General features: G+C 46.9%; 6 protein-coding genes across 25 annotated transcripts; 4 read left to right on the top strand and 2 right to left on the bottom strand.

Moving 5' to 3' along the window:
* The first annotated feature begins 675 nt into the window (after positions 1–675).
* Positions 676–12,417, top strand: LOC120641399. 15 transcript variants are annotated; one of them, XR_005662250.1, is made up of 15 exons: positions 676–839; positions 926–1,230; positions 1,638–2,167; positions 2,251–2,340; positions 2,418–2,657; positions 2,818–3,039; positions 3,145–3,451; positions 3,543–3,862; positions 3,945–4,051; positions 4,137–4,231; positions 4,319–4,398; positions 4,481–4,583; positions 9,796–9,889; positions 11,154–11,369; positions 11,801–12,417. XR_005662250.1 is itself a non-coding variant. In XM_039917497.1 (13 exons), the coding sequence occupies exons 2-12, from the start codon at positions 957–959 to the stop codon at positions 4,580–4,582; spliced, it is 2,367 nt and encodes a 788-aa protein (XP_039773431.1). In that variant the 5' UTR covers positions 676–839; positions 926–956; the 3' UTR covers position 4,583; positions 4,776–5,163. The 15 variants fall into 15 exon arrangements, 3 of the variants coding, with proteins under 3 accessions (XP_039773431.1, XP_039773432.1, XP_039773430.1); XR_005662251.1 differs by having other exon boundaries at positions 9,796–9,875; XR_005662252.1 differs by having other exon boundaries at positions 9,799–9,889.
* An 895-nt stretch (positions 12,418–13,312) lies between these two features.
* On the top strand, positions 13,313–18,185 carry LOC120641401 (extensin-like). 4 transcript variants are annotated; one of them, XR_005662261.1, is made up of 3 exons: positions 13,315–14,374; positions 16,138–16,294; positions 17,513–18,185. XR_005662261.1 is itself a non-coding variant. In XM_039917503.1 (2 exons), the coding sequence occupies exon 1, from the start codon at positions 13,739–13,741 to the stop codon at positions 14,357–14,359; it is 621 nt and encodes a 206-aa protein (XP_039773437.1). In that variant the 5' UTR covers positions 13,313–13,738; the 3' UTR covers positions 14,360–14,374; positions 15,153–15,425. The 4 variants fall into 4 exon arrangements, 3 of the variants coding, with proteins under 3 accessions (XP_039773437.1, XP_039773436.1, XP_039773435.1); XM_039917503.1 differs by lacking the exons at positions 16,138–16,294; positions 17,513–18,185 and adding an exon at positions 15,153–15,425 and having other exon boundaries at positions 13,313–14,374; XM_039917502.1 differs by lacking the exon at positions 16,138–16,294.
* Positions 17,255–20,752, bottom strand: LOC120641400 (cationic amino acid transporter 6, chloroplastic-like). The gene is made up of 5 exons (XM_039917499.1): positions 20,274–20,752; positions 19,717–19,939; positions 19,011–19,341; positions 18,674–18,905; positions 17,255–17,989 (listed from the first exon to the last, which is right to left on the bottom strand). Exons 1-5 carry the CDS (start codon positions 20,629–20,631, stop codon positions 17,454–17,456), a joined length of 1,680 nt encoding a protein of 559 aa, XP_039773433.1. The 5' UTR covers positions 20,632–20,752; the 3' UTR covers positions 17,255–17,453.
* Positions 20,753–24,985: 4,233 nt separating this feature from the next.
* On the top strand, positions 24,986–30,300 carry LOC120641402 (subtilisin-like protease SBT2.5). Of its 3 annotated transcripts, XM_039917505.1 has the most exons (10): positions 24,986–25,940; positions 26,125–26,236; positions 26,465–26,529; positions 26,612–26,762; positions 27,364–27,764; positions 27,857–27,952; positions 28,066–28,135; positions 28,225–28,507; positions 28,757–29,085; positions 29,232–30,300. In XM_039917505.1, the coding sequence occupies exons 2-10, from the start codon at positions 26,228–26,230 to the stop codon at positions 30,207–30,209; spliced, it is 2,382 nt and encodes a 793-aa protein (XP_039773439.1). In that variant the 5' UTR covers positions 24,986–25,940; positions 26,125–26,227; the 3' UTR covers positions 30,210–30,300. The 3 variants fall into 3 exon arrangements, with proteins under 3 accessions (XP_039773439.1, XP_039773440.1, XP_039773438.1); XM_039917506.1 differs by lacking the exon at positions 26,465–26,529 and having other exon boundaries at positions 26,549–26,762; XM_039917504.1 differs by lacking the exons at positions 24,986–25,940; positions 26,125–26,236 and having other exon boundaries at positions 26,250–26,529.
* A 1,980-nt stretch (positions 30,301–32,280) lies between these two features.
* LOC120641403 (glutamate dehydrogenase 2, mitochondrial) lies at positions 32,281–35,888 on the top strand. Its single transcript, XM_039917507.1, has 9 exons — positions 32,281–32,808; positions 32,939–33,052; positions 33,817–34,038; positions 34,143–34,217; positions 34,315–34,431; positions 34,642–34,892; positions 35,098–35,173; positions 35,273–35,359; positions 35,453–35,888. The coding sequence occupies exons 1-9, from the start codon at positions 32,701–32,703 to the stop codon at positions 35,636–35,638; spliced, it is 1,236 nt and encodes a 411-aa protein (XP_039773441.1). The 5' UTR covers positions 32,281–32,700; the 3' UTR covers positions 35,639–35,888.
* A 4,111-nt stretch (positions 35,889–39,999) lies between these two features.
* On the bottom strand, positions 40,000–42,539 carry LOC120641404. The gene is made up of 2 exons (XM_039917508.1): positions 42,246–42,539; positions 40,000–41,734 (listed from the first exon to the last, which is right to left on the bottom strand). Exons 1-2 carry the CDS (start codon positions 42,390–42,392, stop codon positions 40,274–40,276), a joined length of 1,608 nt encoding a protein of 535 aa, XP_039773442.1. The 5' UTR covers positions 42,393–42,539; the 3' UTR covers positions 40,000–40,273.
* Positions 42,540–69,198: the final 26,659 nt, after the last annotated feature.

Genomic DNA, 69,198 nt, shown 5'->3' on the forward strand with positions numbered 1-69,198 from the left:
TTATCTACCTTTTCCCACTTCTCACACTATCCATTTTTAATGTTGACGTTTCATTATTCTTATCTTCAGTGTCGAGACGTTTATATCTCGCTTGTGTTCTCCGTCTCCCACAACTCTTATAGCATTAGACTTGTCAATACATATTTTTTGGATTCACAATGTTATCCCCATCACAAATCTCATCTACTTTGTTGTAAAGCAATAGCCGCATTATCCACCCAATATTCACCACCATCGCCAATCCAGTCACATCTTTTCTAAGCTTGAGAACTTTCACCTTCCACCTTAAACTCTCTATCGCAAGTAACTTTTAACTCTAAACTTTATAAAGAATCGAGATTGCCTTAGGAGATGAAAAATTTGTTCATTAAAAAGAGCATAAATCAACACCAATACAATGGTACAAAAAAATCTAGCATCCTTCTATATCTATTTGTACTTGGTACCATAGAACTTCTTACTATATTGGATGATTAAGATTTCTAGTTTCCATGATTTATTTAATTTAATTTAAAGCATCTACTTGATCACAATTCCGAAAGACGGCGGAGCGAAATTCCATTTCACCTCAAAAGACCGGAACGCCCTCCATCCCGCCGGAAGCGGTCCACGCGAGAGCGAAAGCGAGAGCGAGACGACCTGTTAGCAAATCCGTAATTAACTCTAATTCCGGCGTCCAATTTTGACAGGACACGGATTCGCCCTGGGAAAGAATACCTAGGCGGCTCGGCAACGTAGGTCTCCGTGTCGGGTCACGGCAATCCAAAGGTCGCACCTTTCGCCTCCGGCGCTAGGGTTTCGTCCCCCCCCAATTCGGGGAAGGTCCGCGACAGCACGAGGTACGCACCGAAGATTCAACCCTCCGCACCCCAGATTCGTGGCCTGGCTCCCCTAAATCTATGTATTTTTTGGGGGTGATTTCTAGGTGATTTTTCTTTGAAGCTGTGACGTGGGAGATGCCGCCGAAGTCTAGGAGAGGCGGCGCCGCCGCGGCGAGGAAGGCGCCGGCAACGAGGGGGCGGGTTGGGAGGCCGCAGGCTGCTGCGGAGGAGGCGCCGCTCGTGGAGGAGGTGAAGGAGGCGCCCGCCGAGGAGGTGAAGGTCGCCGAGGAAGCCCAGAAGATGGTCGAGGAGCTGAAGCGCCAGCCATCGGCGCCGCCGCTGTCGCAACAGCCGGAGGTGGAGGAGAAAGGCTCCGATGCCACAGCCAACGGTGCCAACCACGCGGAAGGTATTGTGTTCTGCTCCTATTTGTGCATAGGGTGTTTACTTCATCTGTGATCTGTGCTATTGGCCTGTAAGGATTTAGATTTTTGTTGTAGTGTGTGTGACTGTATTCTGGTCCAATAGTAGTTCCTTACTTGATTAGCATGAACGCTAGGTAGATTTTATTCATTCCATTGATGGCGAGTCCAGGATGGGTACTGGATGCATGTCACCAAGAAGTTTCTGTTTTGACAATGTCTAGTTCTGATTTTGCCTAGTTTCATGCAAAAAAAATAGGATTAATATGAACCATACAAGAAAGATTATATTATTGCTGTGATTGTGGTTGTGGAGATCTGCTCTATTCATCATATCTTGTGCATTTTTTGTTAAGACAACGTGAAGGACCTTATGGTTAACTCAATTTTTTAGATGAGGGAGCTGTGAAAGAAACATATGAAGAAGAGGACAAAGGTGAACGACTAGAGTTTGAGGACGAACCAGAATACGAAGAGGAGGCTGCTGTGGACTACGAGGAGAAAGATTTGGAGCATTATGAAGAACAATATGAGGATGGTGATGAAGAGGTGGAGTATACTGAAGATGTGGTTGAAGTGGAGACTGATATGGCTGATGAGGAACTTGATGAAGGTGGCGATGATGGCGAAGGGGAAGGATATGAAAATGCTGATGAAGAACATCATGTGGATGTGGATAACGAAGAGCATAGTGAAATGGTCAAAGAGCACCGCAAGCGGAAGGAGTTTGAAGTTTTTGTTGGTGGGCTAGATAAAGATGCAACAGAAAATGACCTTAGGAAGGTTTTTGGTGAAGTTGGTGATATAACTGAAGTTCGCCTCATGATGAATCCTGTCACAAAGAAGAACAAAGGCTTTGCCTTCCTGCGATATGCAACTGTGGAGCAAGCAAGGCGTGCTGTTTCAGAGCTAAAGAATCCACTGGTTGGTTTTAAGATCTGACTATTTTTTGTTTGTGTCATATCCTTTTCACAAGTGACTTCATGTTCTATTTAATACTTTATTAGGTGCGGGGTAAACAGTGCGGTGTTGCACCAAGTCATGATAATGATACACTCTTCGTTGGCAATATCTGCAAAACATGGACAAAAGAACATGTAAGATGATTGAGAGTTGTTTTCATGATTTTTATTTGCTCCTTTATTGAGGAAATGACTTGTCTTGGCATTTGCAGTTGAAGGACAAACTGAAGAGTTATGGAGTTGAGAATTTTGATGATTTACTACTGGTAGAGGATAGCAATAATCCAGGAATGAATCGTGGCTATGCTTTGCTCGAGTTTTCTACTCGACCTGAAGCAATGGATGCTTTCAGGATATTGCAGAAAAGGGATGTGGTTTTTGGAGTTGATCGTAGTGCAAAGGTTTCCTTTGCTGATTCCTACCCCAAAGTTGACGATGAAATAATGGCACAGGTGACTAATTTGCACAGTAATTCCAACTTTACGTGGCTCTGCAGGTTAAAAAATAATTCGTAACATGGATTGTCCATTAGCTCTTGTGCCCAATAGTTTCATATATCTACCATTCATCATTGAACTTTTTGCATCCTGATTTCTATTTTTTATGATTCAGGTCAAAACTGTATTTATTGATGGCCTTTCTCCCTCATGGGATGAAGACCGAGTTAAGAAATATCTCAAAAAATATGGAGCTATTGAGCAAGTGGAACTTGCTCGAAATATGCCGGCTGCCAAGAGAAAGGATTTTGGGTTTGTTACCTTTGATACTCATGATAATGCTGTTGCATGTGCCGAAGGGATAAACAATTGTGAGATTGGTGAAGGTGATCACAAGGTCTGTTATGCGACTATATTTGCAGCACCCATTTAAATATTTGCTCTACTTTCAATGGTATGTCATCTTGTGAATCTTTCTAATGAGTACAATCCTGTGGTTCAGGCAAAAGTAAGAGCTAGATTGTCACGACCCCTACAGCGGCCTCCTAGAATGAAGCATGGGTTAAGAGGAAATTTTAGAGTTGGGCATGGTGCTTCCCGAGGTGACCGTCTACCGTATGCTCGCCCTCCTCCACCTCGCAGGCCTCCACCACGTCTTGTTCGGCCTGCTGTCGGCCGCTTACCACCCATCAGGAGCCATCCATTGAAGAGGCCTGTTGATATTAGAGATAGGCGGCCTGTTATGTCAATGCCAGATAGAGCTAGGCGTTTGCCCCCTCCAGAGAGATCTTATGACAGGAGGCCTCCAGGTTTGCAGGCTTTATGTGCATTTCGTTCATTTCTGTTACAGTCTAATGCATTATACCCATATCTATTTTCTCACATTTCGTTTGTGGACAGCTCCAGTTTACCCAAAGAGAAGTCCAAGGAGAGAATACGTCAGGCGTGACGAGCTTCCTCCTCCAAGGAGCAGAGCTGCACTTGACTACAGCCCAAGAGTTCCAGTTGATAGACGTCCCACTTTCAGGGATGATTATTCACCCCAGGGATCAGGTTACTCAGACCTAGGTCCACGTAGTGCTCCTCGTCTTTCTGATAGGCGAGCATATCCTGATGATAGTTATGGTGGGAAGTTTGACCGGCCTTTACTGGCATATAGGGAGAGTCGGGGCCGTGATTATGACACCATTTCCGGATCAAAGCGTCCATATGCTGATATGGTAAGTGTGATTTATTTGTTTAAATGGCCAGAACTTGTATTGTGGTTCTGAATTAACCTAATTGAATTAATGTTCTGTCAAGGATGATGTGCCTCGGTATCAAGACATCAGTGTTCGTCAGTCCAAGGCACGGTTGAACTATGACGTTGGTGGTAGCAGTGCTCGGTATGGTGACACATATAGTGAGAGGTTGGTGGACAATTAGAGGTTGCAGTATTGGTTTTTTGCTTTGTGTTTTCTTCTACTCAACATGCTACATATTTTGCACTTATAGACCTGGACGATCACATGTGGGATATAGTGGCAGTCGATCTATCTCTGGTCATGATTCAGCATATGGTAGCAGCCGTCATGGCGTGAGTTATGGAGGTATAGTCTTGAAGGCTCTATCATTTGCTAGGGCACCTTTAGCCATGCACTTATTTTAATTTTCATGTCGATTTGCGTCAACTCTAGCAGGTTCTGCTAGCGGTGGTGATGCTACTGGAATGTACTCATCAGGTTACAGTGGTAGCTATGCGTCTCGTGGATCTGATGTGAGTATGTTTGAAATATCAACTCCATCATGACTACCTTTCTTTGGTTTCCTCGATTCATTTGAATTTTTGATTTGGGCAGGTTGGTGGGAGTTCATATTCATCACTTTACACATCAGGCCGTAGTTTAGGTAGCGGCAATGGTGGCTACTATGGGGGTAGCGGTTCCGGTTCATATTACTAAGGTGCATATCTCATATTCTCATTTATATCCCCCCCACCCCCAAGTTTGTTCATTGTGCATAGTTTATTTTCACCGCTCCCCCTCTTTAGCTGTCACATGGTGTTAATTGTAATGCTGGGGGTGGCAAATGTTTCCCCATGTGTCAAAAGATGTGGGAAGTCCGGATCAACAATGAATTAATTTAATGACACAGATTTGGCATCGCATCGTCTTTGTGGAACAGATTTGGCATCATAGGAGTTGGTGTAGGCCAGCATTGTATGGAGCTTCTGAATTTGAGGCCTACAGATCTGGAAAAGAAGTGCCAAGTACTCAAGTCTGGCAATGTTTTCAAATAAGACATGTTCAAAGAAGCCAGAGACATCGAGTTGGTTGAAGCAGTAGTCCGGAGGATGTTCTGGCTTGTTTATGTAATGTAAGGATTTGCTTTATTTGGTCAAGAGTTATGAACATAAGGGCCAGCTATGGTGTTTTATAAGTGTTTCGACATGTTTACTTCCAGTGTTTCTATAACCTTATTGAGACAGATATGGAGTGTACTTTGAGGTAGTTTCTGCAATTCAAGGTTTTTGGAGATTCCATCTTGTGATGTGCTGGCCAAAGATCAGACTTACAAATGAAGCTCCACAAGCAGTGCTTCTTGTAAGGCTGCTAGTTTCTGAAAACCTTCTCTTCTTAGCATGCTTCACCTGTTCTCTAGAGGATCAATATTTGGACAGAATGTTGATTGGTCAAGACCAAAATTCTGGACCCCTTCCATGTTGGATTCCATGGTGTTATCGGTTGCCAAATTTTGAGAGAAACTGCTTGTGTGGCTGATGTAGTTCTTTCACCAAGCAGTTACTTTGGCTTCCCCGAAGTTTAAGATAACAGAATTTGCAGCAAATGGATATTTGAAATTGAGTATATCCCTGCAATACTTTTGACTTTATAGAACACAATACGCAAGGCACCAGGTAAACAAGCAGTGCCAATACTGACCAGCCTGGCTTGATCACCCACCATCTATGAAATTTCTTTGAACTGCTATATGGAGCATGGGTTAATAACATTTTTGAGCTTAATGGGCATTGGATGATTGCAAGCTTCAAGAATCTTGCTGGAGGCATAACACACTAACTGATCAAATTGCAGAAAAAGTTTGGTTTATCTGACACCGCAGTTTCTATGATAATTTTATTTAGCATGGGTTATGACATAACATTTAACTTAGTCTTGGGACACTTGGCTTTCAGCCCATCACACGGGGATAAATCTGATAGGTCAAATTTTTATGACTTCATGATTGTTTTGCATAGATTTTTTTTTTATATCAGGACGTCGTACTTTGCTAAGAATATACTAGTTTACTGTGTTTCAACAGTAACTAATGCTGTGTGGGATTCTGCAAAGCAGATGAAAGGTACCAATACCAGCTATACTGCATGAGCGCTTACAAACTGCTGGTTCCATCCTTGTGTGAATCATAACAAGGAAAACACATTCGTAACTTTGAGTTTATTTGGTCAATTGAACTAGAAACAGTAACGTTATTAGGTCCTAAGGTCTAAGGCATTTAATTCTGAGTTTATTTGATCGAATGAACTAGGCACAATAACATTATTGGATCCTGAATTGGTTTTTGGAAATTACATATTTGTAGTAGTGGCACTGAATAGGAAGAGAGGCCGGTATCTAGTATCATTGAAGAGGCAGCTTTGAGATGGCTTTTGCAGTATTTGGGAACAACATTTTGTGTGCTTATCAATGTACTTTGCCAGCTGGTTGTTTAGTGCTCGTGTTAGTAGTTTGCTGGAATAGGACTTAATAAAGGAAATTGGTTATGGTGCTATGAGATCTAGCAAAACTATGTTTGGTTGCATGAAAGGAATAGTTTATCCAGCTATATGGAATGGCGTCATTGAATTTAGATACTGGGGGCCAGTATGTGGGAATCAAACACCTTGCGACTGTTGATCTGGTGCCCATTTGAGAAACAAGGGGTAGATGGAGATTGTTATTTATTTACAGGGCATGGATGAGATCTGAAAGCAGGCATGTGAAGGAAACATTTTTTCTTGAAAATAGTAAGCACAGGATACCACATTGAAGTTCTGAACTGAAGGGTCTTGAATCCTTTTCAATTTTTGAAGCAAACACAAAGAGAACCAGCTTACTCTAACTATATTTAATTAAGTACTCAGCCAAAGATTCATTGAAGTCAGATCAAACAAGCTGTCAAATATATCATTACTATCTGTTTAGGAATTCTTAAATCTGACCATTTGAGTGTCTAGCACAATTCCATTGCTGCTATCCTGTTTTTCATGTTTGTAGTAATGTTACTATCAAAGAAGCTGTTGATGCTTATTATTTTCTCTTCTTCCCCAGCATGCTAGCATTTTTAATCTTTTAAACTGTACTGCGGTTTAGATGTTACTTGGTTTTCATGCTAACCTGGCTTAAATTGTTTCTTGAGCGCTTTGAGAAATGTAGCCAGAATTCTCCTCCCAAGACAAGCATTGAGCTTGGAACAGGTAGTGTGATTTTTGTCTTATGCCTCTAGGTTTGTTTCTTGAATGGCTTCATGTGGTAGCTGTGATGTATTGCTTTCATCAGAATCAGAATGGTTAAAGTCCACTCCCCTGCGCTTCGCTCTCCGCATCCCATGGGAAAAATAGGATGCGTGTCGCTCAGCCTGTGCTTTGGCTATTTTGCAAAAAAGCCCTCCTATTTTCTGAGAATGACAATAGAGCCTAGGTCGTTCGGATTGTACAGTAAACACATTTGTAATTTTTGCATACAGGTACTCATAACAATATTTATTTCTATACAAAGAAGAAAAAATTCAAGAATTCTTCTATTTTTGCGAAACCACCCAAACATTTTTCATTTACCCCCTCCCGCCGCACTCGAACCCTAACCCCCTATCCCTCCTCCCGCCCGCCGTCCACTCTCTCCCTCCTCTCCTGCTCCCCGCCGCCGCCTCCCCTCCCCGTCTCCATCCCCGCTTGCCTTCGTCGCCTCTTCCCGTCGCCTCCTCTCTCTCTGTACCCGGCGGCGCCTCCTCTCTCTCTCGGTGCCTTCTTCCTCGCGGCGCCCCTCCCCGCCCCTCACCCCTCCGTGCGGCACGGGTCGGCATGGATCCAGTGCCTCCTTGCCGGTGGGGCTCCTCCCTTTACCTCTCTGCGCGGCACGGGCCAGCATGGATCTGGCGGGCCTAGCGCGGCTGCGCCGCCCACGCCAAGGGGAACATGCACGAGAGGCGGCGCGACGAACTGTTATGCATTGCTCCATGCGAAGACCTCTTCTGTGTTCGTCCACGCGAAGGCTCGCAGCGAGCAGTGGCCAAGTGGGCCCTGTGCCTCCGACACCCGCCACTCCAGGAGCGCCTCCGACTCCAGATCTGCGTCGAGGCATCGCCGATGAAAGCAAGGCCAAGGTACGTCCGGGCCTTCCTTTCCTCCCTCCTTCCCCTTGGGTACCAACGCCATGACCTATAATCTCTCCCTCCCTCCCTCCCTCCCTCCCTCCCTCTCTCTCCCTGTGTTGCGACAGGAAAGAGATTTCTCCTCATTTAATTCATCCTCTACTCTGGCAAGTTATTTTGATCTAAAATGTTCATTCCTCCCTCTTTCCTTGCAGCAGGAAGGGGGATTTCATTTTGATTGGATTCATTCTCTTCCTGAAAAAATTATAGATCTGAAAAATTCCTCATTGTGGATGTAGACTGCTTATCGATCTTGGATTCAGGCGTTAATTTGTTGTAGAAAATTGAAGCTTTGACCTTGTATATGCCAAACTAATTGTGCTAGGAACAGGTACTCGTGTTTCCTGTCTTCGTTTTCAGATGTATCTTAGTAAAAAAAAAGGTAACTTGGATATATCTTTGGGTGGCTACTTATTTAGGCCTGCATTTTCTTTGATGGACAGGTTGCTTGCCTATTACTTTCTTCTTTCTGATATAGTATGTGGGGTATCATTTAGCCTCTCCATCTTGGATCAAGTTCCCCTTTCCTTCACTGTGTTTGCACTTTAATGGTCAATAGTCTTAGCGTTCTATATTTGGGTTTTTAGGTACTGCATTTCCATTTATCTTTTTGTAGTATTTGTACTCAAGCTAGACATCGATGTGTGGACAGAGTAGACAAAGCTACTCATTCTGAAAAATGATGATATCAGTCATTATGGAACAGTTTGAAGGGCGAGCGCAACTCTATATTTTTCGGCATTGCAAATGATGAATTCAATTCAAATAATTTTGTTTGCTCCTTTGGCTTCAAATCTGTAAAAGATCCTAGGCAAGCAATTCTGCTGCCATGTTACAGTTTATTTACCTATCCTTTCAGTCATACTCCATTCTAAGGAATACTGATTCTTGCTAATTCGAACTCTAGCCTCTAGGTCCAGCGAATAGACCACATGACCTTTGTTGGGTTGCTAAAAATTTCAGGTGTTGTGCCTTGCAGGGTACTATTGTCTCCTATAGCCACTCTGGTGGACCAGATAGCAAGATTCTCTTGGCCTGCTTTGTTCTTAAGCATGCTATAAATTTTGTTAAATTAGATGTGAAAACTGGAGCGGCAATGCAATTTTATTTTAACCAAATGAATTAATAGACAATCTGTTTTGGAATCATGTTCTCTTCTGGCTGATAAATTAAATGGGATTTACAGTTACCGATGACCATGCATCTTTCTTTCTAAATGTCTTGCTCTTTTAGGTGTCTTTGCTGCTTTTTTTTAATTGCCTAAACTATTTCAGACGTTGATCAGACATTTGTTGAGACATGTATCCTTAACTCCTCAGGTAATTGCAAAACAACTTGAGAATGATGCACACTCATGCTATGCTAATGGAACATTTAAATTAAAGAATGTTCATGCACCACATGGATATATTGTGAGAATTCCTGTTCTTAAAAATTAAATATTGTATAAGTTCATCCGGTTGAAAGCCATCAGATGAGCAATTGTATATGTTCAACTGGTGACTTCTTAACCTTTTGCCATTCACATTGGTACAAAGGAAAAAAAAACAGTACACAAGAAAGAGGTTGACCTCACTAAAATGATAATTTTAATGTTAGTTTGCCTGGAGACAATTACTCTATCGAATGAGTTTTGTTAATGTACACCGGGGCTCCAAGTTTTATGTGGTCTAGAATTGAACAATTTTTTTGTGCCTTTACGTGTTGATGACAAATTTACTATGATCAATGTATTTGTATGCAGCAGATTAAGGTGATCATGTTCTGTCCATTTGGTTCCGGAAGCTCATTACATATGCCTACAGTGGGAAGAAACTCTTATTGGTGCGTTTCTATTTGTACGTATGCCATTGAATACTGGATCTCAGCATTATATACTCAGAAATTTCTCCTTCAAAGTATCATGTCCTACATGTTGATTATATTGATAAGCTACAACATGATTTAATTTCTCTTGTTTGTAGTTCAATGAAACCAGTAAACCGTGTTTACAGTTTAATAGTAAATTTGAAGTAGTTGCTGAAAGATCCTTCTTGATTTATGGAAGGGCCTTGGGTCGCCACTTCATAAATACAGTTTATGGTTTCTCTTTCAGGTTAGCTGAAAGTTGTTTCTAAAATCTGGATACTCTTTTAAAAGAGATGTACTATGTCTGGTCCTGCATGAATGAACAAACTAGAGAAAAATAGAAGAAATAGATATAGACTCCTGTCTCTGTGAATGGTAGCCATCAACATAAACAACCTAAAATTCTATTCATTTCCTAATTTATATGGTTACTAAATCAAGAACAAGAACTACTGGATGATCAGGCTTCTTGTCGTTTCCCTAAAACTTAGCTTGCAGCTAGCTAGATGAAGTTGTATGCTTTCCCCCCAACCCGTCAAAGTTGCTACATGTACATCTACTGTTTGTAACATCAAGTCGGACAGAGTGTTTAAAAAATTAATAATATTTTGAGCAAATGTGATTCCATGGTCATGGTTGTTCTTAGGAAATCCAATTTTTTTTTTGGTTTTCAGCTCTCTATTATTTCATATTGATGTTTGATGTGGAATGTTCAGTTTTGATTCCTGAGAAGCATGGGTGTGAAGGGAAAGGATGGGGTTGAGTACCGTTGCTTGCGTATGTGCAATTCTGAACATGATAGATATGATGTTTGTTTATGATGTCATCTCATGCTTACACAACGCTTTATTTTCCTGTTTTAGATTGAGATCAAGCAAATTGTTTCCCTCTTTGTTGGATCCTAGGAGCGGTACTACTTAAGGTTTTGATAGAGCTAGGTCTTGTTTACTGATTAAGCTGCAATAACTTAAGCATGAAAGATAAAATCTATTTGCAAGAGATGATGACTAAAAGCAATCAAGTTTTCTTCTGTTCCTCAAGGGCTTTTCGGTTATCAGTTTATTCAATATATTTGAGAGTAGCTTGAAACTTCTGTCAGAATATAAAATTTTCTTGTCTACATTTTAAATAATATATGATAGCGCACTGTCGGACAATATTTCATCGGTTATTGACCATGTATCTTCATGTGCCGTTTGCCAATGCAGTTGATTATTCATTTCTATTTAGTTAATCTCTTTGCATATTTTTTAGAGTCTTCTTCAGTGAGGGATGCCATACTGTAGAGATAACTTCCTTGTGGGCTCAAATTTCAATGGCAAAGGTCCTCCAATCTCCCTGTCAGCGCATGCTTCGAGATGCCATGAATTTTAGCTAGACCCGCAATACTTCTCTGTATTTGCTCAAGCTGGTGTGCCCGGATATGTGCAGTATTTGGGTTTGTTAGGGATCTGATCGGAATGAGTACATGTTAGTTTCAAGTTTGAGATACCTAGCATAATGCTATCGGCAATAGTATTCATCAACTAAGATATGTTACATGCTAAGATATGTGCTCTGTATGCCTCCATTCGTCCGCCCAGATGGTAGGGCGCGCATTGCGCGCCTAATGTGGCATACAACCTAGCTTTTAAGGGGTAAAATCATTCGAGCTGCGTGCTTAATTAGGTCATACCATAATCAGAATAATGCTTTCGTTAACTAAGCAATTAAGCATAATGTGACATTTTATGAGAAATAAAATCGAAACAAGCACATGACTCCAGTTCTATTTTGTTGATCTTTTTTAATTAGCAATCTACCTGTATGTTTTTAGAAACCATTCAAGTAGCAGATCATTTAAAAATTGCAGTTACGTCTCCATGACACATGTTAGACATTAATTTATTATCCTTTTGCAGTCCAAGCAGGGATGCATGAGCAGTGAAGCTCATGTTGATTTTGTCTCTACCAGTTGTGGCCAGCTTTTGTGTACCCTTTGTCTCCAGCAAGAAGGGTCCGATGCTTAGGATTTGGAGTCTGCATGGACCTCATCTCGCAAACTCATATCCTGATGATAGGATAAATTTGTGCTTGGATGTAGACATGGTGATCGGATGCGATGTGATGTCCATGATTGAGATGCCGGACAAACACGTAGTGCATAGGGGAGCTTGGTGCTCGGATGTCTTCTAATATTCATTATTCTGATGTCGGACAGACACCTAATGGCTAAGATAGTTTGGAGCACAGATGTGCCGTAATATTTATGATTCAAATGCTGGATAGATACCTATATTAATATGTTGAAGATGTGCTTCCTCCTAGATATAGTACTTTCATATTAAGATACACATAATTTGATTGTCGCTTTTTATTAGCTTATGGTTACTAGCATTTGATTGTTCAAACTGTAGGGCGCGCATCGCGCGCCGGATGTTCTAGTGTTACTGATTTGAGCTTGTATAAGAACACTGTGACCATGGAATGAACCAAATGTACAAAATATGGTGTGTTTATGAGAAAGATCTTATGGAGATGTACTGATTCTGTGATGCTCACGCGGATATGATTGTGGTATTCTCCTTTGGATCTGTCTGCCAGTTTCACTGGCCACGCCGTGCGTCTGTCTGATGAGATGAAGCTGACGAGCTCTACGCATCGACAGTTCTTGTGTGCTGCGGTCCTCATGCCGTGTGCCAATGTACCTCAACTTGTAATGGTCCACTTGTTCCTCATTTATCTACTTCTGTTTTTAAATATGACGTTTATGGTACGCTAAAATAAGCTACTTAGCTCGTCCGGAGAGAGTACGAAGAAATGTGTTTTTTTCACTGACAATTGATACGGACTGTGCTCTATTGGATCATCACGTACTAGTAGTACAACAATTGGTCAGGAGTTTCTCGAGCAGCCGCTGATGGCCAACTCGACCGAGGTCCGTGTCCGGACCGCTCTTGCTTTGCTACCGCGTCGGCAGCTTGCTTTCCCGTCCCAAACGCGCTCGACGTTCCACGCTGCCGGGTCCCGGCCGGCGCCCGCGACCACGGACCCCTCGTCAAACCCACCGCGCACGCGGCCGCCGCAGCCGGCTTTCAAACGCACGGCACGCGGCCACCGCAGCCGGCCTTCCCACCGGGGGCCCCGTGTCAACCGTGTGCAGCCCACCGCACCGTATCCGCACCACGCCGGCGTCCCGATCCCTCCGTCGCGCGCTCGGCTCCACCCGCCCCGCGTCGCCCACGCACGAAACACGCGGACGTCGCGCCCACGCCGCGCGTCGGCATCGGCGGCTCGGCGCCCCCGTCGGTTTCCTTGGTCGCATACGGGCCCCCTCCCTCCGCGCCCGCCGAGGCCGCGCCGCGCGAGCCGCCTTGCCGCTGCCGCACGCCACCCCACTCTGCCCCCTAGGTCGTACCTCGCACGGCGCCGCATGCCGCCGCGCGCGGCCGATCGCACGACGTGACCACCGCTCGCCACAGAGGACAAATTCCATTTCGCCCCCCGGCAAAACTTTGAACCCGGTGGGGATCGCGGCAGGGCAGCGGCAGCCACGGAGAAGAAGAGAGAGGAATCCACGGCTCGCCCGTGATCATCCGACGGCCGCCCTCCACCAGCCGCCCAAGAGGGGGAGCCCACAGCGAAAATATTACGAGTCGCACGGCCCGCGCCGCGCGCGGGGTGTCGGTCATGGTGCCCCCACGCCCCCGCGGTTGGCGCCGCCGCCGCCGCCGCCCACCGCCGCCCGCGTGCACCCACCGCCACCTGTTGCCGCCTAAGGGGAACGCCTCCGTTATAACCCACCGCACCATGCCGTCCTCCACCACCGCGTCCCCATCCACGCCAGGTCCACCCCCGCCATGGCCTCCCCTTCCCCTTCTCCCCCCGCCCCCGCCTCCGGCCGCCGCGTGCCGCCCCCGTGCTGGACGCCCGAAGAGACCCTCGCCGTCGCCCGGGCCTACACGGCGCGCCGCCTCGCCGTCGGCCGGGAGCACCTGACCTCCGCCGACTGGGCCGCCGTGGCCACGGCCGCCCCGTCCAAGACCGCCAGGCAGTGCCGCCACAAGGTTGAGAAGCTCCGCCGCCGCCTCCGATCGAGCCGCCGCCGCCCCTGCCCGCTTCTCGACGCCATCGATCTCCTCGACGGACCTTCCCCGCCCTTCTTCTCCAAGTCGCAGTCCCAGTCCCCCTCCCTGTCCCCATCGCCACCGCCGGCAGTTTCTCCGCCGTCTCCCCCTTCCCCTCCCGCCTCCCCGCCCAGGAAGAGGAGGCGGGGCGATGCCGGGGACGAGGATGGACTGAGCGACGTGGTGGGGGCGCTGAGGGCCATCGGAGAGGGGTTTCTGCGGGCGGAGGAGAGGAGGATGGAGGCCGCCAGGGAGACGCAGAGGATGCGCATGGAGATGGCGCTCCGGCACCTTGATGCGCAGCGGAGGCTCATGGACGCGTTCGTGGGTCGCATCGTCGACGCCTTGGAGTAAAGTGGTGGCGCAAAGGTGTCTCCTCTCAAGTTTTCTTCCTTTTCCTCGTTTCGTAATGGCTCGTTTAGGAGTTTCTTAGAGCTGTTCATATGTAGTAGCTGTGATGGATCTGTGATGTGGTTGAAGTGGACAAATCTTAGTGCTTTGCAGTCTTGTATTTGCTGAAAAGGGCGTTTTTTTATGGAAGAACAAGTTATCTTCCCATTTTCATGTCAATTTTGCTTGAATTTGTTAACTTTTATGTTCTGAAAAAAAGTAACATATACTATGATAAAATAACAGCTCTAGAACATTGAATGTTGTCGATGACAATTGTGTTTGGGGCTACCTGGACTTTTATTTACCTGAGAAGAAAGAACGCACATGTCTCTTCTATATTACTGACATACAGCATGAAAACCTTTGTTACCTTTTGCATAATAAGCCGAATGTATGAACCAAAAGGATGAACTGGAGATGTCGTTTGTCAGCAACTGTAACATTTCTCCTTTTGCTAGTACCTTGGCGCTTCAGCCGTGGCTGATAGTATGATCGGGTATCTTTCCTGTTTTTCTTATGAGACGCTGAATGAACTCACTACTGGGTTTTACTTCGATGGTTGGACCAGCCTATATGCTTTGAAGTTTGAACCCAGTCATGCCAAGGTTTCCTTTTTAGTCACGCCCCAGCAGAGTAGCATCCTTTTTTACTTCTGCTAGAGTTTTCACTTTGTGGGGCTGAATATTTGGCATATCCAATTGGAGTACTGAAGAAATCGAGAAATCACTATCCTGAATATAACCCTATCCTGAAGGTTGACGTATTTTTGTGACCCTTTCAAGCAAATTACAAACGGAAAAAGGATCAGGCCATATTGGTACCCCGATGATTGCTTGCTTCATATATACATTTTGAATATTATTGGTACCCAAGGTAAAATCCTAAAGAAAACTCTGATGGGCACATGAAGATTTCTGTACAAAGGTGACTAGAGACAAGTTTGTGTTCACTTCTCATATCTACATGTATTGCAAAATTGGAGATGAATTCTACATTTTTCTTCTTTATATAACAAGGTTATTCCTTATAACATGTTCTACTTTAGAGTTTGCATAGTATCAGAAGAGAATATGTTCTCTTAGCTGCATGATGGATTGTGTTGGCAATTAGATGTTTCATAAAGATTCATTGCGGTGCTTATAGGCTACTATCCCAACCTTCATTTTTATCCTTCATTAACCAACTTTTGTTAAGAAAGAGAAAATTCTTTGGATATATGCATGCTATCTTATTAATTATCTTTATGTATTTCCTTGTGTAATGAACATTTCTGTTTCTGTGAACAACAATTCTGTTGATGTTCTGTTTCTCCTTTCATTCCTTTTCCTTAACAAATATGTTTCTGCGTGTGCATGAATTTGTTCATTACTGATCTATGGTATCTTTTCTGCTTCCTGCTTTTCCAGGAGATTTTACGTTTTATATGATACTTATCCTTTTTGTTACATATTACTCACATTTGTTATATGCACTTCTTAGAGGGAAGGGCAAATGATTTCGGTTATCTATTAGCCCTTAGGCTTTCTGTTGAGCTGAAATTTTTAGTTACTCCGAATGGCAATAGTTGGGAATTTTATATATCCCGCGACCTGCTACAGTTATCTTGTTATTGTTTAGAATCTTCTTATCCAGTGAGAACACTAAATGGATACTTAAAGCTTTCCAAGGACTATAAGTTTATATACAGGAAAGGTTTTATCTGTCCACTACCCAAAACTAACAGTTCCATTTGGTGTCAGCTGATTTGCTGCAGATGAAGGCACCACTTACATATGATCTAGGACCACCATCATAGTATGTGGTCCCTTCGTATGCTGGCATCCACTCCTTTAGCTAACTGTGCTGTTCGACAATTGGGCTACCACTTGAGATTAGCATCAACAAATGAAAACTGAGGTATGCACATTGACTCGACGATGCACGCTGGTCTAAAAGCAGGAACTCGCTCCATGATGTTCGGCTTTACTTCCGCATTCTATCTTGTGTGGTCCTTAAAATTTTGATACGATTCTGTATAGGAAGCATTATTTAGGTTAATCGGATAACATTATTTAAAAGGCTAGTCTACTGAATATTTTCGTCTCGTGGGTCCTTTTGTGTAATATACCATGAACATGCTCTTCTTTCACAATGAATGATGTATTTTTTGAGATTTGTATGGTGTCTGTTTTCATTTATATCATTACTTTAGTTCACAAAACTGAACACTTCTGCCATGGCTGTTTGTGAGAACTCACCTCTAGTTGACATCTTTTCTTGGACCAGTAGAGGATGTGCGCATACGATCTGTTTGTTCTTGGAGTAACATTTAGGCATCAAACTGTATTACATGAGAGCTAATGGTATCCATGTGTTTGTGCTATCCATATGAATCCTTGCTATACGGTTATGGAAATAGTGTGAGCGAAATAGCATCATTAATTTCTCTGAACACAGAATATGCATTTCAGTTTCCTTTAGTTCTCTCCTTGAGAGTTAAACAGAAAGGGAACATCTTTTAACTTTTTTTTTGAACTTAAGGCAGGAGCGCTGCCAGAACATCTTTTAACTTAATCCTCCCATGTTTCATGAATAGTGATTTTTTCCTAAGTACGCAAATGAAATCTTGTGCATTTCTTGGATATAAATTCCAGTGAACTTGGATATGATTATCTTGCTTTGTATCCTCATCTCTTGTCCCATCCGCAGGTATGGCTAGTTGCACCTGAAAGCAGCTTCTAGCTGGGACAAATCAGTCATTCTGCTCATGTTTGATATTTCCATGTACTCTTGCATTGCCATTTGTTGTGGTGAAAATAGATAAATTCAGGTCTCTGGTCAAACAAACACATGCCTTGCACAATCCCGCATATACACTTAGAGAAAAGTAGGTAGATGCCAATAGTTTTGGGCCAATCGGCAAGCACAAAAGCAGGAAAAGGAGAGATTAACCTAAAGCAAAAGTAAGCCTATGTTTTGCACCATCTTCTTTAGGCCTGGGACCATCTCCAAGATGTCCTAATTGCTATCTATTGATCTCAAATGTAACTTGTGGCATATAATTACCCTACTGCTGCTAAGATATGTCCAGATTTGAATGATGGATCATTGCATTGATGTCATTTTCTTCTGCAGAGTATGTAGAGTGCACCCCATAGCATACATAGAAGACTATGATCACAAGGCTCCAGATGCTGAACCTCTGATAGGACCTCATCTTGAGGGTGGTTATCAGGAACACGTTCAGGAAGACAGATGCAGCAGCAGGCCACGGCATCAGAGGGACCGACCACTCTGATGGTGGTCCAGCGATGTCCTGCCGTGCTGTGCAATGGAAGATTGCGGTGATTGCTATGGAGATGGCCCCGAACAATGCCATCCCCCATCTGCACCACCCGTCGATCTTCCTCGAGAGGGAGAAGCCGAGAGAACTCAGCGTGAGTAGCAGCAGGAAGAGGAGGACATGGAGCGGGCGGTTCACGCCGACCTTCACATACCGGTGGTAGATGAGTGCGTTGGCCACTAGGTAGAAGACCAGCAGTGTCCCGATTGATATCATCTCAAACACTATCTGCAGCTCCGTGAAGAGTGCTAATGATGCAGTGCAGAAGCCTGGGCAACGAAAGTGCTTGACGGTTAACTAGAAAGTACTGCGAAAAAAATAGATGCTGGCTAGTGGATTGGAATGTATTTGTTGGACGTAATCTGCTTTATCTTGTGATACATCTATGAACGTGAATATACCGTTGTTGAGATTTTACATTCACAAGACCTTGATCTCATTAAAGTTACATGTACTGATCTTAAACTGCTTGACCTATAGAAACAGTAAGTTTGTCTCAATCACGGGTGACACTACTTGTTATATGAACTTTGCCCAGAAATGTTGGAAGTCCATACAGAGCATGAAAAGAAAAGCAAGGCTCAGAGCTAGGGCGAGAGGGTTTGCTTATTGTACATCTCACTCGGCTAGACTAGGTTTATTTTTGTAAGTTATCTTTCGGGCCTTGTGGTTCGTAAGCCTGTGACTTTAACCATTAGTACTTGCTAGAGCATACTATTTGTTTGTAACCATCTCAATCACTCTACTCCCCATTGTGGATTTAAAAAGGACGCACTTCTACTCCAATGCTGATACTAGACTTGCAGAAATTATTTAAGACAACTACTGTATTCAACACGTAGAACTAGTGCATCTTGATTGAAGAGGTATGACGCACTGACCCATATTGCAATAAATGCTGAATAAATTGATGCTGTTTAATTTGAAAGATTTAGTAGCGTCGTCTTGGATACCTAGAAAAATGGTGGCGTTCATAGGAGTGCCCGTGGAAGGGTGGACCTTGGCGAGCCACGACGGCACCAGGCGCGCCCTGGCGATCACGCACAGGTACCTGGCCTGCCCCAGCATCGCCACCAGCAGCGACGCCACGATGCCGATGCTCGCGCCGGCGCCGACCACGCTTCTCGCCCACCTCCAGCCCACCTTCTCCCTGAACGCCGACGAGAACGGCGCGGTCTCCGTTATCTGCACCTCCAATGCACCGCACGGTGAGCCGATATCGAGAAGAACAAGCAGCACACCGTACCGTTAGATCGATCGGAAGGCAACGCAACACCTCCGCATGGTCACCTCGGTGTAGGGCAGCATGACGCAGAGGGCGACGGACATGAGGCAGTAGAGCGCGGACACGACAAGCACCGAGCCGGCGATGCCGACGGGGAGCGCGCGGGCAGGATCCCGGATCTCCTCGGCCATGGTGGATGCCGAGTCGTACCCGATGTAGCTGAAGTAGACGATGGCCGCGCCGTCCAGGATGCCGCGGACGCCGTAGGGGGCCAGCCCGTGCGGCCGCACGAGGTTCCTCGCGCTGCCGTTCCACAGGCCGGCCACGATGATGAAGGCGAAGAAGAGCAGGTGGAACACCGTGAGCACCATGTTCAGCATCGAGCTCTCCTTGGTGCTGCAACAGTTGCAAATTAAACCAGTCTGGCCAATGCCAGCCATTTTTCTGCTGCTACATGTGTTCTGCTGATCTCTGCCTAATATTTTTAATTTGGGGGGAGAAAAAAATCAAAAGAGCAGGGTGTGTACTTGTACGTCCATGTGTCATCTATCAGACGCACACTGATGGTAAGTCCATCATGCACGCACAGAACTTGCATTGTACTACTGTTGTGTTGTCATAAAATATATATAGGAACTAAGAACGCAGAACCACATGCTAACGAAGAGAAAAATACATTATCAGCGGACAAATAAAAGGAAGCTTAATAATGCGATACGAGCTATAAATTAAATTAAATATGGTTTAGTAATGTGCCGCGCCTGCATTTACCTATAGCACAAGCATACGGTTATGAGGACGATGAGCGCGACGGCCGGCACGTCCAGCGCGTTGTACCCCTCCGCGATGCCGGCGACGACGATCCTCCACGCGTTGGGCTCCGTGACCCCGAACGTCGAGGCCAGGTAGTCCGTGAAGCTCCTCGCCACCGCCGCGTTCGACAGCACGTACTCCATCAGAATGCTGGCTCCACCAAAGAACCCCACGAACTCGCCTGACAAAATAAGATAAATGGTTTTTTTTTGCTTCCTTTGTCCAATCTACTTATTTGTCCTTTGCTTGGACATTAATCATTTTAGTATGGTACATATATTGACTATTGCATTTCCAATCTTCAGATACATGTTATGCAAAAAAAAAACGGTAGTAGTAGTTCGTCGGAAGACCATGAACAGCATCTAGCACGGAATTCATATTGTTCTCATAACAATTTCAGTAGTAGTTTCAACAGGAACGGTGGCGCTGAATGTTCTTCAGTTTGTTTTAATTAACTGCAGGCAGCGTGGAACCAGCAGGGTGATGAGCGAGGAAAAGGGTTTATGAATTACCGAACGTTACTCTGAGGTAGCTGAAGGCGCCGCCGGCGACGGGGACGCGCACCGAGAACTCGGCGTAGCAGAAGGACGAGAGCAGCGCGGAGACTCCGGCGATGACGTAGGACGCGAAGACGGCGGGCCCCGCGGTGTCGCGCGCCACCTTCCCCGTGGTGACGAAGACCCCCGCGCCGAGCATCCCGCCGACGCCGAGCCCGACGAGGTCGTACCACTCGAGCCGCCGCTTCATGCGCGCCCCCGACCGGTCCCGCACCTCGTTCAGCTCCTGCGCCGGCGTCCACGTCACCAGAGCCCTCCTCCGCAGCCGGTGCGGCGTCTGCGCGATCGACAGCAGCACGTCGCGCAGCGCCATTGGCCCCGCCGCCTAGCTAGCTTTCTTCGTGGCTCCCTCCCTCTCTTCTCCTCCCTGGCTATCTTCTTGACGGTTTCTTTGATCAGTGGCCAGCTGGGTGGACGTAGCCGGGACGATCGAATCGAGCTCGCTACTATTTATAAGAGAATAGATCAGGAGAGCATTCAAGTTCTTGGGAACTGGGGGAAACCCTTTGCCTACTGGCTCTAGTGGAGTATCTAGCTCGCGGCCGTGTTTGGTTGCGGCTTTTTAAATTTTTCGAAAAGTCATTTTTTTTATATTTGAAGTACTAAACATAAACTAATCACAAAAATAATTATAGTACTCGTCTGTAAATCGCGAGACGAATCTAATGAGCCTAACTAATCTGTCATTAGAGATTATTTACTGTAGTATTACTGTAGCAATTTAGCATCTAATTACAGTCTAATTAGGTTCATTAGATTCGTCTCGCCATTTACAGACAGCAGTCGCAATGCGTTTTTTATTTCATCTAGATTTAAGTTTGCATGCCGAAATTTTTTTTTGGAATTTTGATTTTGAGAACTGAACACGGCCCGCGTTGTGGAGCGGCTTCAAAATCAAGGACCTGTCTCTTGCTGCTGCTCGGTGCTCGCTGTGCACGACCGCTGTGAGCTCAGCGTGCGCCGTGGCCTGTCCAATGCCAGGAGGGCACAGTTCGTCCGTGCGCGAGCCATGTGTTCGTCGTTGGCCTCGAAAAGCACTCCAACCAGAGCACGCACATGCCCAACTCAGTTGGAGAGGGCTAGCAGCTGTTAGCTGCAGCGCGAGATGCTGTTCTTGCGCCATTACTTCTCTGAAAGCTTTCGAAAAGTCGTGTAGTGAAATGTGTTGGGTAATAATTTCATCTTTTTTAGAGGTATAATTTCGTCTGAATGCATTTCTTACCAGAATAAAAGATGGTTGCAGATTCAGGCATATATTCTGGACTCGCCTTCATTTACTTAATCCTGTATACACACACCAGCAGCTCACTGGTACATGTAAATGTGCGATTTCTGACGGCTCCTGCATTTTCTATGCTGCTATGACTGAAGCTCACACATGGCACAGGATTCAGGCTTTCGGCAGGTAGATGTGGATGGATCTTGTGGCTGTTTATAAATGGTGATGAAATCAATACTAGGATGTAGAGCACAGATTCCTGTACCTCTCATGTTGACACCTGGTCTGGCAGGGCAACATTTATAGTGCTTAATGTAAAGCAGGGAGGTCAAATCTACATGAGCCCTATAAGGAGACCATCGGACCACCAACATACTAATGACCATGTACTAGACACCACAAGGTGCATGAGCACGGCGACGTGTCGACGTGCAATTGGCTCCTCGGAGGAGAGAGCACGCCACAGGCACTGTCAGCTGCAGGTTACTCCAAGGAGTTATTTTTATCTGCCTGAAGAAGATGTCGTTTTGAGTTTTGTTTCCTGCAAGTAGTACAAATATCAATGTGTAGCTACCAACTTTCAATTACAAGACTAAATGCCAGAGCTGAACTGAAAAGAGAGAAAATGCAGAAACAAATTACAGCAATTAGCAAACAATATCTATAAAAAAACAATAAGAGTTGCAGCATCCATAACTAATCCTAAACCTAGTAATTATTTATTTTAAAAGGGTTGAGAAAAGGCGTCAGACGATTGTATTGAATTATTAGGGGAAAAGAAACTGTTCTGGAAGTGAGACAATGTACTGTGATACAACCCTGATCAGCTTCTTTTTCGAAGGAACCTTGATGAGCTTTTCCACGACGCAATCTCTGTAGAAAGATAACATAGGAGGATAGAACCAATGATCTAACGACTTGAAAGAGAGGCCAGGCGATGTCCAGAGTAGTCAAAGATTCAGAGAGCATAAAATGATTAGTCTGATGATGCTCTGAAAGATATATACAGACGAACTGCTGCATGAAAGCATCAAGATCACTGCTACAAAGAACAGATTTATTTGCACACCGTATAATACCTGAGAAAAGGTCGACGAAAAAAAAAAGCTTGCAAGAAGCACCAGCGATCGATCGATCTGCGGGCTGCGGCTAGCCGCGCAGGAACCCTTGGATGCTCGTATAGCGGCTGTCACTATAGGGGGTTTCCGGAGGAATGAAGAACACGCAGGCACACACTCGCAGAGGCTGGCACTAATGATGGTCCCGAGAGAAAGATGAGGCGACTTTGCAATTGTTAATCCTTTGATTTGGCACGGATTTGGAATCTCCTTGTTAATCACAAAGGGGAGGCGTAGGTTAGATGCTACAGGTGTAGGCACGCTTGATGCTCCCTAGCCTGCCCTTTGGAATAGAATGATATCCTAGCCAAACTGCATTCCCATGTCCATGTGGGTACGCTACTTTTGCTAACATGCGTGGACGTAGTTAAGATCAGGATGCATCAGGCATACACATACTGGAAAAGATTGTGATTTGTTTAGGCTCCAAGTCAGAGACGTTGTGGATTTTGTATTGCGCTGCAGCGCTACTGCTGCACCCGTCAAGTAGACGTGAGGGAGAATGCGACTCCTAGTTTTTTTAGGTGGTGTTATTTCTTTCAGAACACATATGTTTCTTACTACTTAGGGAGAGAAACTGTTCGATTATTTTCACTACATTTGGTTACAGGAATGTATTTATTAGATAATCTGCTCCTCATTATGCATTAGCAACCTGAACCTGCTTGATAAGGAATGATTCTCTGTATTAGTTTTTTTTAGATAGGATTCTCTGTATTAGTTTAGTTTAGTTTTGGTATTATCGTTTTGGGCTGCAATCAAAACTTGACCCAGTAGCATGTAAGAAAGTTCAGTCCATATATAGCCTATCTGGCCCAGCCCATACAAGTTTGAGTACTCGTTGGCCCATTAAACCAACACCTCACCTAAGTCCGTCTTGGGCCTACCAAAACATCCAAGCTCAAGGCGACAGTGTAATTAATTTTTATTTAATATTTCTAATAATAATATAAAATTTAAAATAATTTATTAAATTTTATTTAATACTCTAAATAACTATACAAGGTATTTGATAGGATTACAAAGTCTAATTAAATTTTATTTAATATTTTAAATAATAAAAATATCTTTAACATGATAGAGCTAAAGTTTAGCTTCCTGGAAACGAACAGGACCTAAATTCCAATTTCCAATAGCAAAAGTCACACATGCACATGCTCTCAGTTTCCAACTACTGCTCTGTTGATTTGTTGTGTGAACTGTGCTAGTCACACTTTCAAAACTCAATTTGAAACTGAGACCTTGTACGCCGATGAAATATCACACAATCAGAGACACTTTCGCAATTTGATTGCTCGGCGCTCTGTTGATTTGTTGTGTGAACTGTGAAGTACAAGATTCAGGTTCAAAATGAGTTTTTTAACATCCCCAAAAAGTCTGCTGTTACATCCAATGATTATTACCATTCACTTCTATCATCTGACAGCCAAGTCTGACACATAAAAGGTTGCATGAAAAATTCATGGCTCGATAGCTCACTCAACTCTGCTGGTCGGTGACTCGACTCGATAGAAAATATTAATAAGCCAAGTGCAATATTTAGCTCGATTCATTACCGAGCCAACTGGATCTAGCTCGCGAGCCAAAATGAACTGCCCAGCATCCTAAAATGTATTCGGCTGGTGGTGTGGTGGCTGGGCAGCAGCTGCTGCTGCAGACACCCACCGTGCATTCACTGACTTGGTGAAGACAAGTCAGCGAAACACAGTTGTAGCGGTGACTTTCACCCTAATAAACTCGTAAACGCAAAAAAAACATCATATCGAATGTTTCGACACAATAAAATTTATTTACAAAACTTTTTGTATGGATGGACTGTAAATCGCGAGACGAATCTAATGAGCCTACTTAATTCATAATTGCAACAGTGATGCTACAGTAATCATCAACTAATTATTAATTAATCATGGATTTATTAGCATAATTAGATTCGTCTCGCGATTTACAACCCAGCTATCCAAAAAAATTTATAAATAGACTTTATTTAGTACTTGAAATTAGTAAGATTTCATTGCAAATTTTTTTTTGCGTTCGAACTAAACACGGCCTCAGTGTGTTTCTAGCCGTTCATTTGCAGATAAATAGATAAGATCCATAGCTATGATACAACACAACTACAGTGATAGTGTGTGAACAGTAAAATCAGCATAATACCTCATCTACAGTCGCGCGGGTACAGTAAATGCAGCCAACCAAACGGACCCTTACTGACTTACTGTGTCTTTTGCTGACTCCGCTTCAGCATGTTAGACAAGTTGAACCGCAGCAAGCCCGGTAATTCAGCCCAACGGCAGCTGTTGAGCCCAGCCGCTGGTTTTAGTCCAGCCGAACGGCTAGCTCCATCAATCTCTCCCGTCTCCCTCCCCGATTCCCACGCGGCCCGCCCCCCGGCCACCGCACGGCCGCTCCCGACCTCCGCACCCTCCCCTCCGGCTCTCCCGAGGCCTTGCCCGGCCAGCTAGGCCAGCGGGAACGGTGCAGCGCCGCGGCCGCCGCGCACCTCGTCGCGCGGCCGCACCAGGCTCCGACCGCGCACCTCGGCACGCCGGAGACGGCCTAGATCCCCGTCGCCTCGGGCCCCACTCCCCACAATCCGCGGCCATGAATAGCGGCGGCCGCACGGGCGCCCAGCCGCCCGCCTCCCTTCCTCCTCGCCCTCCCCTCCTGGCTCTCCCTGGCCCCCGCCGGCCAGCTAGGCAGGCAGCGGCGTCGGTGCCGCGCTCGTCGCAGCGGCCCCACGCAGTCGTACCAGGCTTCGGCCACTCGACCCCACCGCCAGCAGCACAATTAGGAGGAGGAAGCATTCGAGCTGGCTCACGAGCTAAATGAGCCAGCCCGAGCTGGTAAACGAGCCGAGCCCAACTTTTAGCTCGTTGTAATGACGAGCTGAGCCGAGCCAGCTCGTAATCTTATCGAGCCAGCTCAAGCCGAGCCGAGCCGAGCTGGCCCTACTGGTCTACTCGTGTCCCTAGGTAAAACTGTTGAGTACCTGACGTTTGCGAAGTACCTGGTGATTTTGCGGCGGCGACGTTGGCCTGGTGTTGTGAATGTTTTCTTTTCCCTCTTCAGCCGGCACAAAGAGGGTGTTCCCGTGTGATTTGGTCGCGCGGGTAGGAAGCCTATATCTTTATATGTTTGTTTGATGCGAAAGAACAGTGTCACGGGCTCACAAGTCTATTGTGGTTAGTGGTTCGAAATCAAATGTTTGTACACAAAGGAGGTGATTTGAAAAACTAGGCAGGTTCTTGCTGCCACGCAAAGCATGCTAGTGTCTAGCCTTTGTAGGTAAGCAGACAAGATACATGGTTCGTTCACCTATGATTTAGTTCTTTATATGCCTCTGTAAAACTAATCTAAATAAACAGCAATGTGTTGTCATTGATAATATCGGTTTGGTGGACTGCGCCGGTTGCATGCCTTATATAGGACGCTTTCTCATATCCCCCCCCCCCCCCCCCCCCCCCCCCAGCGGTTGGATTTCACCAGGCAAGTAGTTAAAGAAAGGCACATGGAATTCAGGAAGCGCCCATTGCGTGCATTTGGTGGTTCAGAGACGAGCAACACAATTCTTGATGTATCAGGTGCGTGCTTCATTTTATTTCCCTCTAATCCCCACCTAACATTCTTTTACATGAGTCCTGCTCTCGCACTTATATAAGCACCTACATTCAAGCATAGGAGTTTTGGAAGGCTTCATACAACTATTCAGTGACACTACCGTTATGGCATTTTTCAAGCCATCTCTACTGTTCTGTTCAATTCTTGCTTTCCTCAGCCTGAATTGTGGTCCGTCTCATGTATCTGCCAAGGTTTATCTGGTGGTGATGGAGGATGATCCAGTCATTTCTTACAAAGTGAACCGCAAGCATGTCATGTATGTGTTTTCTGTATAGGTATAGGTTGACTTATGTTATCTCCGGGAAGGGAAGTACACTTAACAAAAGAATTTCATTCAGGAGAGGCGAGGAAGCTCAGAAGTACAAACGAGTGGCCACAACAAAGCATGACAGCTTCCTGGACTCATTTCTCCCAATAGGATCTTACAAGAAACTGTACAGTTACACTCACTTGATTAATGGATTTGCTCTCCATGCTGAATCTGAGAAGGTGCCTTTTTCTTAATCCCAAAAGTGCATAACGACATTACTTCTATTCTTTAGTCTGTTACTTGATATTCAGTCTGGGAAATAAGAAAAGTGTTCTACAACGAGCTCTCATTCCCTCACCTGATAGAATAGAATTTCCAGTACCAGGAATAACATATAAGTGCATACATAAATCATGATTGGATCTGCAGAGATACATAATAACATATAGACATAATATAAACGATATAGGCGAGCTCATGCAAATTCTGGTTATTTTGTAATATTATCAGGAGTATTTTTGCATTGAATTCATAAAGTCCGGTCCAGATTTGCTTCTACTCTACCGCAGTTTCCCTCAATAAAATAAATCTGATCCACTTTATTTTCTGAGAAATGAGTAGTATATGACTTAATCTCTCTGTGTACTTGCAAACTAAGACCCATAAAAGACATGATGATGCCATCGCAGCATCACAAAACTCATCAATGATCAAATGCAAATCCGTTTGCTCTTATACTTTGCCATCCTTTTGCAAGTTTTCTTAAAGAGTTGATGATCTTATTAGTGAAAGACGGTTGCTTGTTTCCATTGAGATTAATATCTGTTAAATGTGTAACAGACGGTTAGAATTCTTAGCCGTGCAAAAGGAGTTAGACTTATCCAAGAAGACATCAAAATGACCAAGATGACAACACACACTCCAAATTACATTGGAGCTAGTGGAGTCTGGCCACTCCTGGGTGGTGCTGAAAATTCTGGTGATGGGGTGGTGATTGGCATGATTGATACTGGCATCGACCCCAAGAACCCAAGCTTTGTTAGCAGTAACATGTCAAGCCAAGCAAAATCACCACCAGCTAGTTTCAAAGGAATGTGTCGTGCTGGGAATAGGTTTCCTCCAGATTCATGCAGTGGTAAGATAGTGGGAGCTAGGTGGTTTGCGCGTGCTGCTCAAGCGACTGGAGAGTTCAATGCTACAATTCACTATGCATCTCCTTACGATTCAGATGGTCATGGCAGGTGTGTGCAATTATCTACTATGTTGATGACTCTGTTAATTCATTTTTAACCACAGAATGTGTCACCGGCTGATCATACCAATATCTTCACAGCCACACCGCATCGATTGCAGCTGGGAATTTCCATACGCCAGTAATATCCAGAGGCTACAGCTTTGGGTATGCAAGCGGCATTGCCCCTGGAGCTCGGTGAGGAAGATTGAAAGAGCAATCCTTTTTCAGCATTTCAGATAATGGAAGCAAAGGGGGGAAGCAATGTATATAATCTCACTCTTTGTTCCCTCTTCTGATTGCCCTGACAGACTCTCAATCTACAAAGCTGCCTATCCTTTCGGTGGATATATGTCAGATGTGATAGCTGCAGTCGACCAGGTTCTTAGATAATATACTCTTTACTACGGAAAGCTACTACTTCAATTTCGGTAGCTGTATGCTAAACTGCCTATGCTACTTGTTTGTAGGCTGTAGAGGATGGTGTGGATGTTATAAGTCTTTCTATGGCTCCTTCTTCAATTTCATCTGGGCCAGCATCTTTCCTCAATTTGCTTGAGGCACAACTTCTCCTTGCCACCAAAGCTGGAGTCTCAGTTGTTCAAGCAGTTGGCAATGGAGGCCCCGATGAGAACACAGTTGTTTCTTTCAGCCCATGGATATTGAGTGTTGCTGCTTCGACGACAGACCGGAAGTATAGAAAATCAATCATAATTGGCAATGGGAAAGCATTCTCCTGTGGCACTCTTTCTGGTATTCATTTCAACCTGTCTTGGTTGTTGATCAGTAGCTTTTTGCCAATTTGTAGTCACAATTCAATAAACTCCAGTTTTTCCTTATGCTATTTATGAATTGTAGCGGATATTGGATAGGATAAGAGTTTTCTATCCTAGCTTACAGCATCATTCTGTTACGTGTCACATTCAAGTAGATTTAACGATGAATGACCATATCATAATGTGCCACTGTTTGTTTTGACTCCCTTCTTGCCTGTGGTGCCAGCACCAACACCAGGTGAAATAATGTACCCACTAGCATGGGCTGATGATGTGATAGTTGAGAATTCAACCGACGAAGGGGCTAACAAATGCCGAGATCCAAGGATCTTCATCAAACCTCTTGTCCAGGGAAAGGTGATTATTTGCACGTTCGACTCATCAGACTACTATGATGACGTCAGCCTTGCTAGCATCGTCGATACAATTCAGAAAATTGGAGCTGCTGGAGTCATTGTCACTGATCGTTCTACGCACGACGTTGACATTGAATTTGAGCCTACATTTCCCACAACAGTTCCTTCAGCCATAGTCCTGAAGGGTTCTGACATGCGGGTAATTTCCTGAACAAGCAAAATGTCATTAGAAAACGATCTGTCTGTCCCTGGGTCCTGATTCAGTTATACTAGAGCTTGTGTTTTGCGTTACAGTAGCTATTGGATCTGTACTGAAACTGCATTGTCTTTCGCAACTGGGTGCAGGCTCTAATGCAGTACTACAACAATAACACGGTTCGAGATGAAGACGGAAACGTTCTCAGCTTCGGAGCCACCGCCCGGATTCTGGAGGGACGGCGTGCTACCTACACGGGAGAAGCACCTGTCGTCGCCGATTACTCGTCGCGGGGACCAGACGTGGAGAACTCGCAGATGCAGCCAGCAGAGGTGCTGAAACCGAACGTCATGGCGCCAGGGCATCTTATATGGGGAGCCTGGAGCCCGACGAGCTCCGCCCTGCCGGAGATCCACGGTGAGAACTACGCGCTGCTGTCGGGCACAAGCATGGCCGCCCCGCACGTCGCCGGGGTGGCGGCCCTGATCAAGCAGAGGCACCCGACGTGGAGCCCCGCCATGGTCATGTCCGCGATCATGACGAGCGCGGACGCGACCGACCGGTCGGGGCGGCCCCTGATGGCGAGGGGCGACGAGGGCTCCCTCGGCCCCGCGACGCCGTTCGACATGGGCGCCGGCGCCGTCAACGCGGCGCGCGCCCTGGACCCGGGCCTGGTGTTCGACGCCGGGTACCGGGACCACCTCCAGTTCCTGTGCGCGGTGCCCGGCGTGGACGAGGCCGCGGTGCTCCGCGCGGTGGGCGCGCCGTGCCCTCCCCGGGCGCGGGCGGGGGCGGGGGCGGCGCGCTGGTGCTCGGACCTCAACTCGCCGAGCGTGACGGTGGCCAGCCTGGTGGGGTCGCGGCGCGTGGACCGGCGGGTCACCAGCGTCGGCGCGCACAACGAGACGTACATGGCGTACGTGCGCGCGCCGGAGGGCGTGGCTGTGCGCGTGTCGCCCGCCGAGTTCGCCATCACGCCGGGGGCGGCGCGGACGTTGCGGATCGTGCTCAACACCACCGCGCCCGGCAACGCCTTCAGCTTCGGCGAGGTGGTGCTCAGGGGCGACAGGAAGCACCGGGTCCGGATCCCCCTCGCCGTCTATCCCGCGGCGGCGCTGAGCCGGTGAACTCGCGGCACGAAACCATGCCACTCTCCTATAGCTCATAACACGCGTGTACGCACACATAATGAAATAAAGCACGTGTGTTCCGATGTAAGTACACTCTTTCCCGTTCGAAAGGTCAGGGCAGGGCAGGGCAGAGCAGAGCCTGCCTTTGTGGGGAGCGCGGGAAGTCTCGTGACATTCGAATGTTCAGCACGGGCCAACCTTGAGACAAAGCTAGTCTTTTGTCTTGGCTCCTGAGATCGTGAGCAGGCAAAACCACTCCCCATTTAAAAACGCTCTTTGAAATCCACGTGTCCCGCGTGGCAATGAGGTGGACCTGGTTTGAGTGCTTTTCTTGCGATGAACCGACGATGACTTAGAAATTAGAATAGGGTTATCCATCCATCCATTGACATGAGAGCTGGGAGCACGATTGGGATGAGGATCTGACTATGAGCAGCAGCCAGCAGCAGATGACGCCGCGGCGTCGGTGCGACGCGGCGAGGCGGCCGCGCTTATCCGCGAGACCGCGACCAGCCTCCCAGCCACCCAGGCTCCCAGCTTCCACGCCTCCACCTCAGCGTGGACGCGGCGGCGGGCCGGTGCGCCGCACCTCCCCCAGTTAACATCGGGAGCCCATGGAGCGGCGCGAATCTGCCGGGGTTTGACCCCGTTTTTTTATGGAGCGAGGGCGCGCGGCCTGAGACGGGGACGCCGGCGGCGCTTGCTTGCGTGCACGCGTGGGCTCCCATGGCCACGCGCAGCCGGGAAGCAATGCCATCCGTCCGTCCGTCGACCCACCCGTCCACGTCCACGGGCTCGAATTGAACTGCGCTCTGCCCGCTGGCCTGGGCGGGCAGCGTTGAGTCGTTGGTCACGCAGGTGCAACCAGGTCGTCAGCATCTACACGTTTCGGCAACGGCAGGGTGTGGGTTTGGTAGACGGTCACACACACTTCAGTTTACCCGATCCCGATTCATCCACGATTACTACGAAAGTGAAAAAGGGGTTCATTTCCTTCAAAAAAAAAAGAAAGAAAGAAAAATGAGTTCATCCACGAAAGTGTAAAGACCAGCGTGCTCGCGAGATGGAGCTCCACACGATCTGGCGTCGGGACCACACGGGAAAGGGTGTTCTTGGCATGTGATCTGCCCCCACAGAACCCCGGGGAAGTGGGGGCCTGAGGCCTGAGGGCACGCCATGGAACTGCCGCTGTCTAGCCAGATACGGCCACATTAACCCCGTTCCATGGCTGCGTGATTGCATCCGTCCTCCGGCTCCACCCTGCCTGGCTGCCTCCATTTGGGCAGCTCCTTCCCAGGGTAGGCGCCTCCCGGAACGAGGAAGATCTCGGCTCTCGCCTGCCTCAGATAGCCAGATGCCCCCGCCCCTTGGCTGGACATGGGCAGGCACCGCCCGTCGTCCGCTTTGGCCTCGCTGAAACCGTGCGCCTACGCTGTCGTACTGTGGCAGGAGCAGGAGCAGAAGCCGGAGCGTACCAGACGACAAGAGACCACACGAGAGGTGGCGTCGCAGCGCCCGGACTTGACATTGGCAAGCACGTTGCCGTGTCAGGGTGGTGCCTTGAGTTGACGGCACGGGCTGCAGGCTGCAGAGAATCCCGTGGAATCAAATCCTGAGAGAGAAAAAAAACACAAGACGCCAGACTTTTCAGTTTCTGACGGGTGAGGTGAAGCATTGGAACGCAAAAGGAGGCACCGAAAAGGTCGGGCGCGGCACGGCACGCACCGGGGCACCCATATGGGCCCGGTGTCGAACGGGACCCACAAGGAAACGGAGAGAAGTTTGTACTGGTAGTAGTGGCCGAGGAGAGAAGCAGAGTCCAGAGAGGCATCAGGCTTCAGGCAACCAGTAACGGAGCACGAGCACGAACTCCCCCCGAAATTTCCTAATCAACTCGCCATCTCCGTTCCCTATCCAGCATCGGCGCGCGCGACTAGTGAATTCGCGTTGGTAGCCAACAACCCCCTTTCCCGCCCGGAAGACGTGCTGCTGCCTCCAACTCCGATCCAAATCGAGTTCCACTCGCGCTCCGACAACGTTTGTTGCGAGCAGAGTTTCCTGTCTGACCTCCGAACTCCTCCCTCCCTCCCTTTCCTTCCTTCCCCCAAGAGTTCCAGATCGTCAAGCCAAGCCGCTGCTCAGCCCCGGCGCGTCGATCTTATCCCTCCTCTCCTCTCCTTCCAGCTCCCGCCCCCGCCCGCCTGGATCCACCCTGCCTCGCTATTAATACCGCCCGTGGCTCGCGCCTCCGATCTCCGTTCCCAGGCCTCTTTCTCCTCGCTCCGCGGAGGAAACGCGCCGCCTGCAAGCCCGCGCTCTCTCTTTCCCATTGCCGTTTTTAGCTCGCCCTCGGATCTCGCTCCCGTCGCGTGCGCCTGCTGTGTCCCTGTCGGCGCTGCTACAAAGGCGGGCCCTTTCCGCCGGCCGGCCTCTCCTGAGCCGTGATCTTTCCTTCTCCTCCTTGGACCCCGGAGGAGGTGCCGCCGCCATGAACGCGCTCGCCGCCACCAGCCGCAACTTCCGCCGCGCCGCGAGGCTGCTCAACCTCGACCCCAAGCTCGAGAAGAGCCTGCTCATCCCGTTCCGCGAGATCAAGGTGGGCATCCCCGCGCGGTTGCTCGCGCCCCCGTCTTTTCTGTTTTCATGAGGATTGTTTCCGTCCGTGTTGACGGCTGATGCCTGGTTGGCTTGTTTGCGCATGGGTCTCGCCCTGTTCGTCGTCGCAGGTGGAATGCACCATCCCCATGGACGACGGCAAGTTGGCGTCCTTCGTGGGGTTCCGCGTGCAGCATGACAACGCTCGCGGGCCGATGAAAGGCGGTATCCGCTATCACCCTGAGGTGAGGCATCTCCCCTGATGCGATTCTGTTGTTTGATTATGTCTAAACATGCTAAGAATAGCTGCTGTAGCCAACTAGCCATTGCCAACTTAGTTCATTGCTTCTTTTTGGTCCGGTTTATCTGCAATACGATACAATACTTTTCTGTAATTTAATTTGGGGTATTTTTACTGTATATGTTGTCAACAGATGATGTATGAATCGTGTTCTTTTTCGTTATGAAATATCTCTTTTCGTTATGCTTATATCTCTGTATGCTTATGTTGGTCACTCAGCCCAAACTGAAAGAATGACTTGATTTGTATTTTTTTCTATTTTTTTTGAACCACTCTCTAAAGACCTTGGATGTCCAAAATTTTTACTTCCTTACAGGCCAATGCAACTCTATTCCATGAATAATTTTGCTGAAACATATTCAAAATTTCTTCCGGGAGGTCTTGTCTGATTTATCTATTTTGAAGAACTCTATTTTGAAGTTGTTATGATGTTTTTTTCCAGGTAGTAAACTGAATACATTGTGGCTGCTTGGGTTAAACATGTGACTAACCAACTGATGTCATCATTTTCTTTTAGTAACAGAAGGCACCGTTTTCTTTTCTAATGCCATTCCTAGGTGTTTGTTCTTTTGTTCTACATTTTTAAAATATTGAGCAGGAAAAAAAAATCAGATGCAGAATTTCTTGTTAACATTCTGTCTTGTATTTTTTCCCCTTGATCCAATTGTTTGACTGGCAAACAATGATTTTCATTGTTCGGTTTGACAGGTTGATCCAGATGAAGTAAACGCACTTGCACAACTGATGACATGGAAGACAGCAGTTGCAGCAGTACCTTATGGTGGAGCAAAGGGAGGGATTGGGTGCTCTCCCGGTGAACTAAGTAGAAGTGAGTTGGAGCGGTTGACACGCGTATTTACACAGAAAATCCATGATCTTATCGGGACTCATACAGATGTCCCAGCTCCTGACATGGGGACCAATGCACAGGTGAGCCTGGCGTTCCTTTTGTCATTGTTTGTGAGCACTTTCATTTTTGCTATGCTCAGCCATTTCCCCTAGTCATGGCACCAACTTATCCAATTATGATGCAGACCATGGCATGGATGTTAGATGAGTACTCGAAGTTCCATGGCCACTCCCCTGCAGTTGTCACAGGGAAGCCAATAGTAAGTGAATAAATATTAGTTACTACAGCAAGTTACTTTGTGCAAATAAAGTCTTTACAAAGTATGATAAGAATTCATTTTTTTTTTGTTATTGTAGGATCTCGGTGGATCCCTGGGGAGGGATGCAGCCACAGGGCGGGGTGTGATGTTTGCTACCGAGGCTCTCCTGGCTGAATTTGGAAAATCCATTTCTGGATCGACTTTTGTTATTCAGGTGGGTCATAGTGGACTCCCAAAGTACTTTTATAAGATGGTAAAAAGAGAATAACATGTTTAAGCTTAAACAAGAGCATGAATTCCTGCTGTTTTCTTAGAGTGTTGACAGCAGCTCAACTAGCAAAATGTGTTTAATTACTATGTGTACGCTATTTTTCTATTTTGCTAGCACAATATATACAGTCCTTGTAATCTGTAAAACTTGCAGGGTTTCGGTAATGTTGGTTCATGGGCCGCTCAACTTATCCATGAGAGGGGTGGTAAGATATTGGCCCTTGGGGACGTGACAGGTTCAATCAGAAACAAGGCTGGCATAGACATACCTGCTTTGATGAAGCACAGGAATGACGGTGGTGCTTTGAAAGATTTTCATGGCGCCGAAGTTATGGATTCTTCTGAGTTGCTAGTGCATGAATGTGATGTTCTTGTCCCCTGTGCCTTAGGTGGTGTTCTTAACAAGTAAGAACCAGTAGTCCTTGTCTATTGTTACTTTCATTAATTTTCTGTCAACAATTGTTGCTCATTAGTATGGCTTTCTCAGTACCTACTGACCTGAGAAACTATGCCAAGCTTGTTATGAGTCGAATAGTCTGCTTATGATTCGTTTCCTAGTTTAGTAGTATAGACTCAAGGTTGCTGATTCGGCCTAATTGATTTTGTGAAGGGACAATGCTCCAGATGTCAAGGCCAAGTTTATAATTGAAGCTGCTAACCATCCAACTGACCCAGAGGCAGATGAGGTACACAGAAAAATTTATAATAAATACTATCTATGAGATTATTAGGAACGCAACCAATTTGGCAACCATGTATTCTGATCCCCTGACTCGTATATATAGATTCTCGCCAAGAAGGGAGTAATTGTATTACCTGATATCTATGCTAATTCGGGTGGTGTGATAGTTAGCTACTTTGAGTGGGTTCAGGTAAATTAGCTGTACATTCTTCGCCATGTTATTGCACATGCTGCTTCCTTTGTTTTAATCCAACACCTTCTTTGCACTATTTTGATGGTGCAGAACATTCAGGGTTTCATGTGGGATGAAGAGAAAGTGAACAAGGAACTAGAAAAGTACATGAGAAGTGGTTTCCACCACACCAAGGCCATGTGCAAGTCTCTAGATTGTGACCTTAGGATGGGGGCATTCACTTTAGGAGTTAACAGGGTTGCTCGCGCCACCCTCTTGAGAGGCTGGGAGGCATGATACCATTAGTGACATACAGATTCATCATATTCAACATTCAATAATTCATGTCCAACAATGTTGGATGTTAGATGACCAGTGTTTGATCTGCTAAAATTCATCAGAAGTGCTTGGAAGGAGTCCAGTTGAAATAATATTCTAGGTGCTGTGCTCGTTGTACCTTCGTTTTTCATCAATACACTGTCCTGGGTTGCCAATGGTTATTTATCCAGTTTCTGGTGATGGTTAATGAAAAAAATTATTTAAAGCATTTTGATGTTTTAAAAAATTATTGTCTATGTCGTGGCTATAGAAGGAGGGCCACAGCTGGGTGGCGTAGTGCACCCGCCTAATCCCAGAGGGTGGTTACTCGGGGAAGCGCAAGCGATTCGTCAGATCTACTCATGAAGCAAGAACACTCGGGGATTTAGAGTGGTTCGGGCCGCCGGAGCGTAATATCCTACGTCCACTGAGAGTTGTATTGCTCTTGTGTCTGTGGATGAGTCTATCCTCCGCCTCTAAGTCCTTTTTTCAGACCTCCCCCCTTCTCTAACGGGCGTCTCCCTTTTATAGCGCAAGGAAGACGCGCACACAGGCGTTGGACCCCGACAGGTGGGCCCAACAAGGATGTATAGTATACCACAAAAAGACTTTAATGGTGCTACAGTGGTTGAGAATATCTCTCCGGATACGCTTCATCGCACTGTAGACTCTCTGACCGAGGGGGGTCTTCACCTGTCCCATCGGCGAGGCGCCCGTTGAGGCAGTGTAGGTTGCGGCGTAGACTGTTGGGTCTACCGCGTAGGCGTCATGATGGGCAAAGCCGAGCTGTCGTATCCAACTGGCGTAGCAGATTGACGAGCGATGCGTGGGCGGCGCCAGCGGCTGCTCTGTGCGCCTTGGTAACGTGCGATCAACAGTGCAACCTGGCAAAAGTCGCCTCGGGCACTGCTGTGGCAGAGCGCACTTACGTCTCCCGTATTGAATGCGGTAGGTGGGCGAATCTTCTCATGGAAGCTTCGCGGCCGCGCGCGTGCCTGCGCCTGCGGGCACGTGGCGGCTCCAGACCTGCCCCAGGCGAGGTGTCTATTCCCTCCCCGCTGAGGGGTCCGGATAGTGTATGGGGGTCCGGGACCCCGTGGGAGGTCCGGGCCCCCGGCTGTTAAGGCGCGGAGCTCCCCTCCTCAGGGACACGTGGCATCACCGGACCGTCCCAGAGCGGGTCCGGGGCCATCGGCCTGGTGAGGCAAGAGCCGGACCCGTGGGGTCCGGCTGCTCTGCCCCTTATGGCGTAGTTACGGATGACTACGCGAGTCCTGCCTTGTTGCAGTAGGAGTGAGTATCCCTGCTACAGGGTACCGACAGTGGCCCCCGGGCCCACCTCGAGGGAGGTACGAGCCCGCAGGTGGGGCCATTATCGTGACGTGTTCCGACGCAACCTGGTTGCGTTGGTGTGCTCATGTCGAGAGCGGGTGCTCCGGACCCACTGGAGGCCAAAGCACTTGTTGCCAGATTCAGGTACTAGAGCACTCTCCGCAGGGCGGCGAAGGTGCAGGCTTAGGGTACGGAACCAAGCTAAGCGGATGCACGGACCTCGAACCGCCCAGGGAGCGAGCACCACTTCCCCGGACCCGGCTCCAGGCGACCGTGGCGAGCGGTCTCCGCCGGAGCGGGCCACCGGAGTGGACTTGAACGACCGTGGCGAGCGGTCTCCGCCGGAGCGGGCCACCGGAGTGGAATTGAACGACCGTGGCGAGCGGTCTCTGCCGGAGCGGGCCACCGGAGTGGACTTGAGCTGTCGCCATCGATCCAACGAGATACGTCACCGGACCTCGTGGTAGGGCATAGGAAACCACGCCTTATACTAGAAAGGAGTCCGGACCTCTAGGTACGGCAGACTCGGATACTAGGGTACTCGTAACAGGGCAGTGAAGTGCGTAGGCTTAGGTACATTACCAGGCTAAACGGTTACGCAGAACTTTTCCACCCCAGGATACAAGCACCACTTCTTCGGAGCAGGTCCCTAGGAGTTTGGACCGCCTTCCAGCTAGAGGGGGTGTCCCAACCTGACCACAAGCCAGCAACTCAATTTGGATCGTTAGCGACCAAAAAAAAGACTCCGCACGGGAGAAGGAAACATGCAAGCTGAACGAACGAGTGCAATTAAGTTAATGTAAAGATAAGACAGAGGAAGCAAATTTTCTTTATTACTTGATTCGTGGTGTACATCAGAGGTCGGGATTACGAGGGCGGACCTCTACTGCTCTGGACCACTCGCCGGTGTCGCCTGTTTGTGCGATGAAGCCAGAGGTCGGGTTTACAAGAGTGGACCTTTACCGCTCTGGACCACACGTAGGCACCACATCATTACAAAAGAGAAACACGCTCAATCCTATCTAGGGGTAACCTACAGCTGTCACCCTGTAAGACATGCACGTTCCTGACCGGAGTGGAACTGCCACTTTAGGGGCTCCTCAGTCGTTGGAGGCGAAGGCGCCCTGGACGTGCCTGTACAGTATCATCCAGCATCACCTCGGGAGCTTGCAGGGCCCTTCCCAGCACAATAACTATTTCATGCTCAGATAGCATGAGAACAACTTCTTTGGCTTTGAATGGGAGTGCCCCAGCCGTCGCCGGCTGCCGTCGGAAGCCAGCCCGATGGCCGCTCATAGTGAGCTGAAGCCAGCTTGACACCCTGGCGCAGCAGAAGGATGGGTGCTCGTTTGGACGAGCACGGAGCGCGGAGAAGGGCAGTCGTTCGCCGGCTCCACCTTGGTGTTGGCACAGGGCCCCCGCGCCTTGTGGCGGAGGTCGACGCCTATCTGCAGCAGCTCCAAGGGAGGCTTGAGCCAGGCGAGGGAGAAGGCGACAGACATCCTTCCCGAGTCACAGCCGCCGGCTCCAGGCTCCATCTTGAGAGGAAACCTTGAGCCGATGGTGTGCTGCCGCAGGAGACCCCTGGTGGTTGCTTGAGAGAAAACCTTGAGCCGACGCTAAGGTGTTGTAGAGTGACGCGCAGCAGGCGTCGCTGCCGCGCACCACCGCGCCGGCTTTGAGGTGTCGTAGTGGCGCCGCACAGCAGGCGCCGCCGCCGTGCGCCACGGCACCGAAGGGCACTGCCGCCTCGGTGCCGGGGCATGCGGCGTGGGCGACGCCATGCCTCTCTTCATCTTCTCGTCGTCGTTGCAGAGGATTAGCTCAACCTCAGAAGCCTGGAGTGAGAGCGGAGATGTGACCTACGCCTGCGCGCATCCCCACGGACGGCGCCAGATGTCGTGGCTCTAGAAGGAGGGCCACAGCCGGGTGGCGTAGTGCACCCGCCTAATCCCAGAGGGTGGTTACTCAGGGAAGCGCAAGCGATTCTTCAGATATACTCATGAAGTAAGAACACAAGAACACTCGGGGATTTAGAGTGGTTCGGGCCGCCGGAGCGTAATACCCTACGTCCACTGAGAGTTGTATTGCTCTTGTGTCTGTGGATGAGTCTATCCTCCGCCTCTAAGTCCTTTTTTCAGACCTCCCTCTTCTCTAACGGGCGTCTCCCTTTTATAGCGCAAGGAAGACGTGTACACAGACGTTGGACCCCGACAGGTGGGCCCAATAAGGATGTATAGTATACCACAAAAAAGACTTTAATGGTGCTACAGTGGTTGAGAATCTCTCACCGAATATGCTTCATCGCACTGTAGACTCTCTGACCGAGGGGGGTCTTCACCTGTCCCATCGTCGAGGCGGCCGTTGAGATAATGTAGGTTGCGGCGTAGACTGTTGGGTCTACCGCGTAGGCGTCATGATGGGCAAAGTCGAGCTGTCGTATCCAACTGGCGTAGCAGACTGACGAGCGAGGCGTGGGCGGCGCCAGTGGCTGCTCTGTGCGCCTTGGTAACGTGCGATCAACTGTGCATCCTGGCAAAAGTCGCCTCGGGCTCTGCTGTGGCAGAGCACACTTACGTCTCCCGTATTGAATGCGGTAGGTGGGCGAATCTTCCCGTGGAAGCTTCGCGGCCGCGCGCATGCCTGCGCCTGCGGGCACGTGACGGCTCCGGACATGCCCCAGGCGAGGTGTCTGTTCCCTCCCCGCTGAGGGGTCCGGATAGTGTATGGGGGTCCGGGACCCCGTGGGAGGTCCGGGGCCCCCAGCTGTTAAGGCGCGGAGCTCCCCTTCTCAGGGACACGTGGCGTCACCAGACCCGTCCCAGAGCGGGGAGCGGGTCCGGGGCCGTTGGCCTGGTGAGGCAAGAGCCGGACCCGTGGGGTCCGGCTGCTCCGCCCCTTATGGCGTAGTTACGGATGACTACGCGAGTCCTGTCTTATTGCAGTAGGAGTGGGTATCCCTGCTAAAGGGTACCGACAGTCTACAACTGATTCGAATGCAGTTCCTGTATCATGTCATTCTTATTGAAATTCTGGTACGGGTTTGAAGACCCCAGATGTGAATGAATTGCAAAAGGTGCATAATAAACTTGAATATTCCAGCAAGATACATTTCTAGAAGATATTCACATGAACCGACAGTTTAGATAAAGCATATAACTGCTACGAATCTCATAGTTCATTAATAAAACACATTAAAGTTATATTCTACCCACTGCATTTAGCAAATTCTAAAAGTGTTCTTAGGCTTACGAGATGCTTCAGGGAGCCCAAGTTTTGAAGCTATGCGTTCGCCGCCGCCGGGGTCAGACAAGGCAGAGCGAGCAAACAACACGCCGGATCATCTGGTATCTCCTCAGCTGTCACTGGGTATAGTTTGCGAGCCTGGATGCTGTCCTGGTCAGCAACAGATGCTGGGACAGAGCAGCCACCGGGAGTCACTGGTATCAGCTTGGGTGATGTAAATGAGACCTTACGGCCTGCCTTCTTTCCAGCAACTGGTGTAAGAGCAGAGCGGTTGGTAGCCACCGCAGCCCGTGTGCACGGCCGGCGATGGCCCTTGGGTGTAGCTGATGGAGCCTTGCCACCATCCTTCTTTCCTGCGGTAGGGACAGAGCCCGCCTTGCGAGGCTGACAAACACTCTTGTTGGTTGCATATGGAGCCTCCTCAACACCATCCTTGTCAGCAACCATCAACACAGGAACAGAGCCGTCATCAGCAGCCACGAGCACCAGCTCGCGAGCCTGGCTGCTGGACTCTGGTGAAGTGGACGCTCTGCAAATGTCATCGGTCTTGGCCACGAGTGCCAGGTCCAAGGATGGAGCGCTGCGGCCGTCCTTGTTGTCTATGGCAGGCGTTGCCACAGGCACAGGCACGTCGGTGGTGGTGACCAGGGCCAGCTCGAGAGGCTGACCACCGTCCATAGGCGTAGTTGGAGTGGCCTCGGTGGTGCATGCCATGTCCATGATCGATGTTGTTGCAGAGCCATTGCCCATGATCACCAGTGCCAGCTCCTTGCCCGTGGTGTATGGAACCTCACTGCTGTCTTTCTGGCCTGGGACGAGTGCTTTGCCGGAGCTGTTGGTGGCCGTGGTCATCCCCAGCCTGCGAAGCCGGCCGCGGCGCTTGGGCGTCGAGGATGCTGCCTGATCTCCGTCCTTGTCGGCAACAGCAGCAGGTGAAGTTGGAAGAGAGTCCTCGGCAGCAGCCAGTCGTGCAGCGGTTTGACGCAGCCCACGACGCTTGGGCGTCGAGGACACTGCCTGGCTTCTGTCCTCCCCGTCAGCAACTGGTGATGCTGGAACAGAGTCCTCGGCCGCGGCCAGTCCCACCACGGCACGACGCCGTCCGCGGCGTTTGGGCAGCGAGGACGCTGCCTGGCTTCCGTCCTTGTTGGCAACAGCAACTGGTGACGCTGGAACATACTCCTGCGCAGCGGCGCGGCGCTTGGGGATAACGGACAGTGCCCCATCCTTCCTGGCGTCCGCCACCTCCTCGGATAAGCCCGCCGCGGCCTGCTCCACCGGGCGCTCCACATCCGTGTCCTCTTCGGGGCTGCGCAGGTACCGCTCCGCCGCGGTGCAGACGAAGAAGCCCTCGACGACGTGCTTCTTGAGGTAGTGGCGGAGGAGCCTGTCGTGCGCCGGCGGCACGCCGGGATGCCTGGCGCGGATGAAAGCCGAGATGGAGTCCTCCGACGAGCCGCCATCCTCGCACAGCTCGTCGATTGCCTCGCCAATCATCTGCAACCGAACGTGGCCAACAATATCAAGCGTGGTGATACGCGTCCGCCGTCCGCCCAGACAAATGGCTGATACGAACTCAATTGCAACAATGCAACGCCCTTTTCTCATCTCTCCAAAGAAAGAAAAAGAAAAAGAAAAAGAGGGGAAAATACTCCATTGTTGGGCAATCAGCGCTCAACGTTAGCATAAGCCATTCGGGAAAGCGGCAGTATCAGCATGGGTGGCTTTTCCATTGGAGATGCCATGTTTGTTGGATTAAGCACAGATTAATACAACAACAACAATAACATAGCATTTTTTCTCAAGCAAATTGGAGTAGGCTATTAAGCACAGATTAATAGGACAAATTAATTGCAGAAACAAAACCAACCACAAGCCGTACTATAATAAAGTGCGAAAATCTAAAGCAATATTTTTTTGAGGAATCATCCAAGAAAACAAAAGAGGAGCAGGGAGTAATTTGGGGGTGAGGTCCCGATCAAAGAATCCGCGGGGAGTAGACCGTTACCCAGCAATAGGGTGGGTGATCCGGCGTGGGTTGCCGCTGCTTCCGCACGGCACCCACCGGCGGCGAAGGCGGCAGCGTCTTCCCCTCCTCCATCTCCTTGTCCCGCTTCGCCGCTTGCCCCGCGTCCACCTCGACGGCGGCGGCCATTGCTAGGTGGTTGGATGCGGAAGATCGGGTCCCGCCGCTTGTTTGGGTGGAGTACGAAGGAAATAAGAGGAGGGTTTAACGGGGATAAGCGAAAGGCTCGGACTGCGGCCGGTGGCTGTGCTTGTGGTTGGGCCGGGCTCTTCCCTCTGCCCTGCTGTTCTTCTACTGCCTTTGATGGTGGTCACGGTCAGGCCTGGGAAACCCAACTTTTGTGGACCATACTGCCCTTGGTCATTCTCTCTCTTCATGCTTCCTTCTCCCTCCTCTGATTACTGTATTGCTGTTAGGGATGAAAATTACTGTATTGCTGCTGTTCATCCGGTGAGTTGGTTATAAATTTACAAGGAAAAATAGTCACTATGATCCTTCAACTTTACTCTAAGAGTCAAGTTGGTCCTTCAATTTCTAAAAAGATTAATTTGGTCCCTCAACTTTTGATTTTAGATCAAATTCGTCCCTATATTGATGTCTTGCTCCATAATACCATGAGATAGATGTGAAGTCATTTTTACCCTTAGCTCCTTTTTATACTCAATTTTCATTATTGTACAGTTGTAATTAATCAATAATATGCCACAATAGATCTATTATTCTGTCCGTTGGTCTGATGTCTCTCGTGTTCGTTGAAATACTATTTCGTGTTTAATTTAGGTCTAGATCATATAAAAATATCATGCACATGTTTGATTAACTTGTTGCACCACTGCTAAACATCCAAATTGTAAAGGAGAGAAAATAGCCAAGGGTAAAGATGACTTTTAGCATTAGTCTCATGGTATTATGGAGCATTCCATTAGTACAGGGATAAATTTGACCTAAAAACAAAAATTGAGGGGCCAAATTGGTCTTTTTGAAAGTTGAGGGACCAACTTGACCCTTGGAGCAAAGTTGAAGAACTTGTTGACGAAAAATCAACACACTAGAATCCGAAGGCAACTGTTCGCCAAGTTTCGGAAAGTAAACCAAGCGTGCCAGTCAATCTGACCTGTTGATTGACAAGAAAATAGGGTAAACGTTAAATTCGAGGGAATATCGACTGGAGTTCCGAAGATCCCTCACAGGCCATATCGGCAGGCGCTGCCCATACAGAAAGCGACAGAATCAGCTCGGTCAGCCGATTTGAAATAGACGATCGGCTAGGTCAGCCGATATGCGCGGGGAGCGTTGTAAAGATTACGAATGTGTAACTTAAACAACACTATCAGACAAACACTTGAAATAGATCTAATCGGCTATATAATATTTTGAATAAAATAATGCGATAAACAGCCGATCAAACATATTACAAGCTGGATAGATATCAATAAAAGCTAAAACAACAGGTAAAACATATAGAGCTAGCAGATATCGATAAATTGTGAATTAATCTAGACGAGACAACAGCAATACGCCCGGAAGTCAAAGTCTAAATATAATTCGATAACTTTTGGATAAATCTGAATGAAGCAACAGCGATGCGCCCGGAAGCTAAAGCTCAAATTTACTCGGTAAACAAAAATTTACCAGCAGATCAAGTCGCTCGAATGTGAGGCGTCCTTGATCAACTCGAAAGAACTCGCAGAAAAGCCATATTACTACTACTCCTAGGGCAGGAAAGTAAAGATACTTGAAAAAGTAGATGTGTTTTGTTGATCATGCGATAAACCTTTTACAATAGACGAGGGTACATATTTATAGCCTAGATAGCCTAACCGGTTACGGCACACAAAACTTTCTAGAAAAGAAATATCTAAACAAACTAATACCAACATACATAGATTCTAATTTTCTTTATATAGAATCCTTGATGAAACCTCTTGCCGATCCGTTCGTCCCTACGCTGTATACGTGCCAGCTTCCACGTTCCTTCTTTATTTAATCAACCATGCCTTCACGTGACCAGCTACCAGCTTATCTTTTAAATATTCCTTTCTTGCCGACCAATTAGATGAAGCCCATCTTTGCACGGGATCCTATCAACACGGCCTTACTCCTCCCATTTATCTTAATCGGCTTCATAATTCCTTTTTTTTTATTCCTTTTGCCTCCTTCTTCACGCATATAATCCGATAGTATATTCCACGTGAACTTGCCGATTGTTTCTTCTTATTCCTGATCAGCTTCATATGTACACATTGATCTCCTTATTTCCTGTGACTTCTGCGCACGTATTCCTATAGCCGATGATTTTTATAATTCAGATTACATCGGATTTGTCAAAATCCGGTGTCAACCGAACTAAAATGACTATTTTGCCAATTTACAATAAAGTCCAGCACAAGGTGTCTCGCATCGAAATAAATCAATCAGTGGAAGGCAGGTATTTTTTTTTGAGGAAAGTGGAAGGCAGGTAGTAGTAGCCTAGAGAGACCACCTGGGCCGAGCTACCGACAGTCCCCACCGGGGTTTTAATTTCCGACCGGTCTCCGGTAACCGCTGGGCTCCGGTACCGGTATACCGGTCCGGTTTGGCCGGTTACCGGTCGGAACCGGTGGAATTCAAATTTGAATTCAAATGGCGCAGTTCAACCGGTTCGTACCGGTATACCGGCCGGTTTGACCGGTTTACCGGTCGGTTTGACTGGTAACCGGTCAAATTCAATTTTTTTTTCTTTTTTGGTTTAAATTCAAATGCCCGCAAAGTATACTAAATAAATATTTGTATAACATATTTTAGTCTAAATGAATCCTCCAAATCTCTTTTGTACTACTTTTATATTGTATTTGTATACTTTTGTATGCACATTTTTTTTTAACTTCAAATCCCCGCAAACTATACTAAATGAACGAATTTTTGAGAAAATTTGATACTATTAAATTTGTCGCACCTTGAAGTATTTTTAAAAGTTTTTGAGAAATTTTCATTTTTTTGAATTTAAATTTAAATTTTGAATTTGGGCCGGTTTGGTACCGGCCCAAACCGAAACCGGTTAGGTGAACCCTGGTCCCCACAAGCCCATTAGCGGAACTACCGAAGCGGCGGTGGAGGAAGCGGGCGTGGGGGGTTCCGGTTCAGCGGCGGCTTCAGCTGGGGAGCCGGCGGCGGGGCGTCTGGGACTGGAGGTGATCACGCGGCTCACGGCGGCTGGAGCGCGCGCGGTGGGTTCGGCAGTGGCGGAAGGCAGCGGACACCGCGAGGACGCGGTCGTGGCAGCAACTGAAGAAGGCCAATCATCAGCATCTCTAGTGCTTGTGCAAGACGGGGACTAGCATACTGCACATTCCTGGCTTCGTTCTGTACCAAGACTGCAATAGCGTCTCTGGTTTCATCCTGTGTGCTTCTGTCTGTTTTTTTTTCTTTTTTTGAAAGAAGTGTGACTGTGTAACTTGTAAGCAAGAAACACCTTTGCTTCAGGCTATGTTTTTTTTTGAACGGTCAGACTATGTTTTGTAGGTAACACTAATACTAGTACCGTGTTTCTGATAGAGAATCAAAGAAGGTAGAAGTAGAACATATGCTTAACATTTTTTCCCAGGAGGTAAAACGACTGCAATCTGCAACTCAGGTTCCAAGCTGTTGCACATGCTACGAAAAAGTTTGTAGAAGACAGAAAACTCGTTTCAGTAGTACATTATCCCTGGAGAGGAACAAGGGAGTAGTTCTCATCCATTTTCATAACAGAGTGACGTCTGACGATCTAAATCATCTCTGGAGCTATTGGTCCCAAGTCCCCTGCAGTTACCGCTGAGGAACCGGTTCCGGACTTCCGGTCCCAAGAGCATTGAGGTAGCAAGCAGAGAAATACCTGCGAGCAGTGTCAACCCACAGTGCGAGCATTGAGGTAGCAAGCAGAGAAACAGTTGCGACGGCAGTCTCAACACCTACGAGGTCCATTGTGTGCCAACCGTGCCTAAAAATCTAGGCCCGATACGCCACGAGGCATGAAAGGGCCGGGCCGGGCCAACACGGTTCGGCCCAAGTCCCAACTCTACCTTCAACGCAGGTCGGCCGGTTCCTCGTAGGTTGGTTCTCGTGTCAATACCGTTTCCTGCATGAGAAACCGTTTCTACAAAATTTATCCTCTCTCTTTTATTAAATCATGTGTCACATCATCTTTTTGCTTACATGACACCCTATTAAATACTATAGAAACCAGCTGATGTGGAGGGTTGGGACTGCCCTAAGCAGCAGCAACTCTGTAGCAGAAAAAAGAAGCTAAACTCTAAGTTGTACAGTTCTGAAGAGTTAATATTAAGTGATTTCGACATTGACCATTGAAGTTACAATATGTAAATTTGTTCACAGAATAATATCTGGCTTAATAATAAATATACAATATGGAAAAAGGAGTCATGCCATGTACCTCCTTGGGAGTCATGCAATACCTCCTTGGGAGTCAATCTGAGAAAATTCCCATTTATTTAACTAAGGTGATCTTGTCAATTTTTGTAAACTTATAGATATGCAGAGGTTTAAAAAGATGCTTAAGAATTCTAGTATACCTCCAGACTATTGGAATCCCGAACCTTTTTGTGAAAAGCTTCGTTTTATTCAGAATCAATTCTATTTCTTGAAGGATTATTGGCATTCGTCACGGAAGGAAGATTGGATACAACCAAGACAGGATATGTGCATTTCTTTGTAAAATAAGAGCCAAATTGCTTATAAAGAAACTCTCAGTACAAGTGTTTGACAACTAAAAATGTTATCTCTCTTACCCTACCAAAAAGTCCCGGGTAATGAGTACCTTTCTTGTATCATCATAGCAAAAAATTTCCGCCTCCGGATTCAAGCTTTGAAATATGATAAAACCTTGTGCTTGTTATAAAACAATGCAGAAAAATGAGAACAAAAAAGTTGGACAAGGGTATGCCTAGCCAATTTGTGACAATTGGTTACTTTTGCCTATAAAGGATATAATGTTGTGTTTCTGCATACATTGGCTATATATATGAGCATTGGAAAAAAGGAAACATAATTGTCATCCCCACACACACCACTAATGCATAATTATTAGTTGTTCTTCAGTTGAAACATTAAATGAGCAGTGTATGTACAGAGATATATGAAGAAATAGTGTTAGCTATAGCTGTAACATGATTGAAGGAATTAGACTGGCATCAGTAGAGAGGCAAAGGGCAGGGATTGGTTGGCGCATCCATTACCGTTCTGAACTTTTGATGGCACTGATCCACGTTGACCAGGGTCGGTGTCGAATCCGATGGTGCCGGTTACGACGAAGATGCCGGCGCCAATGGACGCGGTGATCCCAAGCAGCACGAGGTAGAGGACACCGCGCTTCCGCTAGAGGCCCTCGCCGATGGGCTTGCTGTAGAGCGCCGCGGCGCAGATGTCGGAGAGGAAGGGGCGGCCGCCGCTAGTTGAGGAGAGGAGGCGATGAAGCACATCTAGGCCGATAGATGCTAATGGTAAGTTTCGGTGATTAATGACAACCGCATGCGACTAACGTGTGTTTTGAAGGAAAAATTAATGATTAGATTAGTCTCATATGAAATATGAAAGGAGACCCCTCAATTCAAAACAATCATGCGTGCCAAAGACTCAATTCCAAAGATTAAGGACATTTCTAGTCCCAAGTGTCACAAGGAGATGAAGGACACTTGATTTAGCTAGGGTTTATAGTTTTTAGTTCTTGACCGTACTATTAAGAGGGGTTCATGAGTTAGTAGTTTGACCAAAATTGAGTTGGCAGGAAATCTTGCACACTCGCTCAAAAACAGCCCAAGATAGTCAAAATAAGTCGACACAACACTTGGAAGAAAAAACAATCGAAGTTACATTCAACTCCAAGTCAATTCAGCTGAAAATCAAGAAAAACTGCAGCACTGGTTTAACTGATGCCTTAGCATCGGTGCATCCGACGCTTGGCGGAAGTTCCGATGCCCCTGTCGGTCTATCTCTCTTGGATGCAAGCTGAAATCAAGTCAAGTTACTATATATCACCGGTTGAACCGATGGTCCCAAAAAAGCACCGGTGCACTAGATATACTTTGTTCTAGAGAGCATGTTTGGTGGACCTCAACTCGTCTTCAGCACCGGTTGAACCGACGCTTCAGAATCAACCACCGGTGCATTGGATGTACTATGTTCCAGAGAGCTTGTTTAAGTTGATCAGTGAACTTCTTCAGCACCGGTTGAACCGATGCCCCTACGAAGCATGCACCGGTGCAATGACACAAGCCTGGATACTGTGTCAGAAACCCCAACGGCTATTATTTGGACACATAGAGACTGGTTGAACCGATGCCTTCAATTTCTCACCCGTCGGTTCTTCCGATAGTCACGATTTTTGTGCAGTGGACTTCTAACAGCTATGTGACCCTTTCCACTCTATATAAGGGCACCCCCTGGCTCATTTGAACTGCATTTGACACCTTGAATACCTGAGGCCACCCTTGAGAAGGAGAGAAAGTGCTTTGAGCAAAAGAGTGAAGATCTAGTACATTGATTCTGCATCAACCTTGAAGAATTCAACCTTTGCAAGTGTAGCAAGTGGGTTTGAGCTAGAGCCAACTGAGTGTAGGTCAAGTGAAGGCTTAGGAGCTTGTTACTCTTGGTGTTTGACGGCACCTAGCCAGTCTCGGTGATTGGGAGGTTCTTGGTGAGCTCTGGGAGTTTGTGGGAGCCCCAAGACAAGAAGCTTGTACACGGTGTGAAGCTCGCAGTTCCGGAGATGGAGAAGGAGCATTCTTAGTGATCACTTGCTCCTTGGTGAAGCAAGGTAGCTATACCCTTGTGTGGGTGCTCCAACATGGATTAGGGGGGAGAGTCAACTCCTCGATACCACGGGAAAAAATCCAGTTGTCTCGTGTCTCTTGCTTTTATTTCAAGCAATTAAATCCATTTGTTGTTGTTCTTACTTTTGATTGCTTGTAGATTGACTAGGACAACTTGTATGGTAGTGTGATCTCTTAATTAGGTTTTGATCTTGCTAGTGTGCCACCATCTAGACATAATGATCATGATAGTGTGTTTACCTACCTAAGGACCTTTTGCTAGCGTGCTCTAGTGACTAGGTTTCAAATTTGTAGATTGGCAATACTAGTCTAGGTTAAGGAGTAGGTAGAAATTGAAAAAGTCCCAATTCAACCCCATCCTTCTTGGGCCTCTATCCTTTCAATTGGTATCAGAGCAAGGGCTCTCTTTTTAGGCTTAAAATCCTAGAGAATGGCCGGGGGGAGTGGTGGTCCACCTAAACTCGATGGGAGAAACTATACTTATTGGAAAGCTCGCATGATGGGTTACCTTGAGGCTATTAATCCCATCGCTTGGGCGGTCACGGAAAAACCTATTTTCGGTCCTTGGAATGAAGATCAAATCAAATATGGTGCTAGAGCGAAGAATGCTTGGTTTGATGCTCTTAGTGAGGAGATTTTTGCTCGTGTTCACAGCAAAAAGACTTCTCACGAAATTTGGGAAGTTCTTGAAGCTATCTATGTTGGTTCTAAAAAGCTTCGTGAAGAAAAATATCAAGTGCTTAAGGAAAAACTCAATGAATTCAAAATGCTTCCAAATGAGTTGGTTGAACAAATGTATGCTCGATTGAATGTGATTATTGAGGATATTAATGCTCTTGAAATTTCTCCTTTGTCTACTAGTGACATTATCCGGAAGATCCTTCATTGTCTACACAAGCCCAAGTACAACATCGTCACCTCATTGCTCTATGAGAAAGATCTTGAAACACTTGAAGTGAGTGATGTTGTAGGAAAGATTCGGTCTCATGAGATGTTTCTCTTGGGAGAAGTTGATCCACCGCAAGACAAGAGAGATCTTGCACTCAAAGCTAAGAGTGATCATAAGTCCAAGAAAAAAAACAAGTGCAAAGTTCCATCACCAAGCTCAAGTGAGGATGAAGCTAACGAAGATTCAAGTGATGAAGGTGGTGATGTTGAGCTAGCACTTCTCATGAGGAAGACCTACAAGATGATGTCAAGGTTGAACAAGAGAGGGTACAACTATGACCCCAAGAAAAACAAGTTTCGTACCCGGAAAAGTAAGGACAATTTCAAGAAAATTTGCTATAATTGTGGCAAATATGGCCACCTCTCATATGATTGTCCGGAGCCTTCAAAGCTCAACAAGAAACAAGAAGATGATTACAATCAACACAAGACATCAAAGAAAAGTCATGAGAAGAAGGACCACAAGAAGAAATGGTATTTCACAAAAAGAGAGAAGGTCAAGGCTTTTCTTGAAGAATGGATCACGGATGGTGAATCCTCAAGTGATGACTCAAGTGATGAAGAATCCAAGAAAAAGATTGTGGGGATTGCCATGCATGATGATGATGATGATGATGGTGATGATGATGATGGTGATGAGGCACCTCTACCTCCACCACCCATGTGCTTCATGGCAAGAGGTAACTCCAAGGTGAGTGATGATGACGACTCCTCTAGTGATGAAAGTGAACATGGCTTATCTCCTAATGAAGTACAAACCATCCTAGATGAGTACCAACAAGTGATCAAGAAGTACAAATCAAAATGTAAAGTCCTTGAAATTGAATATGCCAAGCTTAAGGCCTCAAATGATGAGTTGATTGTTAGACACAATGAGGTAATAGAAACTCATGATACATGTATTGTTTCTAGCAAGCAACTTAGAGAGGAGCATGACAAGTTACTTGCTAAGCACAATGAATTGAATGTTAAACATGAGGAAGTAGTTGTGCTTAACAAGTCACTTACTTCATGCAACAAGAAGCTTAACCTTGATTATGGTAACTTAAGTATGATGTATCAAGAACTTGACCTTGCCTTTGATGCATTGGATGAAGAACTAAAATAAACTCAAAAGAAAGTCATCAAAGTCAATATATCTACTTCTTGTGATGATCTTGTGGAGTTGCCTCGCCATACTACTTGTCATCATACTTCTCCTTCTTGTTCAAAGACTAACCATGACAGGGAGAAACAACTTGAGGAGGAACTTGAAAGCATGATCAAATGCATGTTCAATGTGACAAGGGGAGAATACTTGCATAAGGAAATCCTCTTTCACAATGCAAGGCACTTTGGGACAAATGGACTTGGATCATTTCCCAAGCCTCCGGATAATTGTCCTAAGTCGCCGGAGCTCAAGGCATGCTTCAACAAGGAAGTTGGCTCATATTGTGTATGGACATGTTATTTGGATATTGTGTATGCTCTACGTTAACATGTCCCTACATGTGCTTTATTTCTAGCAATGCATGCTTTTTTTATCGCGTTTCAATTTCATATATTTGTATCTCTACTTTGTGTTGTCATCAATCACCAAAAAAGATTGAAGCGCATCTAGGCCGATAGATGCTAATGGTAAGTTTCGGTGATTAATGACAACCGTATGCGACTAATGTGTGTTTTGAAGGAAAAATCAATGATTAGATTAGTCTCATATGAAATATGAAAGGAGACCCCTCAATTCAAAATAATCATGCGTGCCAAGGACTCAATTCCAAAGATTAAGGACCTTTCTAGTCCCACAAGGAGATGAAGGACACTTGATTTAGCTAGGGTTTATAGTTTTTAGTTCTTGACCGTACTATTAAGAGGGGTTCATGAGTTAGTAGCTTGACCAAAATTGAGTTGGCCTTAGAAATCTTGCACACTCGCTCAAAAACAGCCCAAGATAGTCAAAATAAGTCGACACAACACTTGGAAGAAGAAACAATCGAAGTTACATTCAACTCCAAGTCAATTCAGCTGAAAATTAAGAAAAACTGCAGTACCGGTTTAACCGATGCCTTAGCATCGGTGCATCCGATGCTTGGCGGAAGTTCCGACGCCCCTGTCGGTCTATCTCTCTTGGAAGCAAGCTGAAATCAAGTCAAGTTACTCTATATCACCGGTTGAACCGATGGTCCCAAGAAAAGCACCGGTACATTAGATATACTTTGTTCCAGAGAGCATGTTTGGTGGATCTCAACTCGTCTTCAACATCGGTTGAACCGACGCTTCAGAATCAATCACCGGTGCATTGGATGTACTATGTTCCAGAGAGCTTGTTTGAGTTGATCAGTGAACCTCTTCAGCACCGGTTGAACCAATGCCCCTACGGAGTATGCACCGGTGCAATGACGCAAGCCTGGATACTATGTCAGAAACCCCAACGGCTATTATTTGGACACAGAGAGACCGGTTGAACCGATGCCTTCAATTTCTCACCCATCGGTTCTTCCGATGGTCACGATTTTTCTGCAGTGGACTTCCAACGGCTATGTGACCCTCTCCACTCTATATAAGGGCACCCCCTGGCTCATTTGAACTGCCTTTGACACCTTGAATACCTGAGGCCACCCTTGAGAAGGAGAGAAAATGCTTTGAGCAAAAGAGTGAAGATCTAGTACATTGATTGTGCTTCAACCTTGAAGAATTCAACCTATGCTAGTGTAGCAAGTGTGTTTGAGCTAGAGCCAACTGAGTGTAGGTCAAGTGAAGGCTTAAAGCTTGTTACTTTTGGTGTTTGACGGCACCTAGCTGGTCTCGGTGATCGGGAGGTTCTTGGTGAGATCTTGGAGTTTGTGGGAACCCCAAGACAAGAAACTTGTACACGGTGTGAAGCTCGCCGTTCCGGAGATGGAGAAGGAGCATTCTTAGTGATCACTTGCTCCTTGGTGAAGCAAGGGAGCTATACCCTTGTGTGGGTGCTCCAACGTGGATTAGGGAGGAGCGTCAACTCCTCGATACCACGGGAAAAAATCCGGTTGTCTCGTGTCTCTTACTTTTATTTCAAGCAATTAAATCCATTTGTTGTTATTCTTACTTTTGATTGCTTGTAGATTGACTAGGACAACTTGCATGGTAGTGTGATCTCTTGATCAGGTTTTGATCATTTTAGTGTGCCACCATCTAGACATAATGATCTTGATAGTGTGTTTACCTACCTAAGGACCTTTTGCTAGCGTGCTCTAGTGATAAGGTTTTAAATTTGTAGATTGGGCAATACTAGTCTAGGTTAAGGACTAGGTAGAAATTGAAAAAGTCCCAATTCAACCCCTTTTTAGGTCTCGATCCTTTCAGGCGAGAAGAGAGACGCGCGGCGGGAGGAAAGATGGGTTCTAGAGGGGATCGGCTGTGGCGGTGGAGCGGGGACGGCGTGGGGCAGTGGGGCGGCGGTGCGAGGGATCCGGTTCCTCTGAAGTAGTTGCAGCTACCTCAGAGGCACGTAGATGCCGTGATACCGTTCAGCAGACATCCGACAGCAACACATAGGAAAATGTATTGCTCTGATTTGGGTCAAAAATGTGGTGTCCGGCCAGCTTCCTAAGGCCCATTTGCAGATGAACCTGAGGGGTAAAAAACGCGCGATACTGACGGGGAAAGATGCCAGGACGACGAAAACTGCGCGAGATCGACGGGAAAGGGCGAGAGGAGCGATTGACTGTCGCCTTGCCGGATAGGAGAAGCTTCTCTGCGCCGCGATCTTGTGCTTAAGTCTAACTAATATTCTTCTCTTCCGATGCATCTTTCCTCAAGGCTCAAGATGTAATTGACCAAGCTGTCGCCATCCAACGGCGGAACCAGGGGGCCTAGCAGGGGCCACGGCCCTCCTAAGGCTGAAAAAATTTTTGAACCTCCCTCTTTTTTCAGTATATAACAAATAATTTGATAAGTGATTCTACAATAAATTCAATATCTAGTAGCTCACGTTGTATTTTCAATTAAAGTCAAGTACATAGTTTAAGAGGCAATAACTACAAGCAAAAAGTAGTCTGTTTTGCATAGCTTCCTCACCGACTTTTGATGAAAGCTCTGTCAAAGTATCATTTTCAAAATGATTTTATCATGGGAGCCGTGAATAAGCCATAATACGGCTTTGCCTGCGAGCAAAAAATTGTGGCTCCTCGCGGCTACCATGATCCTAGGCGACTGAAGTCGTTTTACGAAACAATTTTTTAACACAACTTCAATTTCTACTTCATCAAAAAACTGTACCAGAGCTATTTTAGGAGGAGCCGCAGCTAGAGTTAATGCTACGTACAGTTTGCCTGGTACCGATGCACCAGGGTAATGAAAAATTTAGCACTAGCTAGACTTGCATTTACCATGTATTGTTAATTTTTTTATGGCCTTTAACGGTTGCACCATGATAATTTTAGAGGTAGCTTCGCCCCTAGCCGCAGACATGGCACATAGACTCTGAATCATTTTTGCAATGGTATAACAAACTAACGGACGCCTCGGCCGAACTGCAGACGTACATACGTCGCAGTAACGCCGCCGCCCGCCGCCATGACCATTAAGCTAATGCGCACGTTGTGTTCAAATGACGGCCATTAGCTTAATGGTCTAATTTGGCAATCCTTCCTCAACCCACGGCCCGATCGAAACAACACCGGTAGTCCCACGCGAAGGCGGGCGCAGATGGTACAAGCACGACAAATACTTAAAATTATGGGACAAAACGACATAAGGCGATAAAACACAGCTTTTACAACATGAGTTTAGATACATTAGTTTTACAAAACGGGTTCAAATACATACATGATTTACAAGTTTTACAACCGTAGATATCCAAGATTGAATAAAAGGAAAAAGGGATGACACTTCACTACTTTTACACTTCTGCCTATGCACAACCGGTCAGACCGGTCCATACAACCGGTCAGACCGGCATGCATGAACCCCTCTGCTTGAATACCGGTCAGACCGGTCCAACAAAAACTGAGGGGCCACACTCCCCTCCCGCAACCGCGCAACCCGTCGGCTCCCTGATCTAAGGGTCTCGATCCACCACTTCCCACCCCTCCGCATCTCTGCGGATAAATTTGATACAACAGGGGTAGAAATCGACGTCTGGGTGCCCTGAAATAAAATATGGCGGCAACAATACCTGAGCAACTAATACTCAGCAAGACTTACCCGACCAGTGGGTATAACTTAGCCCACATATCTAGACATGCGAGGCTTTTGGCGGGTGGTTATTTTGCAGAAAAGCGACTAAAGTAATTCCTTACTTTCATTATTTTAGCCTCAGATTATATATGAATTTAATTAACTCTAATCTAATATTTGCTGGGATGAACTATAGCAAACATGGTGGTGCAATTCCAAATATCTCAATGTGTTCAAGATTATATATATATCCAGCTTCTGACCAATTCAATGGTGTTCTGCATTTCCGTCCATATAAGGCCTCAAAGGCAGCCATTCTGATGCTCTCTTGATAGCTATTGTTATATGCAAATTCGGCCAAAGGCAAACACTCATCCCATTTTTGACTATAGGTGAGCACACATGCTCGAAGCATGTCTTCTAATATTTGATTTATCCTTTCTGTCTGGCCGTCAGTCTGGGGATGATAAGCCGAACTGCGAAGGAGCTGAGTGCCGAGGGCGGCGTGAAAGTGCTCCCAGAACCGGGCAATGAACTGAGCACCCCGGTCTGAAATGATTGTCTTTGAAATTCCATGAAGACTCATAATACAGTCCATATACAGCTGAGCGTATTGCTTTGCCGTATGTGTGGTCTTTACCAGTTGAAAATGGGCCGACTTGGTGAGACGATACACAATAACCCATATCGAGTCATACCCCTTGGAAGTTTTGGGTAGACCGACAATGAAATCCATACTAATGTCCTCCCACTTCCAGGATGGAATACTCAATGGCTGTAACGGGCTGGCTGATCTCAAGTGGCTCGCCTTAACCCTTCTACATGTGTCACACTCGGACACATATTTAGCAATTTCTCGCTTCATTCTTGTCCACCAGAACCGCTGTTTCAAATCTTGGTACATTTTATTACTGCCTGGATGGATAGAATACCTAGAGAGATGAGCCTCATCGAGAATCTGCTTTCGAAGCTCCAGGTCTTTAGGTACCACTAGTCGGTTCTTAAACCATAAAACACCCTCGTCATCTAGATGAAAACACTGAACTCTGGGGTCATTTCCACTGAGCCTCTGACTAATCTTTCCCATGCCAATATTATTTTTCTGAGCATCAACAATTTGATCCTGTAATGTTGGAGCGAGGGTAATATTGGTAAGTGTACCCTCAGCTATCATAATCAGATTCAACTTCTCCATTTCTTGGCATAGAGTTGCATGCATAGATATTGCTGAGATGCAGTGGCAACTCACTTTTCTACTCAATGCATCTGCAACAACATTGGCTTTGCCCGGGTGATAATGAATCTCCAGATCATAATCCTTGATTAGCTCTAACCACCATCTCTGGCGCAAATTCAACTCGATCTGGGTAAATATATACTTGAGACTCTTGTGGTCTGAGTATATATGCACAGGGTTGCGCAGGAGGTAATGACGCCAGATCTTTAAGGCATGCACCACTGCTACCAATTCCAGATCATGGGTGGCATAATTTTCTTCATGCCGGCAGAGTGCTCTGGAGGCATAAGCAATCACTCGCTGATCCTGCATAAGGACGCAGCCAAGGGCCGTACCTGATGCATCACAACAAGTATTAATGGCCGAATAATATCCGGTGAAGACAAACTGGTATGAGAACGTAGCCGAGACATGTACCTGATGCATCACAATACACATCAAAAGGCCGGGTAATATCTGGCTGAGCGAGGACAGGGGTAGACGTCAGAAGTCTTCTCAGAGTCTGAAAAGTCTGCTCACATTTGCCGTCCCAATTAAATCGCACCCCTTTCTTGAGTAGCTCAGTCATGGGTCTAGCAATTTTTGAAAAGTCCGGAACAAACCGTCGGTAATACCCTGCTAGCCCAAGGAAACTCCGGATCTCTGAAACAGACTCTGGAGTCTTCCAATTCAATACATCTTGAATCTTGCTAGGATCAACAGAAATCCCCTTGTCTGAGATGATGTGGCCCAAGAACTGGACTTCCTTGAGCCAGAAATCACATTTGCTGAATTTGGCATACAGCTTGTGTTCCCACAGGCGCTGGAGCACGATGCGGAGATGCTCTGCATGCTCTTCTTCATTCTTAGAAAATATAAGAATGTCGTCGATGAAAACCACGACAAATTTATCGAGCTCAGGCATAAACACCGAGTTCAGGAGATACATGAAATGAGTAGGGGCATTGGTGTGGCTGAACCACCTGAATTATCCCGGCTCAAGTGCGCTGGCCATCACCATAAAGGCAACACCGGCTCAACGCACTTCAAACGGAACAATTCTTGGTCTGTCGGGTAACATCTCGATACAACCACCGGTTCTCGAATCGAACAAGGATACCCCGCACGAAGGCGAGTCCAGAGATATTACAACAACAAATTTTACAACACAAGCTCAATAGTGATTACAAACCAGTTCAAACCATTATTACAAAACCCAACTTAGTAAAACAGTTATACAAACCACAACTGTAAGTTCAGAGTTTGAAAAGCAGTGGAAAAAGAACACGGCGTCTACAACACGTCGCAAAAGTATACCAGGCTATCCCAAGCATGGTATCACTCGTCAGGGTCATTGCCGGCGGAAGACGTATCCCACTCTATGGACCAGCCAGGAGGCAAAGAGCAGGGCCAAGACAAACTAGCGACCTGGTCCTCAAAACTCATACCTGAAAAAGGGTTTCAACAGCAAGGCTGAGTATTCTAATACTCAGCAAGACTTAACCGTCAACGGGTATACGTAGCCCACCTAACTAGACTATGCAGGGTTCTGTGAGGCTCTGGTTTCCCTTTTGCTGAAAAGCAATAAAGAGTAGGTCCTTACTTTCAAATTTTAGCTTCTAGGATTCTAGTTGATTAACCATTCTATGTAAGCAACTACTATTCAACCATGGTAGATCTTTAAGCAAACAACAAGATTGATCATAATAATGTTGCTCTTATTACTCTGGGTGGCAAAGAGATCAAGCAGTCCCAAACTGTGGGAAGCAGACGATTCGAATCGAATTTGTTAACCTGGCCAGGTAGACCTAACACACACGTTTGGAACACCGTCGGGTCGTTCCCAAACAACCGTTTGCCTTTCTTCCCGGCTTGTGGATAGGAACACTCTCCCCGACTACAGGGCTCCAAAGTCCAACCTTGTCCCTAGTAGTCGCAGTGTTGATCAACATAAATATAATTAAAAACCTATCTCTAAGAGAGAGTGCCAGTATATCCACTCCCCAGTCCAATCGGTTACTAGGCTTACCGCGTACCATATTTACGGCATGTGGCTAGTACGTTCAAAAACTTAACCACCGCTACCACACCCCGCGACCTTAGCAAGTCCATCAACACAGACGGGGTCTCACACAAGGTCATGATGTCGAACACAACCCCGTCCGTCATCCTTATATTGATAACAGAAAGTAAACGAGCAATTCCTATAGAGCTCGCGAGTGACAGGCAATCACTCGACTTTTACCGGTCCTATAAGCTTAGCAATTAATCAAACTTAGGTCTAGTGTTCAGTACATATGTTCCTAGGATCATGCATCTAGGGTTTCAATTCAAATCTTAAGAACTGTAAATGCACAAGTAAGTAATAACAATAAATGGTAATAATTTGAAATATAGGTTATGTCCGGCGCTTGCCTTCTTGGTAGTCACTAACTATTTCAGCCCTGGGCTCTTCCGAACTTTGGTCCGGGGCTTCAGTTAGTACAGCAATGTTCACTAGAGCTTCGAGATCACCTCCTTCGGAATCCGGAATCAGCTCGTATGTTCCGTCAGTTAACACCGAAGTATCTATATGTGATGCAAGAACAGGATTATAAACACACTCATACCACGATAAAGTTGTAGTCTAACAAATAGCAAACAATCGTATTACATGGGCAATCGTTTATAGAGTAGATAACTAACATATCTAACTACACAAGGCATCATGATTAACGGCACAAAAGAAGCTTACTAACTTCATAAACAAGTAGTTTGCTAATAAATAAACAACTCAGCACACATACAGTATTAAATTCAGCAAAAATTACATCAAACAGCTGGTAAACAGAACGAGATATCCTGCAAATTTCATCCCAAAATTTGTAGCCATTTATTCAGGACAAATCATTTATTCAGACAACACCTAGAACAAGATTGAATTATACAGGTTAGACCAGAGCAAAATAGAATCTACAAACATATGAGTCTCTGAATATTTATAGCAATACTAGAGTCACATGAGCATCCCACCATAAAAATTTCACAGCAAGATATGGTTTCAAACATCAGTTAAGGAAAAGGTAAAAACAACTAGCATTTAAACACTAGTAACACAAATATATTTTTACAGCAAAAACTCTCAACTAACACCCAACATATTATGATTCTACTGCAAAGATCTCTTCAAGAGGATTCCAAAACATCAAGATTTATCTTTTTCTGATTTTATATGAATTTCTATGGAATTTCAAAGTTTACAGCAAAAATCACAAAGAGGTCCCTGCTGACACTATTCATCTGAGTCTCTGACTAATCAGATAGCCCCCTGGGGTTTCTTGAATTCTAACAAGGAAGTCCTCGGTCGGAGGAGAGGAACAGAGGAAGGTTGCCGGCCCTTTTCCGGCGAGATGGGTCACCGGCGGCGAGGGAGACCTTGGGGAAAATGAAGAGGAGGCCGAGCCGCACCCGTAGAGGTACTTGGTGCGCCGGGAGACGACCGGAGGAGGCGGGTCAGCGGTGGACAGTGAGGCGGCGGCGGAAGCGCTCGTCGGCGGGGGTGTTCTGGTGGGGATTGGGCGAGGAGGAGGGGTGGGTGAGCTTCATGGGGCCATGGCGGAGCTGCTGGTGTGGTCAGCGCGGGCGGAGGAGGATCGGAAAAGGTAGGGCGATGGTGAGCTTGAGGCTCACCAGCGTTCGGTGAGCGGCGACGGCGTTCTGGGCTTCCGGAGCGGGGAGCAAGTGAAAGAGCGCGCAGAATAGAATGCTGAGGTTCTCCAGATGTTGGGGCGTGCGCGAGTTGGGGTCCTGGGGTGCTGCAGCGAGCTCGCCGCCGCGGCGGCGAGGTGGCGGCCGCGGAGCTCGGCGGGGGCGCGTGGCACGGGGAGAAGAGGTACAGCGCGCGGGGGATGCGGGTCCAAGGGTCAAGGGGTGATGCGTGGGGCGGCGGCGAAGCTGGAGGTGGCCTGCGGCCGTCCCAGAGTGGCGGGCGGGCGGTGCTGACTGCCAGCGCCGTGGAGCAGAGCAGGTAGGCAGGCTGGAGGAAGGGGAAAAGGGACTTAAACGCAATTTCAGAAATTTCAGGGACCCAACTGTAAACCAGCAATAACTTTTAATCTAGGGCTCAAATGAAAAAGTGCCCAACATGAAAGTTGTTCAACTTTCAAGATCTACAACTTTGATGTTGTGCAAAAAATTATTTGATCAAAGGTTAAAGAGTTATTTTTAAAAACATAAGGAGGATTTGAATTCAAAGGACTTTAAATCTAGGCTGAATTGAAAGATTTCCTGCCAAGCAATGATTACAATACATTTTGCAAAAACACCCTCCACAAAAGCTATAATCACACAACCTTTTCAAATAAAACTATACAGTTGACCTTAGAACAATTCATAATTACACAAAGGTCCTTAAAATTTTAAAATAGGCCCTTGCTCAAATAATTTCACTCATGAAGCATAGGAAATAAATGTAGTTTTATTATGCAGATACCTAGGGTGTCACAATTGGTTAGCCCAAAAGACATGACCAGGTATTCATAGTGCCCTATCTAGTGGAAAAAGCCATCTTGGGAATATCCTCAGCTCTAATCTTTATCTGGTAATAACCAGAGCGGAGATCAATTTTTGAAAATATCTTGGCCCCGAATAGCTGATCAAACAGAATATCAATTCAGGGAAGTGGATATTTGTTCTTGATTGTGACGGCATTCAGAAGTCTATAGTCCACACACAATCTGAGGTTTTGATCTTTCTTCTTAACAAAGAATGCAGGACAACCCCAAGGTGAAGTGCTAGGATGAATGTAACCCTTATCAAACAACTCCTGCAATTATTTCTTTAGCTCGGCTAACTCATTGGGTGGCATCCGATATGGTCTTCGGGAAATTGGTGTTGTTCCCGGTTGCAATTCAATGGCAAACTCCACCTCACGATCAGGTGGCATCCCAGGCAAATCATCTGGAAAAATATCCAGGTATTCGCATACCATTGGTATGTCCTTTAGCTTCTTGTCCTCGACAAGATTCACCATATGGGTCAACGGTGTGGGGCCCATAAGACACAATGTCAGAGAACCATGGATGGGAGAATTTACGTGCACCACATGTGATGAGGTGTCCAGAATAATCCCATGAAATTTCATCCAATTCATACCGAGGATGATATCCACTTTCTGGGTTGGCAACATGATGAAAAGGGTCGTAAAATTTTTTCCCTGAAGCCGTAGAGGCACTTGCTTGGTAGTCTGATTGGTTATCAATTGACCCCCAGGTGAAGGAATATGATACGGCTTCGACATGTTTTCTACACCCAGCCCAAGTCTAGTAACACACTCTTTACTGATAAAGGTGTGAGATGCACCCGAGTCGAAAAATATAGTAACGGGTTGATCATTTATGGAAAACATACCCGTCATCACTGGAGCTCCCTCAGGAATACCCTTAAGGGTGGTGTAGTGCACTTGTCCCGGTTTGAAATGAGCCACTTGCTGCTTTTGACTCTGCTGACCGGACTGCTGGCCCTGCTTTGGTGGCATCGGGCAGTTGCGTGCGAAATGTCCAGGCTGCCCACAGTTGTAGCACGAGAATAAATTGGGGCGCATCCCCGGCTGCTGCACCCATACCTTTTGCTCACCCTACTGAGGAACAGGAGGCCTGGCTGTCCCCTGTGACGATGTGTACTGAGGGGGCCTGTATCCCCGCTGCTGCTGTGGTTGTTGCTGAAAAGGGGCTCTCTGTGGGCCCGACTGTACCAGACGGAACCTCTGGGGAGCGCTGCTCGAAGATCCCACTACCGGCGCCTTTCTTTTCTTCTCTGCCTTGTGAGCTAGGTGGGCATCCTCCTGAATGATGGCCCCATTGACCAGCTCACTGAAAGTGTCAAACTTAATCATCGCCAGGCGATCTTGGAGCTTGCTGCTAAGCCCCAGCCTGAAGCACGTCTATTTCTTCTCATCAGTGTCTACGTGATATCCCGCATACTGCGATAAATTGTTGAAGGCCTGGGAATACTGTAGAACATTGTTGTTACCCTGCTTCAGGGCTAAGAACTCAGTGAGCTTTCTTCTGATCACCCCTGCGGGAATATGATGGGCCCGGAACGCTGCCTTGAATTCTGCCTAGGTAAACCGAGTACCCGCAGGGGACATGGCCACATGGTTATCCCATCATGTGCATGCGGGACTCCGGAGCTGCTGAGCTGCAAACCCTGCCTTGTCGTTGTCATTGTAGGGGTGCAGGGTGAACTTGGACTCAATGGTCCGGAGCCAACTATCCGCCTCCAATGGCTCATCCGATTTATGGAACAGTGGCGGTTGAGTGCTCAGAAACTGCTCATATCCAGGGACAGCCAGCTGGTGGTGATGCTCATGCCGCTGCGCTCTGCCTTGCTCAACAATCTCCCGGAGGAGTGCCGTCTGCTCGTCGCGTCCGGTGAGCATGGCCGCAATGGCCTGAGCCAAATCAGGAGGGTTCGGGTGTGCTGTCATTCTACATTCGACCATGATTGGATTAGTTATATTTTTTTATTGCATAAAAATAATCATGACCGCAACTAATATCCAAATCATGGAAGAAATCGCAGGAAACAAATCATTTGAACACAACTGAGAGGCCTCTGTCCGCGCTCAACCGGTCAGACCCGTTAAACGGACCGGTCAGACCGGTCTGCATGGACTACATGCCACTATGGACGTGGACCAATCGGTCAGACCGGTGACACAGACCGGTCAGATCGGTCTGCATGGCACTATGACCACTTGATGTAGAGCAACCGGTCAGACCGGTGACCAAGACCGATCAGACCGGTTCCCAACAGAAATGAACTTCCAAGTCTAAACTGTGTACCAACCTGTAAGGATCACCGGGGTGTCCGACCCTAGAGGGGGAGGGGGTGAATAGGGTCGCTAATTGCTTTCTATCCTAGGACTCAATCTATTTGCATGAGATAAACATAACATGTTCTACACATGCTAGTTATGACTAAGGTTTATCTATGCTACTCTCTACTTACCCCTAAAAGACTTGCAACCTATAACCAATCCTAATCAAACTAACTAGGAAAGTAAAGGCATGCAAGATAGAGTAAATGCGGAAATGTAATATGGTAAGTAAAGAGGTAAGGGAGAGAATATGCAAACTCTCGTGAAGACACCAAGACACACGATTTAATGTGGTTCGGTTAGGACACCAAGTCCCTCCCTACGTCCACGGCCACTTGTCCAACAAGAATAAGTGTGATGTCGAGTCTCTTTGCTTGATCACCGTCTTGCGATCGCCACCAAGGCTTTTGGCAAGCAAAGGCTAAGTGGCGCAAAGTCACCAAGACAAGGCCACCGCCACCGCCACCGTCTCTCTCGAAGCGTCACCAATGGCACCGTCTTCACTATCGGAGCTTCTCACCAAGAGGTGTCTCCTTCCCCGCACAAAGTGTCATTGCCACTCCACACCAAGTCGGAGGGTCGCACGATGAGTACACGGTTGCTTGCCACAGCAAGACTTTGCTCAAGGGAGCTCTCACAAGAACTAATCCCTATACAAGTGCACAAAGCACTCTCTCAAAGCTTCTCACAAGCTAGATATGACACTTAATATATATATAGGGCTTACTTCGCATAATTCCCTCCTGTACTACTAAACTACTTCTTATCCTAAGCCAGGATTCCATTTTTAGTTTGTAATATTCAAAAATTAGTTATGCTCGTACCACCCCCAGTGTTTCGGCTCTGATACCAGCTGTGACGGAACTGCCAAATTAAGATTCCAAATTAAGCGTAATGGCCGTCATTTGAACACATCGGGCGCATTAGCTTAATGACCTAATTTGGCAATCCTTCCTCAACCCACGGCCCGATCGAAACAACACCGGTAGTCCCACGCGAAGGCGGGCGCAGATGGGACAAGCACGACAAATACTTGAAATTATGTGACAAAACGACATAAGGCGATAAAACACAGCTTTTACAACACGAGTTTAGATACATTAGTTTTACAAAGTGGGTTCAAATACATACATGATTTACAAGTTTTACAACCGTAGATATCCGAGATTGAATAAAAGGAAAAAGGGGCGACACTTCACTACTTTTACACTTCTGCCTATGCACAACCGGTCAGACCGGTCCATACAACCGGTCAGACCGGCCTGCATGAACCCCTCTGCTTGAATACCGGTCAGATCGGTCCACAAACCGGTCAGACCGGTCCAAAAAAAACTGAGGGGCCACACTCCCTTCCCGCAACCGCGCAACCCGCCGACTCCCTGATCTAAGGGTCTCGATCCACCACTTCCCACCCCTCCGCATCTCTGCGGATAAATTTGACGCAGCAGGGGCAGAAATCGACGTCTGGGTGCCCTGAAATAAAATATGGTGGCAACAAACCCTGAGCAACTAATACTCAGCAAGACTTACCCGACCAGTGGGTATAACTTAGCCCACATATCTAGACATGCGAGGCTTTTGGCGGGTGGTTATTTTGCAGAAAAATGACTAAAGTAATTCCTTACTTTCATTATTTTAGCCTCAGATTATATATGAATTTAATTAACTCTAATCTAATATTTGCTGGGATGAACTATAGCAAACATGGTGGTGCAATTCCAAATATCTCAATGTGTTCAAGATTATATATATATATACATAAACAACTTACATTCTAACATTTTGCTACGATGCAGCAAAGAGATCAAGTCACTCATATCCGCGAGACACGGCGAATCGATTCGATTTAACCTTGCAAGGTAGACCTAACCAACACGGCACGCGTATTTCCCGTCAGACCACACGCACTAACCCTTCTCCTCCCCGCCTCGAACTACAGAACCACCCCACCTTCATATAGTCAGCCGAGCTCAACGTGACTCCGGTATACCAAACCGATCAGACCGGTCTGGCCTGTGTACGACTCGAGACCAAAAATCCGGAGTATCCGGATGTATGCTCAGAGTATCCGGACCCCCAAGCCCGGGGAATCCAAACTTAAACCCGGAGTGTCTAAACCACTACAAACCCGGAGTATCCGGACAAATGGCCGGACTGTCCGGACCCCTACCGGTCAGACCGGTGCCCCATACCGGTCAGACCGGTCCTAGATACTCAACCACGCCACCGGTCAGACCGGTCCCACCCAGACCAAAACCTAGCCTCCTTGGCGCGGCGAAAATCGCCCACTAATTCCAATATCCTTCTAGGAACTAGTTCCAGGATGCCATTGGAGGTGTTTGACCAGAGGGAATCACCTAAGATCATCTAGAAAAGGAGATCGACTCACACAAGCCTTCATACCTTGAGTGAGCTCCTTCTTGCACGAAGAACTTGAATCTCCTGCTCCCCAAGGATGGAATCAAGGAGAAGATGATCCCCACGCTGATTTGATCCTTCCCCGGCCTTGTAATCCAATGGAGAGGAAGGATTTGAGGATTAGGGTTTGAGTGAGGAAATGAGAGGGAGAGAGCTCGAGCTCGAGCTGAGAACGGTGGGGAGGAGTGAGTTGGTGAGGGAGAGAGAGTGTGTGGTTTAAATGTTGTGGGACCCTCAAAACGGTTCAGCCCAGTTCAACCGGTCAGACCGGTCCGGCCCAGGCTGAGAAGCAAAGTTTTTGTTTGATGATTTGTTGTGTGAGTTGAACTAATGACCATGGTTAACTTAATTACCGAGGATTAACACCTAGGTGTTACACTTAGCCTCTTGGTCCTCCCTTCAAAAATTTTCTGGTTCCGCCACTGTCGCCATCAGCTTGCTTTTGATCTTGCATTCTTGCTCAGACTTCCCCTTTTCTCATGGTAGAAGCAACCTTTGATAAAAACGCTCATGGAGCAAAGGTTAGTGGGCTCTAGATTGTTGATAATTGCAATCATCGTATTCTCAAACGGGCACAATAATCAATCTCAAATTGACAAAGGCATTAAACATTGAATCACAATCTCACTTTCACATCAATTTACAACTCTACTCAACACTTGTGATAATATTATTTCCTGCTACTTTGAAGCTCGGCTTCTGAACTTTTCTTTGTTCCTGCAAGTCACGTAGTTGCCTTCCTCTTTGTGATTGTGGATACTGGCAGCCCCTATTGCACCCCCGTAAGTGGTACAACACCTGGGTGGGCAAACCCCCTTCCGGCCTTGGCCTGGCTCTTCGACGGCTGCGGTGGCACTGTAGTTCGCGATGGCGGATGGTGCGGACTAGGCAATGGGAGCGAGCGAGTTGCAGTACTAGATGCTGGTGAACAGTGGAGAGTAGGGCGCAGCACTCGGCAACTGTGGACGGCGACGAGTGGGCTATGACACCGGTGGTGTGGGCGGCGGCGGCAGTGGCGGCAACGGCGGTGGCGAGATGACACCAGCATCAACATTTGTTTTTTGATGTGTAGCAAACAGACTCGTATAGCAGTCTAGACTATTTGGTTATGGGCCGGATGACCATTGTGGGCTGAACGTATGGTCTAAATTGCTTGTTTCTCAAAGATGCCGTCGGATGGTGATCTAGTGGCCAGCAACCATCAACGTGCCCCTGAGGTAGCGGCAACTACTTCAGAGGAACCAGATCTGGCACAAGGACGGGGAGGGGAGCTGACGCCGTCGGGGGGGGGGGGGGGGGGGGGGGGGCGGGGGCGGGGGGGGGGGGGAGCGGGCCCACATGTCGGCGCGGGAAGGAGGCCATGTTTGGATCGGTGTAGGAGAATTCTAGGAACAGTGCGCGCATGTTTTCCGAGAGGAGAATCTCGCATGCATGGAGTACTAAATGAAGTCTATTTGTGAAATCTTTTTAGGGATGAGTATAATTTTTCGCGATGAATCTAATGACGATAATTAATTGATGATTGGCTACAGTGATGCTATAATAACCATCCTCTCATCATGCAGTCAAAGACCTCATTAGATTCTTCAGAGTTCCGAGCGCAGGGATTCCGGAGTTAATTTTGTAAACTGACTTTGTTTGACACCATAATTAGTGATCAAAGTTGATAAAATTCCTAGCCCGGACTTTCCTAATCCAAACCAAACGGGGCCGGAGGAGGTGGGAGGTGGATCGGGTGGGCAAACAGTAATGTCCATGGCCCATTAATGCCACCGAATACTTTTTTAGAGTTTTAGAGCCAGAGGCCCCAGCCTTACTTAAAAGATAGAGATCAGTTCAGGTTTACATCCGAAAGTGCTAGGGTAACCTACTCCCAGGAGCCAGGAACAAAAGCAGGAAATAACAGCAGCTATCCTTCATGTTTACATCAGGTCTACTTTAGCTAAAACTCTTACAAGGGGAACATCAGGGAGAACTTGGACTAAACAGGTGGCGACTAAGCTGTTAAGGCTGAGTCCAGCTCCTTCAGTTGCGCGCTCCAAGACATGCTGGTCAACTGCTTCTCTCCCAGGTCCTCCAAGCAAGACGCAGGTTGGGCCTTCTTCATGCAGCATCTGTTAGCATGACATGTTTCCTTAAGATGTCCTTCAGGTTGGAGATGTACGTCCTCAACTCGGTCTCTTTGGTCGGGGGACACAGAATTGACCAATTCTGAGCCAGCTTCACTATTCTCTAGATTAATAGATTCATATTCCTCCAGCCTACATTCTGAAAATAAAGTTCGTTTCTCAGTTTCCACAATCCCCACAGAGCAGCAGAGCTAATAATGTTAACAGCAGCAAACTTTCTATCAGATAACCATTTGGCACCAACACTGTCATAAGAGTTGATATGAACATTAGTTGCTTGTGAGATTACAGTCCACATTTGTTTAGCTACCACACAGTCAAAGAACAAGTGCTGGGCTGTGAAACGAACCGGGTTGTCGAACGGACAACCCGACTCCCTGTATCATCGTGATAGTTCCTGGATCAGTAGCTATCACATACAGAACTCATTTCAATTACATATCACAGTCATACTTCGCGATAAAACACAACAAAGGTTTAATTATTACATAATCCAGCGGATTGAGGTACGAGATCATCTGGTACAAGCCCATTGGGCTAAAAGGGAACAACCAGAAAACGGAAGCGGTAACTAGACTTCTGGGGCATCCTTCATCTTGACGTCTTCTTTCATCCACAGGAAAACTTGAGCGAACCACGAGTCGTCCTAAGTCCTTCCTTCAAAGTCATCGTCGATCTTCGAGTCGAGTCCTGCATTTACCAAACTATCCCCAAGGACGGGATAGGTTCACGTCACCATCCGTATGCAAGATTTAAGTGGATGCATTATGGTATAAGAAATAGTCAACGGACAAGGCTAGGGTTTCCTATGAGTAGCATCAATAAAGTATAGCATCTTCCAAGTCACCTGACGCGGGCCATTCCGGCATCCCGGACTCCATTCCGGCATCCCGGACTCCCGGTCAACTCACACCTCCGAGACTCACCCAAGTCCCCGATAACCAAGTCGGTGCGAGAACTCCCTCTCCTCGCACCTCAGCTGCTATCCAAGCAGGAAAGTAAACTAGAGAGAGGTAGAAAAGTATCAAGTCACACTAACTAATGGAAGTAACAGAAGAGTAGGAATGTACATGACCGAGTACGCGGCTATACGTATAGTTTTCACCCTGCAGGGGTTGTACACCTGTACCCACTCGAATCGCTGCTAGATAGAGGCCAGCCGACTGACATCGAGACAGCGGTCTACTGAGAACAAGAACTAGCAGCCATGGCACCATCCTGCTTTCCCGGGTTTGGGCGCATTCTCTCGCAAGAGGTCGCCCCGGGACTGTGAAGCCATCTAGAATAGGATTCCCATGAATCCCGCGAATCGGGGAATGTCAGGTCCACACCTGCTCCCCCTGCACCGATACTACATCCGTCTACAGGCTTGGCACCACACTTACTAGCCTCGGACCGGATCCACCCGCATAGTGGATAAGTG

This window comes from Panicum virgatum, chromosome 7K (genome assembly GCF_016808335.1).
Source record: "Panicum virgatum strain AP13 chromosome 7K, P.virgatum_v5, whole genome shotgun sequence".
Lineage (NCBI taxonomy): Eukaryota > Viridiplantae > Streptophyta > Magnoliopsida > Poales > Poaceae > Panicum > Panicum virgatum.

Bases quoted from the DNA above. Each gene is read 5' to 3' on its own strand.
- LOC120641402 (XM_039917504.1), top strand. From the start codon at position 26,378: ATGGCATTTTTCAAGCCATCTCTACTGTTCTGTTCAATTCTTGCTTTC. The intron at 27,953-28,065 runs GTGAGGAAGATT...TTGCCCTGACAG, and splicing joins GGCATTGCCCCTGGAGCTCG to ACTCTCAATCTACAAAGCTG. The intron at 29,086-29,231 runs GTAATTTCCTGA...AACTGGGTGCAG, and splicing joins TGAAGGGTTCTGACATGCGG to GCTCTAATGCAGTACTACAA.
- LOC120641403 (XM_039917507.1), top strand. From the start codon at position 32,701: ATGAACGCGCTCGCCGCCACCAGCCGCAACTTCCGCCGCGCCGCGAGG. The intron at 32,809-32,938 runs GTGGGCATCCCC...TCGTCGTCGCAG, and splicing joins TCCCGTTCCGCGAGATCAAG to GTGGAATGCACCATCCCCAT. The intron at 35,360-35,452 runs GTAAATTAGCTG...TTGATGGTGCAG, and splicing joins GCTACTTTGAGTGGGTTCAG to AACATTCAGGGTTTCATGTG.
- LOC120641400 (XM_039917499.1), bottom strand. From the start codon at position 20,631: ATGGCGCTGCGCGACGTGCTGCTGTCGATCGCGCAGACGCCGCACCGG. The intron at 19,940-20,273 runs GTAATTCATAAA...TTATTTTGTCAG, and splicing joins CTACCTCAGAGTAACGTTCG to GCGAGTTCGTGGGGTTCTTT. The intron at 17,990-18,673 runs GTATCCAAGACG...TTCGTTGCCCAG, and splicing joins GAACGCCACCATTTTTCTAG to GCTTCTGCACTGCATCATTA.
- LOC120641399 (XM_039917497.1), top strand. From the start codon at position 957: ATGCCGCCGAAGTCTAGGAGAGGCGGCGCCGCCGCGGCGAGGAAGGCG. The intron at 2,341-2,417 runs GTAAGATGATTG...TGGCATTTGCAG, and splicing joins AAACATGGACAAAAGAACAT to TTGAAGGACAAACTGAAGAG. The intron at 2,658-2,817 runs GTGACTAATTTG...TTTATGATTCAG, and splicing joins ACGATGAAATAATGGCACAG to GTCAAAACTGTATTTATTGA.
- LOC120641401 (XM_039917503.1), top strand. From the start codon at position 13,739: ATGGCCTCCCCTTCCCCTTCTCCCCCCGCCCCCGCCTCCGGCCGCCGC.
- LOC120641404 (XM_039917508.1), bottom strand. From the start codon at position 42,392: ATGGCCGCCGCCGTCGAGGTGGACGCGGGGCAAGCGGCGAAGCGGGAC. The intron at 41,735-42,245 runs GTAACGGTCTAC...GTTCGGTTGCAG, and splicing joins ATCACCCACCCTATTGCTGG to ATGATTGGCGAGGCAATCGA.